The sequence below is a fragment of the Mirounga leonina genome, unplaced genomic scaffold (genome assembly GCF_011800145.1).
Source record: "Mirounga leonina isolate KUSES-001 unplaced genomic scaffold, KU_Mleo_1.0 Mir_154, whole genome shotgun sequence".
Classification (NCBI taxonomy): Eukaryota; Metazoa; Chordata; class Mammalia; order Carnivora; family Phocidae; genus Mirounga; species Mirounga leonina.
Genome location: NW_023270389.1, coordinates 17,445,269 through 17,517,357, shown reverse-complemented (window position 1 = coordinate 17,517,357; position 72,089 = coordinate 17,445,269).

The window sequence follows — 72,089 nt, the reverse complement described above, 5'->3', positions numbered from 1 at the left end:
ATGTGATGTCTTACTTTGTTACTTGTATATTTTTGTTGCTGTGTATATTTTTTGTTTTAAGGTGAATTTTCTTCTGAGATTAGTACAGCTACCCCTGAGATTTTTATTACTCTTTGCAAGGAATTTTTTTTTTCCATCTTTTTACTTTCAGCCTATTTCCATCCTATTTGTGTCTTTGGATCTAAAGTGAGTCTTTTGTAGGCAGCATATAGTTAGACAAGGCATTTTTTTTTTTTTTTTGTCATTCTACCAATCTCTGTCTTTTGATTGGAGAGTTTAATCTATTAACATTTAAAAAATTATTGATAAGGAAGAACTTATCTTTTTAATTCCTGTTGTCCATATGCCTTTAAGTATTTTATTCCTCATTTCCTGAATTACTCTCTTTTTTTATGTTTAATTGATTTTTTTGTAATGAAAATTTTAGATTTCCCATTCCTTCTGTGTATATTTCATAGCTATTTTTATTGTGGTTATCATGGGAATTACATTTAACATCTTAAAGTTAAAATACTCTAATTTGAATTCATACCAGCTTAACCTCAATAACATTAAAAAATTCTGCTCCTTACCCATCCATTCCCACCTTTTTTGGTTGTCAATGTCACAAAATTATATCTTTATCTATTGTGTGCCCCATACATAAATGAATAATTATTTTTTTTAAAGATTTTATTTATTTATTTGATAGAGAGAGAGATAGCGAGAGCAGGAACACAAGCAGGGGGAGTGGGAGAGGGAGAAGCAGGCTTCCTGCCGAGCAGGGAGCCTGATGTTGTACTCAATCCCAGGACCCTGGGATCATGACCTGAGCCGAAGGCAGACGCTTAATGACTGAGCCACCCAGGTGCCCTGAATAATTATTTTAATTTCATAGTTTTTAAAATCACTTAGAAAATAAAATGAGGAATTACAGAACAAAGTTATAATAATACTAGCTTTTAGATTAACAACTGCTATTTTTTAATATATTGGTCTCTTACATTATATAGAAAATGACAACAAAGTTACAAACCATTGTTACAATAATTCTACCTTTTCTAATTGCCCATGTATTTACCTCTACTGAGATCTTTACTTCATATGGCTCAGTTATTGTCTACTGCCCTTTCCTCTAACTGCATTTCTTACAGGGCAAATCTAGTGATGATGAACTTCCCCAGATTTTGTTTATCTAGGAATGTCTTAATTTCTTCTTCATTTATGAAAAATAATTTTGCCATATGTAGGATTCTTGATTGGCGGGACTTCTTTTTTTCTTTCTTTCTTTCAGCACTTTGAATATGACAACCCACTGTGTTCTGGCTTCCAAAGTTTTTAATGAAAAGTCTGTTGGTTTCCTATTGAATATGTCTTGTAAGTTTCAAGTCACTTCTTTCTTCCCTCTTTCAAGATTTCCTCTTTGTCTTTTGCGTTTGGGAGTTTGGTTATAAATTATCTTTGAGTTTCATCTCACTTAGAGTTTGTTGAGTTTCGTGGACTTTAATATCCATATCTTTCTTCAAATTTACAGTTTTCAGCTGTGATTTCTTCAAATGTTCTTTCTGCCCCTTTCTGTCTCTCTTCTCCTGGAACACTCTGAATGCATACATTGATCTACTTGATGTGTCTCATAGATCTCTTGGGCTCTGTTCACTTCTCCTCAATCTTTTTCTTTCTTACCTCAGACTCAATAATTTCCATCATCTTTTAATGTCTGGCTGGCTCCCAAAAGGGGGATGGAGAAGAAAAAAATGAAGAGAGAGAAATAGGACACTGACCCCTTAAACCTCTCAGAAGGCACTTCAATATGAGGAACAGAGGCTTGCCACAATGGTGGGATGTCTAACAACTAGGCCATTTGCACTTTCTGTGAACCTCTGGGATCAAAATTATCCACCAGCAATCAGAGCACAGATCCCTGATATTTAGAGACAGGGTCTTTCTGCTTACCCTCCCTCTCATAAGCTGCATATAAGTTGCTTCTTGAAAATATCCATGGCTTCCTGCCATGAGGTTGAAGGATGAGGGATGGGTAGCTGCTGCTGTACTAAGAGCTGAAAATGACGAAAATTAACTAAAATACTTCCAGGCTCTGGAGAGTTTAGCTAAGCTACTCATGGTATTGCTGCCTTAGCATCCATTTCGTTTGGCTAAGTCCACTGCAGTGACCTTAAACTGACACTAGACCTTCTCACAAGTGCATGCATTAGATGTTAGCTAGAAGAGTTAAGATTAAATGTAAGTTCCTGATATGACTTCCCCAACAGTCTGTAATCAACAGTCTCCCCTGTTTCTCAATGCCTTCCCCTTGTACACCCCTTAGATAAGACCCTGCTCTTTTGGTTTGAACTGACTAACCTGGTCTTAGCTTGGGAACGACAAAGTATTCCATTCATGGAGACTAATTATTAGGCATGTGCACCAGGTCCTGTTTTTCTGTGGCTCCACTCTGTTTTGCATTTCTTTGATTACCAGTAATGTTAAGAACCTGTACATATTGTCTAGGAGTATTTGCTTTCCCAAAATTTCCTGTTCATGTCATTTGCATGTATATTGTTTATATTTCCTTTTTTAATTTGTCAAAATTCTGAAATATTCTGGGTAATAAGCATTTGCTTTTGTTATGTCTTTCAAATATTGTTTATCACCTGCATATTATTGTGGGATTTTATTGTCATTAAAAATTTTAAAGTTTAAAAAAATTTCAATATTTCCTATATGGCTTTTATCTTTTAAATGTTATTAAAGAGGTTTTCCATACTCCAAGTTTTAAAACATTTTCATCTATATTTTCCTTTAATGTTTACAGAATTTTTGTTTTCTGTCTTTTTAATGGATTATTTATATGCTCTGGTTTTAAGATCAGCTGATATTTTTATTTAGCATGTGAAGAAGAAAAGGCTTCTATCCATTGTTTGAATATCTTCTTTACTCCACAGATTTTGTATGACACAACTATTACATATCAAAATATGTATATGCATAGGATTGTTTCTTAAATCACTTTTTAGCTTCTGTATTAGCATAGTAAATTACTAATTAATTAAAATTAACTATAGCTTTATTTTTATATCATTAGCATAATAATATATTTAATATTTAATTATCATATTGTGTATAAAATCTTGTTAATGTTAACCATAGCATACTTGAGATAAATTGTTTTTGGTAAAGTATAATTCAATGCACTTTTAAATTTGACTTTCTATTATTTTATTTAGAATTTTTGAATTATTTTTGTATGTAAACTCAAACTTGACTTTTTTAGAACAATTTTGTTTTTGTCAACATGGTAATCTTTGCTTTTTTTTTTTTTGTAAGATTTTATTTATTTGTCAGAGAGAGAGAGAGAACACAAGCGGGGGGAGCAGCAGGCAGAGGGAGAAGCAGGATCCCTGCTGAATTTAAATATGTGAAAAAAATATTCCCCAGCTTCTTAGTTAATTTCAATTTATTACTTCACTCTTACCTATAAATATTCTGAAATTAATGTTACTAATAGCAGTACCACTAGGAAAAGCATATGTTGTTTCTGACTTTGCTTATGTTCCAACTTTTTAAAATCGCATCACAAATTTGAGTAGATCTCACAAAAAACTGGCAGAAATTATCGAGCATTGTTGGCAGAAATGAAAGGATCAGAATAATTCAAGATGAGTGTCCCTTCTTGTAGTCTATACAGCTTAGTAGAGGATCCTGCCTTACTTTACATCACTCCTGATACAAAGTATTTAAATTTCTGTAGTATATTAAAGTTTTCATCACTTGCAGCATCCTTGTAAATGAGTTTCACTAAAGTCACTTATTGAAATGTTAATTAAAATTTCACTTATGGCCAACTACTTTGGTTAAAGATATTTCTTCAGAATTTGCTTACAAATCTATTAAAATAGAAAGGTTTTAAATGCATGAATTAGCATATACATTTGGCATGAAGAAAACTAAAAAGTGTGACATCTACAATCTTCATCAGTTAAATTTTACAGGAAAATGGTAAGAAATTTGTATAATATTTAATTTATTCATGAAAACTAGCATAGGTTTTTACATTCTAGTACCGAAATAGAATATTTTTAAGGGCAACTTAAATTTTAATATCAACCTACAGCTGAAATACTGTAATTCTTTGAAATGCTTATTCTTGATATTAGAAGAATGATTTCTATAATTTTTCACATAACAAAGTTGGCGGAAAATTTTTTGTTTGAAAGGAAATTTTATAGTTTAATGATTCTTGAAAATTCAGTGACTATTTTATCAAAAAATAGAAATGCAACACCAACTCAGAGCATTTATAAATGACTGAACTTACTGAAATTGAGAATGGGAAAGTAGCATAGCTATTAATGCCTGAACAATTCATTCAAAATATGAGAAAAATAAGATCCATAAGGATGAGTCAGTGACAAACATGGGTCTGGAATTTAGAATTTCCTTATTTCTACCCAAGTTTTCTTTCCACCTAGGTAGCTTCTAAAAACAGACAACACAAATAAGAAGTAGAACAGATAGGTATTTGTTCTTTAAACAATATAAAGCATATATATAAGCCCCCATTTTTTTGACCAGGAATATCAGTTTATAAAAATAATACTACTTACTGATCAAAACATCCTTCAATTTAGGACTTTTTGTGTAATTAGTGCTAGATTAAAAAATAAAATAAAATCAGTAGAATATTTAACTTTAAACTTCCTCAAATTATAATATTGAATGATCCCATGAATAAATAAGCTAGATACGATAATACCATCCATATCACCTGTGAGTTTCCTTTAAAATACATTTTTTTCATTGTAAGTTATTTTTAAATTTCTTTGTCTAACATCAAGCTCACTCAATGATTAGAGATTTTCAAATCTGATACAATTCATTTACTAAAATTTCCAGAAGGATTTTGTGTGATGATATGAATTTTTATGTTGAGGTGAGGATGATGTGCTTAACTCATAAAATACCAGTTTCTCACAGCATTATAAAATGAGTAAACCTACTTTGCCTGGTGATATGCATCTGTTTCTGTGGTTCACAGAGTGAGTTGCCTGCTGAAATAAAGATGTGATTGTTCACAAATTGAATATTAGTAGAAGGCAGATTTCTTCCCACTGTTTTTGGATAAGATATGACAATAAACAGTAGGAGGTAAATCCATCTCAATTTCAATTATAAATAACATACAAGCATTCTTTTCCACCTATTGTTTGAAAAACAGGAAGCTACATGATTTATAGCAGAATAAAAACAATTATAAAATTGATTCCCAATGAATTTTTATGGTTTTATTTATTTCTCTTTCTTAAAACTTAAGGATGTATTCCAATAGAAACTCAAAAAGATGTTTTCAAATAATATCCTCAAATTCATAGAGGAAAATAACAATTGTAGTTGTTCATTTAAAACTTATAATTAGATTGAGATCTAATTTAATCACATCAATTTTATTTCAAATAATCAGTTAATTTGTGTACTTTATTTCACCTTCAACCTAATATGATTGAAATAATTTATTTTTAAAAGGTAGACATGGAATTATTTTGAAAAGGCACATGGACCAGGCTTCATGCTGATACAAAAATAAAAGCCAAACATAATCTCTGAACTCAAACATAAAAAACATAAATATAAAGACATGATGTGTGTCCTAGGTAAATTTTAGTTTAACTTTAGGAAATGTTTGATTGTATAGGTCTATATGGATACTATAGTGGATCATTAAATAAGTATACAATCGGTAATTTACTTTAAATAATTAATCTATGACAAGAAGAAAAAGGGAAATAAATGGTTGGCAAGCATGTTAAATTTACTCCAAAATAGTATACCTCCTTTAAATTTCTTGGAAAAAGATATTATAGATGTTGTGCTAAAGGCCATTTAGACAATAATTTGAGGCAAATTGGGGAAACACACTGGCTCTGGATTCCAAAGTCCTAAATTACATCCTGACCCTACCTCTCTTCAGATATTTTAAGGGAAAGAGTAATATGATCAGTAGGGTGTTTTACAAAGATTCTTCTTTTTATAATGAAATAATGGACTGAAGAAAGACCAACAAGGTTACTGAATATATCTGTTACAAAATCATTCTATATTTAAAAGGGAAATGATGGAAATCTAGCTAATTCAGGGTGATGATGACAAGTGGAGGGATAGGAAGGAAAATAAAGAGATAGAGCTGATGTTGATCATAGTAAACATTTGTGAAGTATTTTACGATGTGGAATTTGAAGTATTAAAAAAATCCTGATTAAAAGGTGTGGAAATTGAGGCATAGAGAGTTTAAGTAACTTTCCCAAGGCCATAGTGTTAATGGTAGAACTGTGATTTGAATCTAAATAGCTCCAGAATCTAGGTTTTTTACCCTTATTTCTTATAAAGAATATTAACTGCACGTGATAACTAAACAGAGAGGCAAAGGACAATTTCTATAGTTCAGGTTTAGATAATTGAGAATATATGGTGGTAATAGTCGATAAAATAAGGACCATATGTAGAAGAACAGAATGGTTTGTCAATAAGTAAACAAATAACTGCAACACACTTACTACATGCCAGTTCTGATTTTAGACACTCAGTTTCATGTCGCTTCACTTTAGGACTCAGGATGAAAAAGGAGTTTCCAACTGGGACCAACTATTTTCAAGTTCATGGAAAAAATAAATAAAAAGGAAACAACTACACACTACTTCTTACAGAATCTGCTCAGATTTGTTATATGTCATTTCATTTGCAAAAGAAAGGAGTCTCATTTAGATTAATATGAATAAGTTGGGAAGAATTTCCCTGCCATATTGAGAGGCACTAAGGTAAAGTCCTATGAGGATAGGCCTGATAAGGAAGAAAAGGGGATGTTCTGAACAGAAACACACTCTATATTATAGAGGCAAGAGAATTCCACCAGGTGAAACAGCAAGGATGAAGCAAAAGGTCTTGAGACAAGAAGGAGCTGAGTATGCTCAAGGAGCATGGTGTAAGGAGAAAAAAGTTTAGTTCATACATACCGGGTTTGAGATGGCTTTGGGACAGCTCAGATTTGCACTAGACAGTTAGATATAAGCTTCCGATAATTAGGAATAATACTTAAGGATTGGGAAAAAGAGTTTCTGAAAGAAAGACTTTCAAAGAAGAGTCAGGGATGAAAGAGGAAATTAAATAAAGTTATTGTCTAGAAAATAAAAAAAACAGTGGTTTCAATGATGGTGAGAGATTGTTGATGATTACATCTTTAATCACGTACTAATTTTAAAAATGATGCTTTCTCCCAAAGTTGATCGCACTGATTTATTAATTTCTAGTATAGCTAGACATAATTTAAGCTTTTTATACTATTAAAAATAACCATGTCATCTATTAAGTGTACAATAGCATTATGTCTTAAAAATGTACCTTAATTAAAAAAATACTTCACTGCTAAAAAATGCTAACCATCATCTCAGCTTTTGAGTCATAATCACTGATCACAGGTCACCATAACAAATATAATAATAATAATGAAAGCTTGATATATTGCAGGAATTATCAAAATGTGACATAGACATGAAGTGAGCAAATGCTGTTGGAAAAAAATGTCACTGATAGACTTGCTTGATGCAGGGTTGCCACAAATCTTTAATTTGTAAAAAAAAAAAAAAAAAAATGCAGTATCTGCAAAGCATGGTACTGCAAAGCACAACAAAACAAGGTATGCCTGTGCATGTGAAATAAAGAGAGGAACTTAAATAGAGGTAGGTACTTGAAAATTACATCAGATTTAGCAGCAACAGAATCACCTGTATTGTTGGCAGTTTTAAAAGAGTAAGAACAGAAGGCTGAAAGCAGTGCAGGAGTAGTGCATGCGAATGGAGAAAAATTATGTGTGCAAGCGGCGTGTTAAGAAAGAGGCTAGGGGGGCGCCTGGGTGGCTCAGTCGTTAAGCGTCTGCCTTCGGCTCAGGTCATGATCCCAGGGTCCTGGCATCGAGTCCTGCATGGGACTCCCTGCTCCGCGGGAAGCCTGCTTCTCCCTCTCCCACTCCCCCTGCTTGTGTTCCCTCTCTCACTATGTATCTGTCAAATAAATAAATAAAATCTTTAAAAAAAAAAAAAAAAAGAAAGAGGCTAGGTATATGTGAGAGCTGATAAGATAGAGTCTTGAGGGAGGTTTCTGGTATTGTTAATTTTTTTAAAAAATGTGATCTGTTTAAAGACTTGATCAAATTGAAAAGATACGGAAATACCAGCTACTCCCCCCACCAAAACAACAACAACAAAATAGCAGGGATGTGATGGAGCAGTTTCCTAAAGACTAATAAAGATGGGATGTAAAGCACAAATGAAGAGGTCAGCCAGAGAATCACATGTATTTGTCTATTTAAATAAAAAAGGGGGCCTGGGTGCCTCAGTCTGTTAATCACTAGACTCTCGATTTCAGCTCAGGTCATGATCTCAGAGTCCTGAGATCGGCCCCTCCTCAGGCTCCACCCTAGACATGGAGCCATACCCCACTTCCCCACCCCCCCCATAAACTCTCTTTCTCTAAATAAATAAATAAATAAATAAATAAATAAATAAATAAATAAATAAATAATTTTTTTAAAAGTCTAGATACAGGTAATGTACACAAAAGGGAAGAAAGTTCACAGAATCCCCTTATAAAGCATTCTATTTCTTCACTGAGGTATTAGAAATAGTCAACTGACAAGAATAAATATAGCATTAATGGAGTATATCACATCTGAAAAGAGTGAGGAAGTTTTTGAATAGCCACTGTGGGTAATAATAATAAGAGCAATATTATCTAATATATACTGAGTATTAAAAACAACCTCTACTATGTTATTTAATCCTCATTCAAGTATTATTTTATAAAGTTTTCACTCCCAGATCAAGACTTAGGTCCACAGATACATGACTAGTAGCTTACTAAGTACATACATAGGTATATTGAGTAAAGGAGATGAGTTTCTATTGCATACCATTCTGACTTCAGATCTCATGCTCTTAATACCCTCTATCAGGATGTCCAACTGTCCTGTTCTATAGTATTAGTAAAATATAGAAAAGGATAAAGAGTTCATTTTGAATTGAAGAGAATAAATTTCTGTTAGTACTGGTTTGTGTACTTCAGGTGAATGCTCAGAAACAATCAGCATTCTTTCCTGAAACTGGAAGGAGAGAAGACAGAAATACTCTAAGGATGATGAGCGATAGGTCAGTTCTCTAGAAGCATAAGGAGGCAAGTCATCTGAGGGTACTGACCAGAGAGTAATTAGATTATGAACTATTAGGGCCCTGTTGGGTGGGATTAAAGTGAAAGTTGAAGGACACCTGGGTGGCTCAGTCCATTAAGCATCTGCCCTTGGCTCAGGTCATGATCCCAGGGTCTGCTTCTCCCTCTCCCTCAGCCTCTCCCCCTCACTTGTGCTCTCTCACTCTGTCTCACTCTCTCCCCATAAATAAATTTAAAAAATCTTTAAAGTGAAAGTTGATTGATAACTTGATAAAAAGGAAACAGTTTTATTTTTTAAAATGAAGTTAAAACACAAGCATAAGGGGAACAAAGGAGTAAGAAGGGGAGATGAATAGATTAAGGGTCAACTAAACTCAGGATTATGAGATTTACTGAGAATCTCTTGAAATCATTTGTGTAATGAAGTAGGAAATAGAAATATATGTCACTAATTATTTATAATTTTAGAACCTTTGGAGATAAAAGTATTTTAACATATTTAGATAATATTAATATTTAAGAAAAGAGGTGAAGAGGAAAATTAAATGTTGCATGAGTGTGTGAAATGTAGGATAGACTATTTTTATTCAAACTATTACTGCAGATTCTCCCACACCTGCAGCTTTTCAAGTCATATTTGTGATTCACATTTTTAATAGTATCATAATGGCATCTAATTTGCAGAGATTAATTGAAGATAATATTTAAAGAATATGAGATTAAAAAGAAACTAAACTACTTTCTAACAACATAAAACAGATTGAATGTCTCTGAATAAAATTGTTATTTCTCTCTGCCATAATTGGATTTTCTCCAGTTTTCTGCTTTGTGAATTCCTATTCAACTTTCAAAAACAAATTCATATTTTTTCTTCTATAAAGAAATTGCTGAACACTCCCAAACACTTCATTTACTGCCTCTCAAAGATAAGTTTATCCTTTGCTGTCTACTACCTTTGTAGGTATCCTGTCATGTAAATTGTTATACTATATTTTTATGTATTTGTTCCTATTGTTTTATTTTACTATATGTTTCTTACCAGTAGTTGGTAAATTCTTTGACTTCTGATGGTAGCTTATTTCTTTTTTGTGTCCTATGACTATCCTAAGCATTTGATAAATGTTTGTTTAAAGGTTCAGAATATAAGAGACCAAATCAAAAAAATAGAAATGAGTCAATGTATGTATATATGTATGTAGCAGAGTCTAGTTGCACATACACACACACACACACACACAACCCCTTGCAATCTCAGTCCTCCTACCTAAGGTCCTATTTATGTCCTGTCCAGTGTTCTTTATTATCTCAAATGACCAAACAGCAAAAATAAAATTTAGAAAAGAACAGTAGTTACTTAATAGAGTTACAAAAACTGAATCATACACCTAGTGGCTGTACCAGGTCAGTCAAGTGAAGGAGAGAAAGCGAGCTTCTATTTTAGCACTATTTTATTAACTTGTATCTGACATAAAGGAAACATGAATTAAAAAAAAAAAAGAATGGTTTTAATTCCTTTGCTGGAAGTTGATTGTGTAAATTTAGAAAAATATCATCTTTTACATTATCTGATTAACCCTTTTAAAAGTTCTCTTTTACATAATCTCCTTATCTTGAAGTTTTCCAGATTAGATTTTATTTTTTTAAGATTTTATTTATTTGTTTGTTTTAGACAGAAACAAAGAGAGAGAGAGAGAGAGAGAGAGGGAGAGCATGCCAGCAGGGGGAGGAGCAGAGGGAGAGGGACAAGCAGACTCCGAGCTAAGTGCTGAGCCCAAGGAAGGATTCGATCCCACCACCCTGAGATCTGGACCTGAGCTGAAATCAAGAGTCGGAAGCTTAACCAACAGAGCTACCCAGGTGCCCTTAGATTTAATTTTTATTAAACAGTAAAAATAATCTAAGTTAAGGTAAATGTAGATTTAAGATTTCTACACTAAGAACCACAGATGATATACATTTTACTTCTACAAAAAAAAGTCAAAAAATGTGAAAAGTTTTATTTTTTTTAATTTTTAAAAATTTTTTTAAAGGTTTTTTTATTTATTTGACAGAGAGAGACACAGCAAGAGAGGGAACACAAGCAGTGGGAGTGGGAGAGGGAGAAGCAGGCTTCCCGCTGAGCAGGGAACCCGATGCAAGGCTCGATCCCAGGACCCTGGGATCATGACCTGAGCTGAAGGCAGACGCTTAACCGACTGAACCACCCAGGCGCCCCTATGAAAAGTTTTAGTAAATACTTATCTGATATACCCTTAGGATGACAACACAAAATTTTGAAATTTAAAATTATTTAATTGCCCCCTCCCCCCCAAAAAAAACCATGAAAATAGTTCTAAGTAACATAGAAATCTGGAAAATTCATTAAGGAAGGAAGACAGAACAATTTTATGCTCGAATGGACACTCATTATGATTATAATAGATACACATTACAAATCCAGGGCTGGGCTGCTTACCAAAGGTGAGATTGGAAGAACACCCAGGTAGTCAGGACAGTAAACCTGCCCCATTCCTCCCCAACATATCTCTTTCCTATCACTTGGGGCTTTCCCACTGATACCAAGGCCTAGGTGCTGGTCCCTGCTCAGGGTCTATGCATGCACACATGCTGAAGGGCAGTGGATTTAACAACCAATGGCATTAACCTTTGGAAAGTAGAATGACAACCATAGGTTAACCAAAAACCAATAGGAGACATGAAGTCATATAGTTACATTATTCCCCTTTCTTCCACAAACTGTCTTTCCTGAGATAAAGTTAATCAATTGGCTTCTCAGGACCCTACAAGCTACAGCAATCAGCCACACTTAGTTAAGCCTGGCTTAAAAACGTTATCTTTTAACACTTAAAGCAACTTCATTACTGTTTCCACTGCTTTGTGTTTCACATTCTCTGAGAGTTTACTCACTAATAAAATAGGACATAACCTTTATTGAGGAAATGGCAGACAATTTACCTAAATGAGTGGAAGAGAAAATCTACCACTCTACATATAGTAACCCTTTCTGTCATAGAAGGAGTTGTCCATAGCAACTGCACATTTTCTCTGCGGTTCCAATCTATAACAGGGATTTCTCAACACCCAGTCCATGTGTGGGAGAAAGCAGTGGTAGAATAGGGCCAGTTGTTTAGTTGTAGAGTTAAGAATTACAAATCCACTTGCTAGCCTAGATTAACCAACATTAACATAAGCAGCAAATAAGGTAATAAGGACTTTTTGTTTCCTCTTTGCCATTTTAGTAGCCCAGAAGCCAAAAAATGAACAGTATTATTTTTATTGTTTCAGGAATCCCAACGCTGATTAGTATGAATGAATGCATCCTTTAAGTCTTTACTCATTGTTGTCTAATTGGTTATCAATTTGAGTAGATTGAAAGAAATGAACATGCATTTCTTTGAAATATTTTTCTATATTTTTTCAACCTTGAAAGTTATATGCTGAAAGAAACTCTTTTCTGGGTGATTCTTTTATGATATACCAATACATAAAGGAACAGAATCTTCTCTTGTAAAACTGGTTTAGGAATTTTTTGAAAACTCAATTCACATTTCATTTTTGTTAAGCAATGTGGTAGCCAACCTCTAGGATGCCAATTATCATGCCCCTTCCCTGAAATTCACACCCCTTTGTAGTCTTGTTTAGTTCCTTGGGGACATACTAATGTGCCCCCTCCCCCTGTCTCTCTTTTATCATTGCTCTGGAAGAAGTCATGTTTTTGGCAGCCCCATGGAGAGACCCACCTGGTGAGGAACTGAAGCCTGCTGCCAATAAAATTATGACTAAGCCTGGAAGCAAATCCTTCAGCCCAAATATCAACTTCACAGACTGCAGACTCAGCCAACAGATTTGACTTTCCCCTCCTGAGAGACTCCAAGCCTGAACCACTGAGCTAAGTGGACTCAAGGAACCAGAGCAGCTTCTTGAGAAGCACGGAAGTTAGTAGTGCTGTGGGCCTGGAGCTAGTCAGCGAAGACATGAAGGAGAAGGAGAAAAAGAAGTTTCAGAATTCCAATCTGGAGATGGCCACGTCTGTGAGCAGAGACAGGCAGTTCCTGGAGCAGAAATTCAAACAGGAGAGGGAGAAGGAAAGAAGATTTGGAGCCGAGGAGTGCCTGGGTGGCTCCGTCGGTTAAGCCTCAGCCTTCCACTCAGGTTATGCTCTCAGGGTCCCGGGGATCAAGCCCTGCGTGGGGCTCCCTGCTCAATGGGGAGTCTCCTTCTCCTTCTTCTGCTGCCCCTCTCACCCACTTGTGAGCTCTCTCTCGCTCTCAAATAAATTAAAAATCTTAAAAAAAAAAAAAAAAGATTTGGAGCTGATAATGACAAAGATGGACATCTCAATGAGCAGAACGGAGCTTGAGGAATGCATAGGCAATATGGTGGAGGCTTTTATGGCCCTGACCAACTGATTTGTGCTTTCTCAGACCTACCCACTGGACTACCTTACTTCAATAAAGATTTGTCATTTTTGCAGTTTAAAATACCACTATGATTGCTAATAATAAATGTTTCCTGATAAGTTGCAGAACAATTTTTATGCAGCAATAGGTAACTGAAACAAACATTTAGTATTTTATTATAAAAATACGATTCTCTGTGTGATAGTAAAGGAAAGTGTCATGGATTAAATGTCACATATGTGCATTGTTTCAGTTTAGAGATGGAAGCTGTTCTTTGGGAGAATCCTGGTAATTGATAACTCTTTTTCTCACATATACATTTTAAAATTACCTGATCAAGTTTGACAAAGAAGGTAGGAGTTATTGTTGTTAGAATTACATTTAATTTGTAGCTTAATTTAGTAAGAATTATATACATTTACAATGTTAAATTTTCCGATCTATAAATATAGTACTTCTCGTTTTACATAAGTTCTGAGTAACTTGTGAAGAAATGATTTTTAGTTTTCCTCATAAAAGTCTTGTAACTTTTTGTAGGATTGTTTCTAAATACTTAATATCCATGTAGAGAAATGCCATTTATGTTTTTACATGTACTTAGCATGCAGCAAATTACTTAACTATGTTATTGATTATAATAAAGTTTTGATAGCCTTTCAGGGAATTTTCTACAAAAACAATTATGAATCTTTGCAATATAGTAATTTTATCATTTCTGATGTTGTATATTTCTATGTCTTTTTTTTAATTTATTTATTTTTATTTATTTTTTTTTATTTATTTGACAGAGAGAGACACAGCGAGAGAAGGAACACAAGCAGTGGGAGTGGGAGAGGGAGAAGCAGGCTTCCCGCTGAGCAGGGAGAAGCAGGGAGCCCGATGCGGGACTCAAACCCAGGACCCTGGGATCATGACCTGAGTCAAAGGCAGACACTTAACGACTGAGCCACCCAGGCGCCCTATGTCTTTTTTTTTTTTTTTTAGAGAGAGAGAGAGAGATTTATTTTTTAATTTTTTAATTTTTTTAAAGATTTTTTATTTATTTATCTGAGAGAGAGAATGGGAGACAGAGAGCACGAGAGGGAGAGGATCAGAGGGAGAAGCAGACTCCCCACCGAGCAGGGAGTCGGATGCGGGACTCGATCCCGGGACTCCAGGATCATGACCTGAGCCGAAGGCAGTCGCTTAACCAACTGAGCCACCCAGGTGCCCGAAAGAGAGAATTAGAGAGAGAGCAGGGGTGAGGAGGGGCAGAGAGAGAGAGAGAGAGAGAATTTTAAAAGGCTCCATGCCCAGAGTGGGCCCAACTCGGGGCTCTATATCAAGACCCTTAGTACATGACCTGAACCAAAACCAAGAGTCAGACACTTAACCAACTGCACCACCCAGGCACCCCATTTCATGTCTCTCTATCATCTATCTATCTATCTATCTATCTATCTATCTATCTATCTATCTATATCTATCTATCATCTATTATCATCTATTTATCTATGTCTTACTGCATTTGCTAAGATCTCCAGTCTTCTCCAGTATAAAGTTGTATAAAGATGATGAAAGTAAGCATTATTTCCTGTCTCTCATTTTGTTTTTTTTCCTGAGAATTTTTTAAAATTTTACTTTATTTTATTTAAATTCAATTAATTAACATATAGTGTATTATTAGTTTCAGAGGTAGAGTTCAGTGATTTACCACTTGTATATAACACCCAGTGCTCATTACATATGTGCCCTCCTTAATGTCCATCACCCAGTTACCCCATCCTATCACCCCCACCCCTCCAAAAACCCTCAGTTTGTTTCCTATAGTTAAGAGTCTTTTATGGTTTGTCTCTCACTTTAAAAGAAATACTTAAGCCAGGTTTTTAGTATAGATTTGTTTTTATTTTTTAAATAACAACTATTCTTCCTAGTTTGCTTGAGATTTTTTTCCTTTAACTTAATTTTTTTATTTTAATTGTAGTATAGTTAACATACAATATCATATTAGTTTCAGGTGTACAATATACTGATTGAACAATTCTATACATTACTCAGTGCTCATCATGGCGATTGTACTCTTACTCCCCTTCACCTATTTAGAGATTTTTTTTTTTAAAGATTTTATTTATTTATTTGAGAGAGAGAGAATGAGAGACAGAGAGCACGAGAGGGAAGAGGGTCAGAGGGAGAAGCAGACCCCCGCTGAGCAGGGAGCCCGATGTGGGACTCGACCCCGGGACTCCAGGATCATGACCTGAGCCGAAGGCAGTCGCTTAACCAACTGAGCCACCCAGGCGCCCTAGAGATTTTTTTTAAATAATACTATTCCCATATCAAAAAAAAGATATATCCATATATTCAATAACACTTTTTACCATTATAAATAACACTGCAATAAATATCCCAGGCATGTTTAGATATCCAATTATGAATGCATTTCTGGGAAAGACAACTGAATTAGTTAACACACCATGAAGAATATGTTTTTGTTATTTTCATTTTTCAGATGATAGAACTAAGATTTAGAGAAGTTAGATACCTTGCCCAAAGTCATTCATAGACAGTGGCAGAAGCATGGAATAAAAAGACATATATTTGATTTAAAATCCCAATTTTAATCAGTTTGTAATCCAGCATAAACCTGATGCTACTTCTTTTGCGAAATCTTCTCAACTTTCTTCCTTGTGCTCTAACAGTGATTGTATATCATGATGATTATTGTATTTTCTGATATAGCTTAAAATGATAATCTTTATAAGTGATCAACAATCTAGAGAAATCACTCATGTGGTAAATCATTGAAATTAATTGCCCATTTCAGTATCTCATTAAATACAGAGAAAAATTTCTTTCATAAAAACTGACTTATGTAAAGTCTAAATTTCACTAAAGTGAAATGTAGATTTTAATATTTTCTTAGCAATGGATTAACTATTTGACTTTGAATAAGTCATAATTTCTATGATCATAAAATTGCTCGTCCATAAAATGTGATGGTCATCTCTGTCTTATAGTAGTAGAAGTGGGAAGAGTATACATTTATAAAGTCCACACTTTGTATAAGGCCCAGTTCTCAGCACAATCCATTTTGCGCTCACGGTATTTTTATCAGATAAATGCACTTATTTTCTATTTTCGTTTTTCCTTCCTTCCTTCCTTCCTTCTTTCCTTCCTTCCTTCCTTCCTTCCTTCCTTCCTTCCTTCCTTCCTTCCTTCCTTCCTTCTCTCTTCTTTTTTCTTTTCTCTTCTTTTCTTTTCTTTCTCTAAGGAATGTGAGAATTTGAGGTACAGGAAAGTTAAGAAATGCATTGAAAGCTTCACATATAGCAAATGGTAGGGGAAGAATTTCAAGATAGGCAATCTGCTTCAGAGTCTGTCCTTTAACCATACAACAAAAATCTTATACTCTGGTTTATGTTGAAGATAAAATTTAATGTATCTGTAAATGTCTTTCAAACCAACATAAAATAGAAAGTTTTCTTTCTATGTTTCTCAAGGAAAAATCTTATGCATATTTGTACCTGTTCTTTGCCAATTTTATCAAGATTGGAACTTAATAAAGTTTTAGAGTAAATGGGCATTGATAAAATAGTCTTTAATGTTTCTATACAGTTTAAAATATTTAGGCTAGGAGAATTCTAATATAATTGCCTTACAGGGCGCCTGGGTGGCTCAGTTGGTTAAGCGACTGCCTTCAGCTCAGGTCATGATCCCAGGGTCCTGGGATCAAGTCCCGCATCGGGCTCCCTGCTCTACAGGGAGCCTGCTTCTCCCTCTCCCACTCCCCCTGCTTGTGTTCCCTCTCTCGCTGTGTCTCTCTCTGTCAAATAAATAAATAAAATCTTTAAAAAAATAATAATAATAATTGCCTTACAAAAAATGTACATGAGGAAATGCAAGATAATTATGAGCTATGAAGCCATCAATGTAATAAAAAACATATTTAGAAGAGCAAGGTATCATCTTATTGTATTTAGTTTTAGCATGGAATTGAGCATAGCCACCTGCATACCACAAAAATGTTATAATACTATAATTTGAAAAACATATCAAAATATATAAAAATATACATTGTCAGAATAGAATCTTATAAGTTTACTGCTCTAATCTTCAAAATCTTTATGTATTATGGAATGTTTTAAATTATATACAAACTAACAGAAGATGGTTATGTCAAGATTTTACTGCAGAGCTGAAATTAAGCTCCTTTCTAAGTTTTATTGCAAACAATGTAACACCTTTACAAGCTTCTGACATATTGAAAAAAAAAAACAACTTCAGAAGTAGATTGGAATCTCTATTATGTTTACAATGATTATTATGGTAACTATGTTGCTATCCTTGTGATCATTACCATTATCTTTAGTCTCGGAAAACATAAGGAGACTGTACTGTGTTGTCTTGAATCTCAAAGAACAGCAAGCACTACAGCCCAGTGAGTTCAGGGTCAAAAATATTTAGCAGTGCAGTGGAGATACCAGTCATTTCACAAAGCACAGTGCAGGTTTATTCATAGACAGTTGATCTATTGCCTTTTCTTATTGACAAAGATTCCAAACCCACTTGCAGATGTCATTATTTGGGGCCTTTTCAGATCTTATTTATATCCTACCTGCCCAAAACTCCCTTTGAAGAAGAAAGGCAATAATGCATTAAAATGTGCTATGGAAAACATATTTATACAAAATAGGAGTTGCGAAATGTTTTCCTTTCCAGTCTGAGTGAGTGAAGATAAATGATCTAGAAGGACTCTTGTTTATTGCCATCATTACTGCACTTTTGCTCATGAGGGTTTTTTGTTTTCATTTTTTTCTTTTTCTTTTATTTTTTCTTACAGAAGACTATACCTTTTTTTTTCTTTATTGTAATCTTCCCACAAATTTATTTGAATTGAAGTTACTATTTAAGTAGGAATTTCTTTTTTAATAATATGCTGATTAAATGGCCAAAACACTCTTGCCACAAGTGAGGAGTGGGAATGGAGTCATAAGATGAATGAGAAGAGGGGCACCTGGGTGGCTCAGTCGGTTAAGCGACTGCCTTCGGCTCAGGTCATGATCCTGGAGTCCTGGGATCGAGTCCTGCATCGGGCTTCCTGCTCAGAAGGGAGTCTGTTTCTCCCTCTCCCGCTCCCCCCTCTTGTGCTCTTTCTCTCTCTCACTCTCTCTCTCAAATAAATAAATAAAATCTTAAAAAAAAAAAAAAGATAAATGAGAAGAGTATATTCATGATTTTTTCAATTTAAGAAATTGTTAAGGTATTCCAATTTTACATCTCAAGCACTCTATAAATAATTAAAATCATATAAGAAACCTTAAAAAATAAATTATGCCTGGGCACCTGGGTGGCTCAGTTGGCCAAGCGACTGCCTTCGGCTCAGGTCATGATCCTGGAGTCCCAGGATCGAGTCCCACATTGGGCTCCCTGCTCAGCAGGGGGTCTGCTTCTCCCTCTGCCCTCTTCCCTCTCGTGCTCTCTGTCTCTCATTCTCTCTCTCTCAAATAAATAAATAAAATCTTAAAATAAATAAATAAATAAATTATGCCTATTTGAGAACTAGCATGTTCATTATAATAATGAAAATGGAAAATACAAAAAAATTACAAATGGTGTAGTTGAATAGTGTTTAATATATAAAATTTAATATACCATCACACAGAAGGATGTTTTAAGATTATTTAGTGCTGGGAATTTGACTCTTCTCCATCTTTCACTTATACCCAACATATCTCTAATATGTGTCTACTCAGTATATTCCGATCTCTCAATCCCTTTGATTCAAAACGATATCATCTCTCAGATTGTTTTTCACTGTTTCTAACTGGTATCTTTGAATCAACTCATTTTTCTTCAATCCAGTTTCCACATTAAAACATGAGTAATTTTCCAAACTGATCATTCTTTTCTGTAAAACTTCCATGTAAAATTTTCTGAAATTCTTTCATTTCTCATAGGATTTTGTCCACATTTCTGAACATAGTTTAAAGGCCTTGGACTACATATCTGGGCTCAGCCACCAGCCACATTTTCCACAGTGAGAGTGTAACAGGTTTTGCATGACCTTGCTTTCCCTTGAATCATAGATCATGCTCAGGCTTTGCCTTAGATGGAGCCAATTCCCATTGCCACCACCTTCCTTCACAATATACATGTATCTTCTCATCCTTAATGCCATTATTTCCGTGGGGAACCCTTCCATATCTCTTCATTGACTGTTGATAGGGATAGTTCTTTACAGTACATGCCACTTCTTTCTAATTTATTCTAGCATTTACTCAAGTATTATCTGGTTGGCTTTGAGTTGGGGAAAAACCTGGTATTTTAATTGTCTTTAGCGTTCTTTTTTTTTCTTTTTAATCATCTGTGTTTTAGGGTAATATCTATTATTCAATGGATTATATATGTAAGTAAATTTTTAAAATAGTATAATCTGTATAATAATGCAGGCGAAAGTCATAAAGATAATTATCAAGTGAGCACAAGTAGTGGCAGATCAGATAATAATAGAAAATGAGAAAACCATCAGATTTGGAATCTAATAGGTCTGAGTCTGAAATTCACATCTACCATTTAAGAGCTCTTGATGATACTTTGTGTATGAGTTTCAAATTATTCCTCTGTAGAGATAATAATGCCTACCTTTCTGAGTTATTGGGACATTAAATTATATAATATATAAAGTAGAGACACAGCTAGGCCAATGTATTCATTCAAATAATAAGTATTTATTGATTCTCAACTAACTGGCAGTATGTAACTACATTGCAAAACTCTCAAGGAACGGAGACAAGTGTAGATAAAAAATCAATTTGTCTCTGCTCTTTTCTGTACTTTTAATTCTACCTTAATCCTTAGAAGGACAATTTGCTAATATAATTGCTAATATAATTGAGTCCACTTTTTTTTTTTCAGAACTTTGTGCTTTGACCATATACTGGTGGGTTCATTTCTGGATTTTCTATTCTGTTCTGTTGATCTATGTATCTGTTTTTGTGCCAGGACCATGCTGTCTTGATCACTACAGTTTTGTAATATAACTTGAAACCGAGAATTGTAATGCCTCCAGCTTTGGTTTTCTTTTTCAAGATTGCTTTGTCTATTCATGGTCTTTTGTGTTTCCATATAAATTTTAAGGATTTTTGTTTTCTAGCTCTGTGAAAAATGCTGTTAGTATAGGGATTTCATTAAATGTGAAAATTGCTTTGGGTAATATAGACACTTTAACACTACTTGTTCTTCCAATTCATGAACATGGAATGTTTTTCCACTTTTTATGTTTTCTTCATTTTGTTCATCAATGTTTTATTGTTTTCAGAATACAGATCCTTTACCTCTTTGGTTAGGTTTATTGTTAGGTTTCTTGTTTTTTGGTGCAATTGTAAATGGGACTGATTTCTTGATTTCTCTTTCTGCTGCTTCATTGCTGGTTTATAGAAATGCACAAATTTCTGTATGTTGATTTTGTATCCTGCAACTTTATGGAGTTCATGTATCAGTTCTAGCAGTTTTTTGGTGCAGTCTTTTGGGTTTTCTATATAGAGTACCATGTCTTCTGCAAATAGTGAAAGTTTGACTTCTTCCTTGCTAACTTTGATACCTTTATTTCTTTTCTGTGGTCTGGTTGCTGAGATTAGGATTTCCAGTACAATGTGAAATAAAAATGGTGAGAGTGGACATCCCTGTCTTGTTCCTGACTGTAGAGGGAGAGCTCTCAGTTTTTCCCCTTTGAGGATGATATTGGCTGTGGGTCTTTCATATATGGCTATTATTATATTGAGGTATGTTCCCTCTAACCTGAATTTGTTGAGGGTTTTTATCATGAATGGATGTTATCAAATGCTTTTTCTTTTTCTTTCTTTTTTTTTTTTAAAGATTTTATTTATTTGACAGAGAGAGACACAGCGAGAGAGGGAACACAAGCAGGGGGAGTGGGAGAGGGAGAAGCAGGCTTCCCACGGAGCAGGGACCATGACCTGAACCAAAGGCAGACGCTTAACCGACTGAGCCACCCAGGCCCCTCAAATGCTCTTTCTGCATCTATTGAAAGGATCATATGTTTCTTATCCTTTCTTTTATTAATGTGGTGTATCATGTTGATTGATTTGCAAATATTAAACCACCCCTGTGGCCCAGAAATAAATCTCATTTGATCATGGTGAATGATTCTTTTAATGTACTGTTGGATTTGATTTGCTAGTATTTCATTGAGAATTTTTGCACCCATATTCATCAGGTATATTGGCCTGTAGTTCTCTTTTTTAGGAGTTTTTGTCTGGTTTCAGTAGCAGGGTAATGCTGACCTCATAGAATGAGTTTGGAAGCTTTCTTTCCATTTCTATTTTTTTTTTAATAGTTTGAGAAGACTAGGTATTAACTCTTCATTAAATGTTTCATAGAATTTCCCTGGGAAAACATCTGGCCTTGGACTTTTGTTTTTTGGGAGATTTTTTGATTACTGATTCAATTTCTTTGCTGTTTATTGGTCTGTTCAAGCTTTTTATTTCTTCCTTTTACAGTTTTGGTAGTATTTTTCTAGGAATTTATCAATTTTTCTAGGTTGTCCAATCTGTTGACATATAGTTTTTCATAAGATTCTCTTATAATTGTATTTCTGTGGTGTTGGTTGTGATTGTATTTGTGATTATATTTATTTGGGTCCTTTCTCTTTTCTTTTTGATAAGTCTGGCTAGGGGTTTATCAATTTTATAAATTTTCTTCAAACTACCAACTCCTAGTTTCATTGATCTGTTCTACTGTTGGGTTTGTGTGTGTGTATGTGTGTGTGTTTTTGTGTGTGTGTGCTTGTTGTTGTTTCTATATCATTTATTTCTACTCTAATCTTTATTATTTCCCTTCTCCTGCTGGCTTTAAGCTTCTTCTTCTTCTTCTTCTTTTTTTTTTTTTTTTCTATTCCTTTACTTGTAAGGTTAGGTTATTTGAGATTTTTCTTGCTTCTTGAGGTAGGCCTGTGGTGCTATATATTTCCACAAAGAATGTATTCTAAAAATCAAGATGCATATAGGTTGAAAGTAACAGGATTAAAAAGGTATATTGTGCAAATAGTGGCATAGAAATCTAAACATAAAAAAGGATTTTATAATGATAAATGTTCATAATGATGAAGAATTTAACTAATCAAAAAGATCTAATCTTAAACATTTATAAATATAATGACTGAGGTACAAAATATGTAACTTGAACAGGACATGAATAAAGGGAGAGATAGTCAAATCTACAATCAGAATTGCAAATTACACGTTTCCTTAATAATTCATAGAAAAATTGATGGTATTGGTATTGATAAATTCAATTTCTTAAATAACGATATAACTATTAAGATATTCTATTTGTTACGTTTTCTTTTTTTTTTAAGATTTTATTTATTTATTTGACAGAGAGAGACACAGCGAGAGAAGGAACACAAGCAGGGGGAGTGGGAGAGGGAGAGGCAGGCTTCCCGCCGAGCAGGGAGCCCGATGCGGGGCTCAATCCCAGGACCCTGGGATCATGACCTGAGCTGAAGGCAGATGCTTAATGACTGAGCCACCCAGGAGCCCCTGTCTAACAATTTTAATGTATCCCTTGGCAAAGTAAATTCCAAGGAAATAAGAAACAGGAAAATAATTTATTTACCCAACTAGTATAAATTAAAGATGTATTGTTTTCTAGACCTTATTTGATGTACTGGGAATAGTCTCTGACCTCATGAAGATTTAATTCTGACAATAATACATAATAAATAAATAACAAGATATTAAAATTAAAAAAAACTATTTGAAAGAATGATAGGGGACATGAAGTCTAATAAAGGCTTGTAAGAAAAGAAAGAGTGATGTGGATGGAGAGTGACATTGCTATTTCAGTTAACTGTTCAGGGGAGATTTCTTTGTTAAGATTATTTTTGAGCAGAGACTTGACTGAAGTGAAAGAGGAGATTATGATGATATCTGTAAAAGAGAAGATTCACAGTCTAAAGGTACAGTAAGTATCATGGCCTTAAGGATGAAGACAATTTTTGTGTTTTTGGTACTGGAAAGAGATAATCTATGCTTCTAAGGGGAAGATTGGTAAGAGATAAGCACAGAGAGATTGTGGAAATAAGATCTTGCAGTCTTTTAAGTCATATTAGGATTTTAGATTTGATTCTGAGAGAGATGCCAATTTTTTTTTGAGCAGAGAATTGACATGATTTGACATCTGTATTAAAAATAAATTTGACAGCTGTAGAGGCTAGACAGTACGAGACAAAGGAGAAAATACGAAGGTTAATTAGAAGGTTAATGATGAGTTCAGGTAAGACATTTTGGTTGCCTAGACAAAAATGACAGGGGTAAATTTTTTGGAAATGACATGGAATACACTTAAATAGCAAGTTCAGATTTAATTGTGATACATTTTGTTGGGTGTTTACATTAGTAGATTACAAGAAAAAGCTGTGGAACAAGAATCACTATTTACAAAATTAATATAACTTAATTTCCCACTAAAAGTATCCAAATACAGAATATCATTTTGTTTTAACAGATATGCTTTCAGAAATACCTATTCTTCTGGTAAAGTGTCTAAAATGAATGATTAAATAATTCCCTCACCCTTTAGTGAAGATGATGATATGTGTGATAGACCTTTCAGGAACTCTCTTGCAAAATTAGCTGAGTTATTTTACCTAAAATAATAATAATAATTAAAAAAAAACTGCTCCCTAAAATTATCCACAAAATTGTCAAGAGCTTTTAGGAGAATGTTTTCCCTGTCTCAGGAGACCAGCCAAATTGCTTACTTATCTCTTGCTGTTATTGACATGCTGAAGGCCAGGTCTTTCTTAGCAAATACCATTTATTTAGCTTTGAAAACATTTAGTATATGTTTCCCCATTTCATTGACAGGGTCACTCTGACCAGAACTCATACCGATATTTGTTAAATGGAAGTGATCTTTGTAAAACTTGCTTATGGATATAAAGCTTACAAAGATCCTAATACCATTATGATAAAAATCTTTCTATACAAACTTAAATTTAAATGCTGTTTGTCAAAGCTATATATGAATATATGTGAATAAATACATATATATTTGTTAAACATAAATAACCTATATATATTCTTTTTTATTTGTGCTGTCATTTTATTAATAGAGTAATATGTCATTTATGCTAATAAAGGGCCTTCTTCCATCCTTCATTTTTTCATGTCAGAATATAGTTAAATAGCATATATATTAATATATATGTTAAATCTCAAGTTTAAATCTTGATCTTTACAGTAAAATAAGTTTCAGTGATGCTTTAACACACCAAGATACTGCTTTTATTTATTGTGGTTTAATTTGGATATTTTATATCAATTTGGATATTTTGTCAAAACATGAAATCTCCAAGGCATCCTGAGGAGGGTGCACATAAGGGAAGACCAAAATCTGTTTCCACTCATCCATCAAATATCTACCGAGGGTCTCCCCACTTAGGTCTTAGGTCACAACAGTTACCAACCAAAGTGTCCCTCGTCACATGGAACTTATATCACCTTTGAGTTACTTATTCAGGTGGCTTCAGTAGTCATGATATTTTTTACTTTAGTTATATAGAGAGTTGACTAAGCATTTTACTTTTTTCTGACATATATAGATGCATATTCTAATTACATTCACACGGGGAGTAGGCATTCAATTTAATAAATACAATTTATTTTGCCTGTTAGATCAATATCCTGATGCAAATATTTGAATTATGAAAGAAGTGGTTGTGAGTCTACTGTAGCATGATGGTTAGTGATGTCATTTCTCCCATCCTAAAAAAAAATTCTGTGGTTTGGACCATTACTCTCTTGTGTCTTATGCCACATTTCTTTGCTCCCCTTTACAGCAAAACACTTTTCTTTAGAAGAATTATTTATTTTTTTAATTTTATTTATTTATTTGAGAGAGAGAGAGAAAGAGAGAGAGAGCACAAGCAGGGGGAGGGGCAGAGGGAGAAGCAGGGTCTCCGCCGAGCAGGGAATCTGACGGAAATTCAGTCCCAGAACCCTGGGATCATGACCTGAGCACTTAACCGACTGAGCCACCCAGGTGCCCCCTCAAAAGAGTTATTCACACTCAGTTCTCCAATTCCTCATCTCTCTGTCTCTTTTCAAGCCATTCCAATTAAGCCTTAACTCCTAAAGCTCAAACAAAACTCTTGTCAATCTGGCTCCAATGAGGAAATAAAAAAAATATGCAGTGATTTGAACAGGTGAAGTTTAGCATTTAAAAATTATGAACTGTGGCAGTGGGTTGAAGTAACAGAATTCCCCCAGGGCTGAGATAGGGGACAAAAATACCATTCCCCCACCACAACATCAGGACTCTGTTAGACAGGGCAGGGCCATGGCTCATTGGAGGTCAGAGAACTTGCTGGAATTCTGCCTTCAGGACTTTGCTGAAAGTAAGCTCTCTAGGTCATTTTGTTCATTCGTTGGGAACAGATTGCTCATTTTGCTTGATGCTCTGTTTCTTGTATTAAGTGAAACAGCAACCTCTCCCAGTCTTAAAAGAGTGGCTTTGTGCCTTAGCTCTTGGTTGCCTCTTGAACCTTTGTGATTGCCTAAGCCACCTAATTTATTCTGGATAGGTCCCTGTTGTTGAGGGTGTGCCAAGACCCACCAGGGTTCCAGAGGACGTGACCTCAGTCAGCACCTAGTTTCAGGACTGATTGGAAACCAGATCTTTGGGCAGCAGTTTTAAAGTATACAAATATATACAGTCCTGTGTGACTACAATCATAGGTCCTGCTCATTTCCAGGCAAGGAGATCTGGAGGTGTCTCCTTGGCATCAGCTGCAAAAATCCGTTCTTCAGATGATTGCATAAGCCCCTTTCCAGGAAGCTGTGATGTGGCCAGGGGAAGTCTCAAAGATGGTGTCTCCTTCCTTATGTTCTCTGAGAGCAGCTCCGAAGCCTCTAGATGTGTGCCAATCCTGAAGCTTGTCCCTCAGGTTAAAGCTCCAGGACAGGTAGATGGACCTTTACACAGGCACATGGGAGGTGTGCTCTAGTCTGTTGTCTGTGCAGTGCCCTCGGTAGGGTAGCCTGCCTCACTGTCTTTCTGGTTGTTACGGTCTTCTGGGCCCAGAAACCCAAGTTCTTCTGGCCACCAGGGCCAGGCAATCAAGAGGTGTCCGTTGTGTGGACTGGGTCCGCTGCCTGCTTTAGCGAGGCTGTCCAACACCGCTAGGGCAGGGCACGCTCTTCGCTTTGATGAGGCAGGAAAGAGCACTGGGGCAGGAAGCTTGTGGCATCTGGATGCGCCTGCCTGCTCTACAAGGGAGAGGGAGAGTGCAAAAATGGCACTCACCAGCACCTCTATCCCCAAATAAAGTCCCAATTGCTCCCGTCCCTCTAGCAGTTTCTTTAAGTTTAGCAAATGAATCTCCTTCATATACAATCAAGTCACCTCCCAAACTGCTGCCTTTGTACTGGGCCCTGAGTCCATACGTGATCTCCTCAGAAGAAGTGTCTCAGATTCCCACAGTCCCCAAAGTCTCTTGGATATGAAACCCAGTGGTTTCCAAGGCCAGAGATTTGGGGGGCTTTTTCTCTCCAGTCCAGGTCCCAAGGGTTGGGGTGCCCAATGTGGAGCACAAACCCCTCATACCTTAAGGAGAGTCTCAGGAACCTGGAGATCCCTCGGCTACCCATGCCGGGGGTGGGGTTTTTGGTGAGATCATGTCTCTGCCCCTCCTACCATCTAGATGTGGCCCTTTTATATCCCTTGCTGTGGAGAGAGCTGTTCGGCTAGTTTTTAGTTCTTTTTCAGTGGGATTTATTCCATATGTAACTATGAATTTGGTTTGTTTCTGGGAGAAGGTGAGTTCAGGGTCTTCCTATGCTGTCATCCTAGATGTCTTCTATTAACTTTTAAAATATTCACCAATACCAGGAAATAACCCCTATTTTTCTAAGCATTACCCGCTATAAATATTGTTACAATAAACACCTCTGTACATACATCACCGTGGGTAATTAAGCATACTTCTGACAGACAGCTTCCCAGAACTGGAATTGCTGATCCAAAGTAAATGAGCATGTTAAAATATGCTCATTACTTCCAAACTGTTCTCAGATATGCTGTAAATTCATACTTCCATTAATTTTATACCAGTCCCAATTTGCCCACGCCCATACTACAATTGGACACTATCAATTCAATTATCCTTATCTATGTGATAGGCAATAAAAAAACATCTCATTGCTGCTTCATCCTGAATTTTCTGATTACGGTGATTCCAAATATTCTCTATCATATTCATATAGTATATATTTGCTTCTTTTCCTGTGAACTCTACTTCAGTAACAATCACTATAAAATTCAAATGGAATATGTAAGGAAACAAAACTTGTTTTATATAAAAATATCTTCTCCTTGTGTAACTATTTTAATTAGGAGAAGACAAATCACAAATTTACCAGAACAGTGCAATGTCTTTTTCACAATAGTAATACAATGTGAGTAGAATCACACTCATAAATATCTCCCATGACAAAACAAATGCCTTATGTACAACAATCACTCATTTTGCATTGACAAATCTTTTTTTTACCAGCTACATATGGTCAGTTTCTCTTTTTTTTATGTTGTATCTTTTTCAAATGCACCTAGGAGTCATTTTAATATAGATAATTGAATTGCAGTTAATTCTCCATCTGGTGTCCCAGATTGGTTACTTACTACTGCTGATTTGAAGCTGATATTTTTCATTTTTATTACTTGATCATTTTATTCACTGTCACATGTCTAACAGTATGTGACATTTACAAAGCATATCATATGAGCATAGTTTAAAATTCCCAAAGTATAATTCCTTTTGAGGCACTTGGAAGTCTTACACAAGCCCTTGTATGATTCAGGTTTCTACTAAATTACCATAACTTATAAATTACTTGTGAAGTACAATCTTAAAAGAACTGTACAAGCAGAAAGATGTTTGGACACCAGCATGTGACCTATTATTATTAGTATATTACTTTAATATACAGAATAACTTATTGACACAGCAAACTTTGATAAATTGGGTTATATTTGATGATTTAGGAATCCTGGCATTATTTTATCAGAAAACTGCAATTTGAAAATGTTGCATCATTAGAAATATACCTAGTACTGTGGATACAACTATTCTATGCATAAATCATCATTTTTAATATTTGAATAGTGAATTACAATTATAAAGTACTTTGACTTGATTTGGTCCTGTTAGGAAAGGGAGGGGTCTTGTAGTTTAATGAAAGACTTACTTTGAGCCAGAGAGAAGGTTAATTTATACTGGGACACTTAATAAGAGAGAAATTAGATACTCTTCAAATCTCATTTTCAAAATTGTGATAACCATATTCCCATTTTAATGTTTCTATGAGTACTAAACCAGATAATTCATTAAAAATAAATCAAATTCAACATGTGTTTGTTATTTCATTACCTGCTTTGTTATTCCCATTTCAGAGTTTATGAATCAAGTCTCATAGAAGTTTGAATACCTTGCCAAATTCAACATATTTCAGAATCTCCAAGAGCCTATGTTCCTCATTCAATAAGACCACTCTGTAAATTGTGTCAGATTATGGAAGTAAAGCATCATCTGATCCCATCTGCTGATTTTAGAATAAAGAAAACTGAGTCACAGAGTGCTTAATGGATGAGTTCATGCGCAGGCCACTAGGTTTGACCAGGTCACAAATGATGATGATAACCTTGTGTTACATTTTGAGATGTATTGCTATTGTAAATATAAAAATGTTTATTTGATAGTAGCTGAGTACATAGTGTGTGAGCAAAATAAATTAGACTTTGAAATCCTGAGACACATGACTGTTTTATTTTATTTTAATTTATGGGAAATACTGCATCTCACATTTACCCAATTTGAAAATGTATACATAATATGTTTCCTTCACTATCTCCATTAACTCATAATAAAGAGCCAGTTCCTCCTGCTTGTTTAAATTTATATGAAGAAGCCTGTGAAAATGTCTGTCTAGTGTCATATGTTATATCAAATATCTCTGAACCAGCTTCCTCTAAAGCAGAAACTCTTTTCAACCCTTAAGAATATTGTATATCTTTTTGCAGTAATATATGTATATGTATATGTATATATATATATAATGTAATTAAAATAAGTACATTGTCGCTATTCAGTAATTATATATACATATGATAATATGAGCACATTATTTCTATCCACTATTTATTATTATTACCACAGAAATTCCAGGTACAACTTAACTACCCAATGTGTCTGAGTGATATATTGTTTCCTGTTAAACAGCTACATGCAGAAAATCACAAGGTCTAGTAGACAATTAAGATAGCATTTTACACACTGCACGAGATTTTCAAAAAATTTTACTCAAGTTTTGATTATATAAGACAGATACTGCAAGTTTTGCATGTTTATAAAATTCTAAAAACTGAATAACTTAATTGTCCACTAGAAGCTCCTTCCAGTATATCTTAGAAATTCATGCCTGGCAGAAACATAAAATCCTTCTCATGGAATCAAAGTACTAATTAGAAAGAAATCCTGAGTCCTTAGACACTTCCTGTTTCATAACCATCAAAAGCAGTTTTGAACATCTATGTGATGCTAAGAAACTAAGATTTTTAAAAAATCTTGCTTTCCTTTAAAAAATGTAGTATTCAGCAAAATTATTGTTTTATTATAATGTTATTTCTATGTATAAATGCAATAGGAAATCAAATACATTTTTATCTTATTTCTATGTTTTTATTTATTTTTATTTTTTTTTTAAAGATTTTATTTATTTATTTGAGAGAGAGAATGAGAGACAGAGAGCATGAGAGGGAGGAGGGTCAGAGGGAGAAGCAGACTCCCTGCCGAGCAGGGAGCCCGATGCGGGACTCAATCCCAGGACTCCAGGATCATGACCTGAGCCGAAGGCAGTCGCCTAACCAACTGAGCCACCCAGGCGCCCCTATCTTATTTCTATGTTTTTAGTCTTAAAGTTACTTGACAAAAGTCCAGCAATAATGCCTGTTATCATAATATAACATGTGAAATATCTAAACTTACATGGACTTTCCTTAATTTATTATTTTAATTTTCATTTGCTAAAATAAATTATATAAATAATTCACACTTCCATTTTTCATCTGAAAGCATTGTGGTAGCTGGGAAGCCTACCAGGAAAGCAGCACAAATGTTCAAACACACACACACGCACACACACACACACAGGCACACGAATGTTCAAGTATTAGAGAAATGTTGCTAAATTAAATATCATAAAATAAAGCAAATTATCAGGGGCTTTATTCTTCCAAGGAGTTTTTTCTAGTTATCTCTACCAAGGACTGGAAACATGACTTATGGTAAAAACTGCCACATGTCATCACTCTGTATTTTTTTTTTTTAAGATTTTATTTATTTAAGAGAGAGAAAGCACAGGAGAGAGCAGCAGGGGGGAGAGGGAGAAGCAGACTCCCCACTGAGCAGGGAGCCCAAATGATCCCAGGACCCTGGGATCATGACCTGAGCTAAAGACAGATGCCTAACCGACTGAGCCACCCAGGCACTCCATCACTATGTATCTTTGAAGGAAGATATATTTATTGATTTTGGAAATATGAGTTAACATGTTTCTGACATCTAAAGCACTAGTATTTTGCTTTTTAAACCAATTTTCCTTACGAATCCTGCAAGCTCCCCATTCTCTATCTTGCTTCCCCAAATGTTCTCACAAGACTTGAGACTTACGGTATGATTTCCACCAGACAAGGCCGTAAAAGCACATACTTATCTACATTCACAAACAACAAAGCCATAGAAAATATTTATAAATAAGAATAGAGGAATTACAAGTGAATGAATTGCTTAAAAATAAATGGAGAGTGCACAGACCCCTGAGCAGAGCCTAGGGGCTTTCAGGCGGGGTTCTTGTGTCCCTGCTGAGGCAAATTACGCCCTGGGCCAGGGGGTGGGGAGGGAGGCAGGGGCTTAGAGGACAAGAGGGCTGAGGAAGGGCTTAGCCCTGACAGAGGCTGAGCTGAAAGTGCTATCCGCCAGGAGTGGTGGCATGGGGTGGGGCAAGGCTTGCCCTGCAAAGAGGACCCTGGGCCACCATGACAGGTCCCCCTCCCGCCACAGCCCCAAGCTTGCTTGGTGCTGAGCCACGGAGAGCAGAAGGCAGGTGGGGTGCAGCCAAGCTGCTCCAGCTGATGCGTGACATCGTTTTTGAAAATGTGACATTCCAGATTTACCTTACATCGTACATACACCGGGGCTATATCTGCCCTTGGCTTTCAGCTGTTCCCACTTCTTTTACTATGCTAGGTAATATGCATCCATTTTCCTTAAATAAATAAATAATCCAGTATTAAATTGTCTAAGATCTTTCTCTTTAATCAAAACTTGACAAAGCATATTTAAAATATATGAAATTATCAGCCAAATTATTGTTTTGCTAAAGCTCAAACTGGCATACCTTAGAACCCTTGTTGTGGATCTGTACTGTGACAATTTAGCTGTGCTGGATGGACCTATATTTTCTCAAATTGTATCCTTGGGTTAGCCAGTGGGTACGGAGATGATTTGTATAACATTTGAAATGTGACACTGAAGCATCAGAAATATTATTTTTACACCAGGAAGCTTAGTGCAGGGTCACGTACTATAGAAGGTCACATCTGTTCTCCCTCGATTTTCTGGCTTATCTTGCAGGCCAGAGCAGCATTCAGACCTACAGCTCCTCCAACTCCTGCTAGAAGTTTCCATTATCTTTTTCCACTTCTGGAACAGATGCATGTTTAGCTTCATGGCAAATGCTGCCAGGTTCTCCTGTAGATCACACATCATTGAAGTTGGAGGTTTGGAGGCAGCGAGTAACCAAAATGGGTCCCAGTTCATTCTCATGAGAGCCATTTTTTTTGCCCTCCAACAATCTTTCCATCTCCACTATTTGCCCTACTGACTCAGGCCCAGCACCAAATGCAAAAGTAATAGCTGTATGTAAACTGATTAATCATTTCCCACAATTGCATAAAATCCAACCCTTAAATACATACACACACACACACACATCTATCTACCAATCATCATTGACTAGTTGTTTTGCTCAGCATCTCTGATTGAACTTGCAATGATATTGTGGTCTCATAATAACAGAATAAAAGTTCCAAACTTTGTCCAGGTGCCCTCTAATAGATGCCAAAGACTACGACAGTTCCAGAAAGCTAATCACATTTTCATCATTATTGATAGAACTGCTTTTGATGTTAGGATATATGGCAAAGAAAATGCATTACTCTTGAATTGGGGTGATATCATGTGTGGTCCATGTTAGTGAAGCTCCGCCCAACCCCCTCAGATCACCGCTACACTTTCTATGCATTGATCACCTATTTTCACTATACTTTGCATCTAACATACATAATCTTTTTCTGAAGACTGCAGTAGGGCTATTGACACTGTGTTGCTTGTATGCTCAAAGAGATGAAATTGCCCGAGGGTTTACAATCCACTGTATCTACTCAAACCCAATTCTAACTGGTTATAAAATCCTACTGTTTTCTCTCAAGAGAGGCCAAATGTTGAGATACAATTTATGTTCCTGAGCTGTTTTCTCTTCTTCTCATGACATCAGGTTGTAGATGGGACCATGCTTGAATTTTCACTCTTGTTCAGATTCTTCCCTCTCCAGCTTCCCACACTACTTTAATAGCCTCTTTATGGAAATGTTTCTTAATAAATTACTTGTACATGAATTCTCATTCCTGGATCATATTTTAGTGAATCCAGCTTAAGATATCATGGATTAACAAATAAAGATCGGATGTTCATTCTTAAAGAACACATGAAAACAGGCCATTGTAGTAAATGTGACCTCAACCACAACTAATGGATTTTCTTAGTTTAATAAGAATTCTGGCAAGCAACACATATTTATCTACTTTTCTTTTAGGAAATGCTTCAAATGTGTCTATCTTAAAAACAAAATGAAATACAACTCAGAAAAAACATTTTGAAAAAGTCAGTGACATTTAAAAAATAAAATTATTTCATTATAGTACATTAGTTAATGAAACCATACCACTATACTTTAATATATTGTCAATGACAGTTAATGGCTTTGAATCAAAAAACCATTTAGTAATACCATATGCAAAATACATGTTCATTTGTCTATGATATAATTGTAGATTACATTCCTTTTCTAATCTTAAAAGAGGCAAAATATATTTTACACTTGCAAATAGACTTCATCTGTTACTCAAATATTAAATCTATAGGAAAGTCTTTATTTTCCTTTGTCATTTATTTGTGCTATAATTTGATAACATAGTGACATAATCTACCCAGACATTCTTGAATTTCTGTAAGCCTACATACATTTATTATTCATTTTTTGAAGTTATTTGTTTGCAAGTAATAATTTTATTAAATTTTTTCTCCTCATTATTAATGGATCAGTCTACTTAACTATTAATGCTTTTTCATGTAGTATATTTGTTAAAAGCTCTTTTATATGTGATTCCTTTGGCTAACATTAACTCGTTTGAAATGCAAACATGATTCAGTCTTTAAAGGGACAAGGAGATGAGATGACAGCTAATCAATGATTGGACTTTGTCCTTAAGTTGTTCAACTGTCAAGGATAAAACATGTCAATCGGTGAGAACAACTGCACCATCAGTTGTAATTACCTCAGCAAAAAAGTCATAAGTTCCCATCAGCTCCCAAATATTAAAGCTAAGTAAGAATTAGTACTATTGAATGTTCAATTTCATTGTCTTATATTTTACTTTAATTAACAAAAAGAAAGAATGAGTTAATTCTACCTCTCAGACCTATCCATTGATTTTTATGTAAGCATTTTCTTGTCCTTGACTTAGTAGTCAAGAGATTTTTAGCCTTTAATTATACCCATAGATTAAAAAAACATATACCAATCTGTCCCATGGAATGATGTGAATGGGATGGTTATGAAGGCTGGAATTAGAAAATACTGTCGCTTCTTGTATGGCCTTGGGCAAATTACTTCAGTTTCTAAACCTCAGTTTTTGCATGTCTACCATGAAGATTAATAATTCAAGATTCATGGGGCACCTGGGTGGCTCAGTCGTTAAGCATCTGCCTTCGGCTCAGGTCGTGATCCCAGGGTCCTGGGATCGAGCCCCGCATCGGGCTCCCTGCTCAGTGGGAAGCCTAATTCTCCCTCTCCCACTCCCCCTGCTTGTGTTCCCTCTCTCGCGCTGTCTCTCTCTGTCAAATAAATAAATAAAATCTTTAAAAAATAATAATAATAATAATTCAAGATTCAAGGGTTGTTTAAGAATATAGAGGCAATGTAGATACCAAAGCATCTAGCAGGTGTTATTCAGAGGAGGAAAAACAAATGTTTGAGTAAATGAGTACTTTTTTATTGAAGTGTAGTTAACATACAGTATTACATTAGTTTCAGATGTACAATATAAAGTTTACACAATTCTCTACATTACTCAGTGCTCATCACAATAAATCCACTCTTAATCCCCTTCCTGTGTTTCACTCATCCTCCCCCCGGCCTCCCCTCTGGCAACTACCAGTTTGTTCTCTGTATTTAAGAGGTTTTTTTGTTTGTCCGTTCGTTTGTTTTTGCTTTGTTCATTGGTCTTAAACAAAAGGTGTTACATAGTTAGTTTAACCCACCCTTTCTATAAGGACTAACCTGTATGTTTATGATTCAAAGAACCAAAAGCAAAACAAAGTAAAAATTGCTTATTTTATATTACAAATTTTGCATAAACAGACACACACACATGCATGCACATACACAGAAGTATGGAAGTTTCAATAAATAATGGAATAGCAGATCATTTTTCCTCTGGAATGTAAACTAAATTCTTTATGAATACCATAAATATTGTGACCTTAAATCTATGCTTACTCAATAAACTTTAACTATTTTAGATTTTGTATACTGCGTTTGTTTACTTTTGATTTTTTGGCTTTCCTGATTAACATATACATTTAAATAATTTTCTTAATTATAATATTTATTTCTATAAGCATTTCAAGGTAGACACATTAATCTACATGTGAATACAAACTTTTTTTAAAAAAATGTAACTCCTTGAAGGAACTCATTGAGCAATTTGCAACCTTGAAACATATAATTCATCACGTCAAATGCCAGGCACTTAGTCCCCCATGGGCCTGTAGTCAAGGTTATGAGGATGTGAGGTTTTGAGTATCATCAAGAGCCAGAGGATTACAGAAATAGCCAAGCACTTTCTGTCTTTGCTTCCAGACAGCCAACACATATGGTTCCTGTCACAAGGCAGTTTTTAGTGACCACTGGAGCCTTTCTAATGGAAATCCAGTAACCTTGAGCATAGGCAGTTTGGCAACATCAGTATTTGTTCAGAAAGATCTTTGAGTAATTTTGAAGTGACTCAAAACAGTGTAACTTGAGGCAAATTTTCACCCATGTGTCAAAAAGACAGCAATTAAAAGTTAATAAAAGGAAACAGCTTATCAGTTACTGTGGAAGACTGGGAAAGCATATATTCTTTGATACAGATGAAATTAAGTGTTATACTCATGGAGAAAAAAAAAAAAGATGAAGAAGGGAACTGAGATTTGTGCTATGTATCATCACTTAGATACAGATCTCTTTTTCTTCACTGCTGTTCCTTAGAAATCAACTTACAGGAATTTTCTTTTTCTGCAGTGACACAGCCAGGGCTGGGGTTAGGAGCACAACCAAACTAGTCTTAGAGGTAAATAGAGTTACTGTTTCTGGGACATCTCGACCTCTTCCCCACCCCTTGACTCCCGTGTTGGCTGTAACTTCCACGGATTCTAAGGTTAATGAAATAATAACAGATGGCAGTTTGCACTGTAAGACCTTACAAAAACAAATAAAATAGTATTCCACATGCCCAAGTTTGCTGGCATCATGCAAAATTCCAAGACATTCTTAGAGTAAATTTGACAACACTTAAATATTTCTTTTCTGCCCCTTTTTTACATTAAAATTGTTTTGTAGACTCCTTCTAGTTTATGTCTCTCCCATCACTATAAAGCCCACATCTCTTAATAAGCAATGGGGAGGTTTTCTAGGAGATGATGATTGAGGAGGAGGATAAAGTTTTTGCTTTCTACTAAGAAACATTTGTACTAAATGTTTTAACTTCACGTAGATTCTTAGGGCCATAATATATAGCTCCAGCCCATTAGCACTGGATAATTCCCTAATGGAGGTATACTCCAAAATCATGGCACCAGAAGATATAGCTTAGAGAGTATATGCACCTGACCAATTCCCAGGCATGGTTAGAAAAAAGTATATTTAAATGTAGTCTGCTTAACATTTCAAACAGGGAAAGTAGTAATTACAGTGTCTATTTATGCCCTAAAATTAAAGAAGAAAACATGAACATGTCTTGGATGGGCAATAATCAGAACCAAAACTATTCAAAGAAGGAAAACAAGGAATTATCCAAATTGCGGGGGTAGGGAGGGGGAAGGATCAGAGAACCAAGGACAAATTGCTAACTGGCTTCATGCTTCTTTACTTAAAGCCATTATTCTAATGGATTATCCCAGTTTACAATTGAGTATTTAAAATATTAAAACTTAAGAAATTGGAGGAACAAGAAAGGATTTTGCAGACTCTTTGTTTGCCCTATACAAAACGTAATTCTGCAACGCCAGAAGAAAGGGCAACATTATGGGGCCACATTCAATAATATTTTCCTTTCATGGTAAGAAGGATGTGGCAGAACTTTATTGGACTAGTAGGTATGGATTCACTAAGTGATCTTACAGGCTGTTCGCCTGCATGCTGACTCAGATGAGGCACTATTTCCAGAAAAATGAAACCATAAGATAACACAAGTGCCATTACTTTCTTTTTTTCCTGTGGACACAACTTAATAAAGCTACGTCAGCTGCACCACACACATCTTAGCTGAACATATTTCAAGATTGGTGATCTAGCAAAGCTTTGCACAATCTTCTGTATTGCCAGTATTGCAGATTCGTTCTTGCAGTATATTACTTATCACTTCAATCTAAGTGCTGGATATGCTTCCTAGCACGCACTGACATTATCCTCTTATATAAATTCTTATGGGATAAACTGATAATTTAGAGCCTGTGACTGCACAAAGCCAAAGCTTCCTGCCTGGATGAAAGAACCAGAATACGCAGTTATGAATGGTAAAAGAACTCAATACCTCTTTACATAAAATGTATTTTTGGAGAAAATGATATTTTTAATTAAAAATAAAATTTTGAAGTTTCCATCAGTTTTGTAAATGCTTCCTCTAAATAATACATAGTAAGTTGAAAATGTTTATGCTTATAATACAAATTTTAAAATAACTGTGAAGGAAGATTTATAGAGGGTATCTGAATTAAGTAGACAAACAGATATAAGTAATTTTTAAAACTTGATAATTTCAAATTACTTTGCCACAATAAATCAAACTTAGAAATTTGTTCAGGCCATAAAAGTTCTGTAGAGGAATTTTTATAAGAGAATCATTGGAGATAACGATTTAAAATATATTTTATATATACATACTTAAAATATAATTTAAAAATTATTTTTGTGTTAAATACACATAACATAAAATTTACAATCTTAACCATTTCTAAGTATATGATCCATAAGTACATTCATACTCATTGGTTATGTAACCAATCTCCAGAACTTTTTCATCTTGCAAAACTGAAACTCTATGTCCATTAAACAACAATTCTCCATTCTCCCCCACCCATAGTATCTGGAAACCATTTTTTACTTTCTGTTCCTGTGAATTTGACTACTCAAAGTTTCTCTTATAAGTGGAATCACACAATATTTGTCTTTTTGTAACTGGCTTATATAACTTAGCATAATGTCCTCAAGGTTTATCCATGTTGTAGCATTAGTCAGAATTTTCTTCCTTTTTAAGACTGAAAAATATTTGATTTTATATATAATTAAATGTGGATACATAAATTGTGTGTGGGTGATGAATATATGGATCCATTCATTGAATTTGTACACTTAAATTGCTTCCACCTTTTAGGTGCTGTGAATACTGTTTCTATGAACATGTGTATACAAATATGGCATCTAGACTCTGATTTCGATTTTTGTGGGTATGTACTCAGAGTTAAAGCTGCTGGATCATAACATTTAAAACTTCTGCTCTGCGAAAGACAATGCAAAAAAAATTAGAAGACAAACCACAGGCTGGGATAAAATATTTGCGAATGACTCATCTGCTAAAGGGGTGTTTCCCAATGCATATGAAAAACCCATAAAATTCAACAATAAGAAAACAACCTGAGTGAACAGTGGGCCAATGACCTTAATAGACACCTCACTAAAGAAGATGTACAGATGGCAAATAAGTATATGGAAAGATGCTACACATATTATCAGAGAAATGGAAGTTAGGAAACAATAAGATATGATTACATACCTACTAAAATGGCTAAAATCTGAAACACCAACAATGCCAAATGCTGACTAGAGTTTGAAAAATGGGCAAAGGATGTGATTTTTCTAAGCCACTGCTGACATTCTGCTCATCCATTCTTGGTTACATTGGTTACATAGGTTAATATATAGGTTATATAAACTATAGCAACACCTGACTTTGGGGACTACTATGGTGAATAAAACCACCTTTTCTTTTTTGTTCTGTTTTGTTTTTGTTTTTAATTCTATTTATTTATTTGAGAGAGAGTAAGCATGAGCAGGAGGAGGGGCAGAGGGAGAAGGAGAAGCAGGCTCCCCACTATGCAGGGAGCCTGATGTGGGGTTTGATCCCAGGACCCTGGGATCATGACCTGAGCCAAAGGTAGATGCTTGGCTGACTGAGCCACCCAAGCACACCAACCACCTTTCCTTTTATTTCAGATTCCTATTAGGAGCAAATTGAGTCTTACAACAGAATCCTATTGTCAATATATGATCAACAAATGACATCCGACACTTAGCTTCTCAACAATGCTGGAACATAAAATCCCTCACATTTTTTATAGCATTGGTGAAGTGAATGGCTTCCCGAGGACCTGGGTCATCCGGTTGGTTTCTTGTTCTTAAAAGCAAATCCAACTCTGGGCTCCTGGGTGGCTCAGACGGTTAAGCGTCTGCCTTCGGCTCAGGTCATGATCTCAGGGTCCTGGGATTGAGTCCTGCATCGGGATCCCTGCTCCTTGGGAGCCTGCTTTTCCCTCTGCCTCTCTCTCTCTCTCATGAATAAATAAATAAAATCTTAAAAAAACAAAAAAAAAGCAAATCCAATTCTAACAGACTCAACTCTCTTAGTTTATTGTTTCTTTCTCAAAAGTCTGTCACAATTACATTTCCTCTCTCTCTCTAGATGGCTAGATACATAGATACATCGATATACATGTACATATTGAATATCCTATATTGTATATAATGTGTATGTGTGTAAACATTTATGACAGTTATTTTGTTTTTTTCAAAGCTTGATAGGGGCCATCCAACAGTGGGTTAGGTTTGGCTGCCGGTGTGCTTGCAAGGATATTAAATCCTGAATCATAGCAGTTTTAGAAACAATGTAGGTAAAAGTTACACACACACACACACACACACAACCTGTACAAAATAAAGCTCAATTTTGCTTCATCATCAGCTTGATGGCAGGCTCGGCAGTGTTCTGATAAGTAATTTCCTCTGCAAATAAACTAAAATGATCCTGTATTAGAGTGAGGCAGACCATACCAACAAATTATCTCAATATCTACATGGCTAAAAACAACAAAGATTCATTTTCTTCTCATACTCCATGTCCAACTTGTGTCAGCTAGAGGCTGTGATCCTTGCAGTCCTCAACTGGGGATGAAAACTGAGAGAAGCTACCACCATCTGGACCTCGGCTGTTGCTAAAGCAGAGAAAGGAAGCTCTGTAAATCACCAACTGACCCATACAGGCTTCTGCTTATAGCGTATTGGCTAAGACAAGTGACATGACTGCGTCTAATTTAAAGAGAGAGAAGAGATGCAATCTCCTATGTATCTGGAAGAAAAATACTGGGAAATATTGGTGGGAACAGTGATAATGTCTACTATGGACTCAGTGCATTGTGGAGTCTAATTTCTAACTCATTCTGGACTTGCAAGTTATTTTAAGAAAAGTTAATTCATTATATTAATGTTAATATTATAAAGATTATTTAAAAAAAAATAAAAGATTGCATTTTCCCAGGTGCCAAAAAGGATAGAAACCTTTTCCACTCTTCCTTTTTCTTGGAGCATTTCCTTGAGAAAACTTGTGATTGTAAATCCTTTTTCTGTTTCTTTGACATGTAAGTAATACTATTAAAAGCTAAATGAATCTCTCACTAGTTTTTCAATTCAGGAGCCATCTTTTTGAAATATCAGCATTAAGGAAGAGAGCATCCCCACATTGTAACTATCTGTTTATCATAAAGATGGGAGAAGCTTTATTTTTCCTTTGGATAAAAACAATTAGCTAACACAGATGGCCATACAAATTACTGGGTAAAATTCAGATGAACAATGTATTGTAAATGCTGATGTCAGTTCCTCTCATATGAGGACAAGTTATCATTTATCTTGAGAATGTGCATGTAATAGATTGTATCTGCCTGGCTATACAACAGGGTGAGATTTCATTCTGTCTTTGCAATCACATTAGCAAATTGCTGGTGATGCACATAACAGTCTGGCTTAAGGCTTATTTAGTAATGAAAATGGTTTCTCTTTTTCTACATTTGTGGAGAGGTTTTTCTGGATTGGCAGGAAATTTCATTTTTAATTTTCCCCCAATAGAATGACAGTTGTGTGTGTGTGTGTGTGTGTGTGTGTATGAGATTTATGTAGGAGACAGGGACTAATGACTTTCAAAATGAAGTTGCAGTGTGCATGACTTGTCAATAGATAATAAAATTACTTCCTCTTAATATCAGTAATCATGTCTACAGTGCCTACATACTAAAAACACAGTAAAATATAACATTCTAAAATACACAGTTCAAATAATATTACAAAATTCTAAAGGGGATATATATTTTGGTAAACTCTTATGTATAAGCAGAGGGAATAATAACAGTGATATTCCTTCCTTGCTTATAACTAAATTTATCATTTTGTATATATATATATATAAAAAATGATAATCTCATAAAGCAATATATATATACAGGAAGAGAGAGAGAGAGAAATTTAAAAAGTAAAGTAACATGTTTCCAAATTATAAAGCAAATATATTTCAGAATGAGAATTAGGCTATAGATTTTTTTTACTCCAGAGTACACTATTTTTCCTGTAAAACATGTTGCCTATTACAGAAGCATGCGTCTAGAAGTGTGATAGGCAGAATGATGCCCCCTTTCCAGATGCCTAAATTCTACTTCCTAGAGCCTATAAATACATTACAGTTTATGTCAAAAGGTACTTTGCAGTTATGATTAAATTAAGGTTTTTTGAGATGGCAAGATTACCCTGGATCATCCAAGTGGGCCCAATGAAATTGCTAGCATTCTTATCAGGGTAGAGGATGACAGGAGAATCAGAGTTCAGGAAGGTTATGGAAACTTGGAATCAGGGGTCAGAGTCAGAGGGAGAGATTCAAAGATGCTATGCTCTTGGCATTGAACATGGAGGATGGAGACATGAGCCAATGCATAGAACTGTCCTCTAGAAACTGAAAAAGACAAGGAAACAGATTTTTCTTTAGAGCCCCCAGAAGGAATGCAAAGATACCAACATCTTGATTTGAGCACAGTGAAACCCATTTTAGACTTCAGCCCTCCAGAACTGTATAAATTTGCATTGCTTTAAACTACTGAGATTGTGGTAATTTGTTACAGAAACAATAGAAAGTTAATGCATAGGGTGTGCTGAATATCATTCACACACACCTTTCAAGTGCTCACTCCTCTCTCCACCAACATCCTCCTTGCCCTGCAAAGCAATAACCAATAACATTCTCACTTTTTATTTATTTATTTATATATTTTTTAGCTTTCGTCTGGATTGGAGCAGATTGGAGAACACCAACAAGAGATTCTGAGCATGAGAAGAGAGTAGTTTGAAGTGGTTATTCAGTAAGCTCTCTCCTGGCAGTCACCACAGGGCAAGGCTGTTTTCCTCCAGAAAGCCACAGTGGTCTGATCTTCATAACTCTTTGGGCTTTGCTCACCATGTAACCCCTCTCCTTCCCTCTTCAGGTCTAGGGGTACAAAGATCTCCTTGTCATCAACGGACCATGTGCTGCTTTATTCCCTAGGTGGTCTAACTACGCTCTGCTTGATCCTTGTAAAAAGACCTTTATTAATATACCTGAAATAACTCATTCATCAGCAAAATGGTACTACCTTCAACTTATATCTGAAGTTCACTACTTTCTTCCTGCCACTCTCTCCAACCTTTAGCATTTGTACTTGGAGTAATTGTCTAAAGTCCCATGTACTTCTTTTCTCTGACTGGAACTTGCTGTTCCATATGTAGAAGATTCTGCCCCAGTTAATATTAATTATTTATATTTACACAAGTAAATAACATGATTTATCTCATTCTAGTTTGAGTTTGACTCTTCCTCACAGTGCTGAAATAGGAGAAAGGGGTTTTATGATCAGTTCTCCTTCAATACAAAGTAAAATTGCCACTGCTTTAAGGCAGAAGTTGATTTTCTACTTGCTTCATGCTGAATGAAGTTCTTGGGTTGGTTTATTAGCTTCTTTTTTCTAAACTCTGCCAAGTAATGAGACTCAGATAACTATGTAAATTCATTAATCTCATAAAGCAATTAGTGTAAAATCCAATGACTGTTAAATTATTTCGAAATGAATTAGTTACAACATAACATTTAATTTTCATGATAACCCTCATTTATTTACACAATATGATAATTTCGATTAAATAAATGCAAAGATGTAATGTATTAAACAGAGCAGCCAAAAGCTTGTTCGTCCCTTGTAAAAGTGCCTTCTTTGACCTATGCTTAAGTGAATTAATATATATAAGACATTTAGTACACTGTCTGCCCAAGAGTAGCGATCATGAATTGTGCATTCCTCCTTCTTTTACCCACTGTAGTCAGCACGGTTTAAGAATGAAGGGCAACTCCATTCTAATGTATTTTGCAGGGGTCTCATTTCATTTAACCCTTGAGTAGAAAAGTAAAAACAACTCCAGAAATCCCTCTAATATTTCATTTTCTATATTTTTAACTGTTTTCTTTTTATAATATTTATACCATTCTAGGATTGGAAAATGATATTGTGGGGTAAGGGAAAGATAGCCATATTGGAATGAGATGTGGGAGTAATACACAATGATTATTCAAGTTCTTTAATAATGTGAGATAATCTTTCATGTTGTGAATAAATCAAATATATTAAGTACTTCTGCTCTGATATAAATTATGAGAAATATATGATAGCACCTTAGACTTCAGAGAGATTATGACTACAATATATGAACAGCATCTATTCAAAGAGAAGAAATGGGTATAAACCCTGGCTCTACCACTTAACCAATAATATACCATTTTATGTCTTGATTTCCTCCTTTTCAATATGAATTATGGTGACTAGGATAATGTGATGATGATCACATTTCTATATTTTATCTAGTGGATGTGATTCATAGCTGGCATGATTATTAAAATCCAATAAAGTAATATATGTGAATGAAGTCTGTAAATTATAGAGTAATTTATATGTTGTAATTACTGGTTTAGTGTTTTTAAAAAAACTAATTGTTTAGTTAGCCTAATAAGCATTAATCTGAAAAATGTTTTCAGATGAGGTTTTAGCTGTGAGTGGGGCTATTTTGTTTTTCTTGGTACACATTTGGCTAGATAAGGTGAGTAGTAGAATAGATAAGCGTCAAAAATGCAATTATATGTTTTCCTGGTTCCAACGAAAAAGAAATGTATTATTTGAAAGTTATATATAGTTCTGTTTCGCAACTTGATGAAATAATATGTATTAGCCATCATCTTCTTCTATAAGCAGCTATAAAGTTGTAGAATACAGCAGCCCTGTTCAAACACTGAACAACATTCAACACAGGACTATGATTCCTTAAAGATAGGAAATATTTGAGGTAAGCTCCACATTCACCCCAAATTTCGACCTGGGTCACTTTCCAAACCACAGAGCAGATAAATACAGTCTGATTAGAGAGAAGCAGTATTGCTCAGTAGAGGAAAGATAAGATAAGCTGATAAGATAGATGGGTAGATAGATAAGAGTTCAGAGTTGATGAGGTAACTGAAATATGCAGGACAGAGTACTTGGAAGCTGCACAAAGAGAGAACTCAAATCTGCATAGGGATCTCCTTGAGTCTTGGTTGAATACTATGCTGCATATGCACAGGCCTAAGAGTCCTACACCAAAACAGCTACTGGCAGCCTATTAGCTGAGTGGAGATTGAGGAGGATGAATACAGCTGGGAGAAGTTAGAATTTTGACCAATCAGAGGGGAATGAATGCACAGAATGCACCACACATTTGAGTGAGATCCAAGAAAGATCATAACTTAGGTGTAAATCTACTCTTGCCCTTGAACAATGGTCCCGTAATGGGGGCAATTATGTTCCCAACAAGACATTTGGAAATTTCTGGACACATTTTGGGGCTCTTACAACTTGAGAGTACCATTGGCATGTAATAGCTAGAGGCCTGGGATGCTGCTGGACATTCTACAATAAACAGGACAGTCTCTAAAATAAAGAATCTTCTAGACCAAAATATCATTAGTGGTGACACTGAGAAACATTGCTGTAACAGAAGGGTTACTCTGGATGCACCCAACAAAGCAACAAAATTCAGACTTCTAGCAATGTATCATCCTTAATTTCCTCTACACAATAAAAGTATTAGACTTGTGAAGAAGCAGGAAGAAGTGGCCCAATCATTTATAAAATGTCAGTGGAAACTTCCTAGGCTCTAGAACCATGAGAAATGAACGTGTGTTGCTTGTCACCCAGTCTACGATACTATGTTATAGCAGCCCAATCTGACTTCAGTACAGACTGTAATTTATTTCCACCTGGAGAATAGCCATTCCCTCCATGTGTTTGCAAATATGAGAGTCTAATAATGCTCAAAGCTAGATTAAGCTCCTTCTGAAGTCTTCTTCATGCTATTTTCTCCATAGTTAAAAGTGGCAAAAATCATTCTCAAGATGAGGAGTTGAACCACTTTGATACTGCATTGGGCTAGGACTCATTAAACCCAATTTGTAAATAGTAATTTTCAAACCTGGCTCCACTCAGGAGCATGGTATAGGAAGGGAAATGGAAATGAGTATCACTCTGTTGAGTAGACATTCTGTTTACCCCTCTCTGCCCATTCTTTAATACCATCTCACAATGGAGTAAATTGTTCTAAATATTTCAACCTAAATTTCTAATTCCTTGCCTGTTGGGTATAGCATAGAGGTGAAGACATTCTGAAGCTTTGTGCCCTTCATCACCATTTTATATAATCTGGTTCTTGAGGATAAGTAATATGTAATTTTATTTAATATTGTTCTATTGCAAGAACAGATTAATTAGACACATTGAGAAGCACATCATCTTAAGGTAAAATAATTAGCTCAAGAGCTTTAGGAGGTTGATAAGAGGTAACAAATATATCTGTCTCACAGTTTTAAGAATTTTTGAAATTTTTTATTTGACAGAGGAATTTTGTTCTTTTAACAGACAGCAATAGATGTGTATGTACATAATCCTCTTTTTCTTTGCTCAAGTAAACATACAAAAGGGAAAAAAAAAGAACTGGCATTCTAAGAGAAGTGCTTTTGAAGGCTCTATCAGAAATAACAGAGAAGAACATGCCCTAGATAAAAGTGTTTTCCCACACAAAGTCACTTGGACTCGGTGGTCAGCACTAAATGTCTAGGCACAAAGTTTACAAGAATTATGAAACTCTATTCTTTTAGCAATATATTGTCAAGTGGAGAAGAGAAAAACTGAAATGGAAAATTCTCATTACTGCTACAAGGAGACTCTCAAAGAATAAAGAAACAAAATAAAACAATTCTTATTTGGAAGCTCTGAAAACTGAGTTATTTTAATGACCAACATACAACATGGAGACATAAAATGCTGGTCTTAAAATCTTTTATAATAGAAAAGCGATGTGGTACATAAAAAATGATCTCCCAGAACTGGTGGGTTTTCTTCTCTTTCCTTCCCTTCATTCCCTCCATCTTTTTTCTTTTTTTCTTTCTTTTTTGAGGTACTTTTTTAGATAACCAAAGTTTACCTAATAAACCAAAAATGCTTGAAAGGTCATCATTTAAATTGTTTGAATTCTGGAATTATCCAACTTTTTTTTTTTTATGTTCAGTTAGCCAATATATAGTACTTCATTAGTTTTTGATGTAGTGTTCAACAATTCATTAGTTGCATATAACACCCAGTGCTCATCACAACATGTGCCCTCTTTAATATTCATCACCTGGTCATCCCATCCCTCCACCCCCCTCCCTTCTGCAACTCTCATTTTGTTTCTGGGAGTCCATAGTCACTCTTGGTTTGTCTCCCTCTCTTAGTTCTTCCCATTCTGTTTTCCCTCCCTTCCCCTCTGGTCCTCCACACTATTATTATGTTTCACATATGAGTGAAACCATGTGATAACTGTCTTTCTCTGCTTGACTTATTTTACTTAGCATAATCCCCTCCAGTCCCATCCATGTCAATGCAAATGGTAGGTATTCATCCAACTCTTAAAACATTCTGGAATCTACCATAATTAAATTTGCCCTTATACATGGTTGATTTCATATTAACAGAATGTTAAATACCAGGAAAACTGGTTTCTAATTGGACCATCAAAAAATAATATAGGGGCGCCTGGGTGGCTCAGTTGGTTAAGCAACTGCCTTCGGCTCAGGTCATGATCCTGGAGTCCCTGGATCGAGTCCCGCATTGGGCTCCTTGCTCGGCAGGGAGCCTGCTTCTCCCTCTGACACTCCCCCCTCTCATGTGCTCTCTCTCTCTCTCATTCTGTCTCAAATAAATAAATAAAATCTTTAAAAAAAATATTTAAAAAAAAATACAGAGGGTAAAGCAGAAGTGCTAGAACACAGTGGCTTTTGCAACAACAAAAACATGAAAAACTATGCAAATATCTGATCATTTATTCAGATCATACCTTTAATATGGATATAATAGGAGTGTCAGAATTCCAACTTTTTGGTTCTCTGTATAATTCATTCTAATGTTCCTAAAACATTAGACCTTCACAAGTTTAATACTGCAGCTTATAGCAAATAATTTCACCACTTATCACTTATTAATATAGTTAATATAATGTAAGAAACTATTAGATAATTATATACTGAGTATCGTATGGGATGATAGAAGAGAAGGATTAAACCTAAACTGGAAATTTGTGAAACTCTTTCTGAAAGTAATAATGCCTAAGTTGAGCATTGAAAGATGAGTAAGAGGTAGTCAGAAAAACAAAATCTATTTGAGGCAATAGAAAGAGCTTACAAAATGAGCTTCACAATTTTTATAATGTTTAATCATCTTCACCTAATGTTCCATGACAAGTCCCCCAAATTTGATGGTTAAAAACTTTTTTTTTTTTTTTTTTTTTTTTTCTCACAGTCCTGATTCGGTTTGCAATGGGTTCAGCTGGGTTAGCTTATCTCTGCTCCAGGTGGTGACAGGGGATCTCCCTTGTGTGTTTGCATGTAGTCTGAAATGGCTGGTACAGCAGGCATTTCCCTGCACCTTCTCCCTGATTTTCCAGGATACTAGCCTAGGATCTGGCACATGGTAATAAAAACATGTCTAGGAGGAAGAGCAAACAAGCTCTGGTACACAAGAACTTTATTAGCTTCTGCTCGTGTCACATTTGCTGATGTTGAAAGGCCAGCATCTATACAGAAGAGAACTCTTCCTGGATATAGATACATGGATGCATGAATCATTACGGACAATTATTACTATGGGCAGTCCACCACATGTGCCTTGACAAGAGATAGGGCAGAAACTGAGGCATGCAGGGCCTTGTGTTTTTATGATAAGGGGCTTAGATTTCATACTTTCAGGAGCTGGGAATCATTGAAATGTCTCTGATAATAATAATGCTTGGTAATAATAATATCATGTCTTTAATGTAATAGAAAGGACCGACAATAAAGACTTTCCCAGATGACTCTTTATGGGAGAGAATATAAATGATGAAGTCCTTTAATTTTTTGAGAGTAGGAATTGTATTAGTTTCTTTATTCAATATAATAAGATAGATTTGTTCTTGATGGTATCAGTTTATTTATTTATTTATTTATTTATTTATTAAGATTTTATTTATTTATTTGAGAGAGAGAATGAGACAGAGAGCATGAGAGGGGGGAGGGTCAGAGAGAGAGGCAGACTCCCCGCCAAGCAGGGACCCCCGACATGGGACTTGATCCCGGGACTCCAGGATCATGACCTGAACCAAAGGCAGTCGTTTAACCAACTGAGCCACCCAGGTGCCCGATGGTATCGGTTTATTAAAGAGTTTTCAAATTTTATTTTTATGTCCATTTTCTATTTGAGACTTTTTATAAGCTGAATGTTTGTGTCCACATCCAAATTCATATGTTGAAACCTCATTCTTGACATGATGGTATTTGGAGGTGGGGCTCTTGGGGGGTGAGTAGGTAATGAGGGTTGAGCTCTCATGAATGGGATTAGTGCCCTCAGGAGAGGCCACGGAAAGATTCATCTCTTCCACCATGAAACAACAGAGAAAGTGGGCCCTCATCACACATCGAATCTGCTCAAACTTGATCTTGTTTTTCTTGGCCTCACAAGTGTAAGAAACAGATTTCTGTTTTTTATAGGCTACCCAGTTTATGGCATTTTGTTATAGAAATCTGAGCAGATTCAGGCAATATTAATAGGGTCTGTATATGAGCACCTTGATTAGATTGATGTTTTGGTAAGTTTTATGAGTCCTTGCTTTTTGCATGTGCACATGCTCTATACTGCGTAGATCTAATTGCTTGACTGATGTCCAGTTTGTATATTCACCAGTGTCACTGATGAACACAAGAACATATGACACTACCACTGGTTATAAAATATTTTGACATGGGAATGAGTGAATTTCCATTTACTATCTTTTAATTCCCTTGCTGTTCAGCACAGCTGGAGCCCATCATCTCTTTTACTGGCCAGCTGTCTGCATAATCATCACACATACTGATTTGGGCTAGCAAGTAATCACCAAGGAGGAAGAACAATAGATATATCTCAAGGGCATTTCTGAATAATTTATCTTGTCTATACATTGAGAGAATTTTTTTTTTAAGTCAGGTTTTATTCAGAAATTTTCATATCAAACATTATACTTCCCTAATAATTCTTTTTTTTTTTAAAGATTTTTATTTATTTATTTGAGAGAGAATGAGAGAAAGCACATGAGACGGGGGAGGGTCAGAGGGAGAAGCAGACTCCCTGCCGAGCAGGGAGCCCGATGCGGGACTGGATCCTGGGACTCCAGGATCATGACCTGAGCCGAAGGCAGTCGCTTAACCAACTGAGCCACCCAGGCGCCCCCCTAATAATTCTTTAACCCAAATTTGCCTGAATAAAAAAATTAAAACAGTAATTTTAAAATCAAATGCCTTTCCAATGAGTAGTAAAAAGTCACTCCCTAAAGTAGTAATAATAAGGACAAAAGATTCATTTCTTTTAGAGAATGGATTCATGCATGGTTTAAAATGCAAGTGTCTATTCCAAAACATATTTCCTTCCACACATAAAAACCATAAAAAATAAAAAAAATAAGTTTTCTTTTATCATTAGATCTTAATGCTTATCAAGGCTTGTCTTATACTTCAAATTACTTATTTCTAATTTTAGATTATTTTACTTTTTGTAGTACTAAAATTTTGCTTTTCTATAACTTAAAATGCTCTTTGTCTTATTTTTAATTAGTTACTTCAGATTTTTAATTTTATGTTATACAAATATTTTAACATAAAAATTATGCCTTTTTTATTTATAGATTTAGACAACTTTGCACAGCAACTATTCTTAGGACTTTGATGTAGACAGAGGAAGATTTACATTATATTACAAATAAACATCAAGTTGTATACCTTAAATTATACAATATTTATTGGTCAATTATACCTCAATAAATCTGGGGTGGGTGAAAGAAAGTCATCATGAAGAAAATTATATAAAACCCTTATCAATATGTGAAAAAATATTTTTAAAAATACCAGAAAATTAAAAGGAGCAAACCATAAGAAAAGGCATATGACATCTGGTCATAATATAATGTTCAAATGCAAATAAAACTATGTTTTTTAAGAGATATATATGTAGTAAAACATTAAAGAAATTTTTTAAATAAAAAATGACAGTGTTAGCTTCTGGAGGATGGAAAGTGATGTAAATATGAAAGGCACTTCTTTTTAGCTTCTAAGGAGCTGGTACCATTTTATTTCTTGATACAGAAGATAGGTTAATTTAATCTATCTCTTTGAAATTTCCATAGCTTGTTTGCATTATGTTGTATGTATAATTACTGTATAATAATTTTAAAAATCAGCAAATGTGATTCAAAAGCACAATCAATCCACATTAGGCCTATTTTGAAAAGAAAAAAATGTAAAACCATGGTAAATAAAAAGAACAAAATGAGGAAAATAAAAATTTATTTATATGTTAGTACTAAGCACCTATATTAATTTCATATTCAAAATAAATAATAAAAGATGCAAAACTATGTACCATGAAATACATACTAAACCTTGTTAAGCAATATTTAAAAATCAAAGAAAATTGAATTTTAGGTGAGAAATGTAAATAAATAATAAAAGTAAACATAGTGTGTAATTATAAAAAAACTATGAAGAAGATACAGAAATCTGAATTTCATATACCTAAAATATGGTTTCAAATATGTGTGTTTATAAATTAGGTGAACCACCAAGTTCTGATGGCATATGTATAAATATAATTTAGCTTTTAACACATCTAACACAAAAAATGTGCAGATCTAGCTAAAGAAATTAGAAAGGACATAAAATATCTGAGTTAAGGAATAAAACAATGAAATTACTTCTATATATGCGTGTGAAACCATACATCTTAACTGATCAGAATATGCATGTAGTTCCTATTGTCCATTTCTCAGTCAAGTAATTTATTATTCTTTCATGTGAGCTTATACAAACATAATGTTTTCAATAAACATTTAACATTACAATGTAAAAAGTTGTCGTTACCCTTTCTTCAAACAGGGATATATTCCTGCTCATTCCTTCCGTGTATTTTTCTTTACTTTCCACCTGATGTATTCACAGAGCACAGGTTGACTGCATCCTAGTAAGTACCAGAGTTGTACAGGCTGCTCCAGGCACTGAGCTGAATAAAATTACTCATGCTCCCAAGAGACGCACAATATACCTCACATTCTCATAAAAGATCATTATAATATATGATAAGATCCCTAAGAAAAGCACTAACACATAAACAGAATGCCAGAGAGCAAGAAAGAACACACTGCTAATAGAATGGTAGCAAGCCAGAGGTTTCATCTTTTTCAATCACAAAACTCATGATTGGCTAAGATCAAGATGTTAAAGATTCTGGTTTCCTATCTATCTCCACTCCTAGGAACAGGTCTAAAACAATTCCATCAAGTTCATTTCCCTAACTGATACAGTGCTATCTCTCTACTTACAGTATTACAAAGTATCCAAAGTATCAACATAATTCAGCCTCTCTGCTTTTAATTATACTACTTCATTTCACATCATTTAAATTCTCAGCTCCTAGGCACTTTAGTTCCACAACCTTGTCGCCAATCGCTTGGAAGACTTGTACAAGAGATAAGTAAAGAACCTCTCATGACCATGAAATAACTGTTCAAAGAGAACTGATGTCTCCTGTCTATCAGGTTTTGTGTTCCATGTACTGTCCTTGAAACTGTTACAGATAGAAGTCTTGAATAGAGTTTATTTCAGATTTAGTTACACATTTGTCCCTATGTGATTATAACTTGGTTAAAGTATCCATCACATTATTCCTGAAAAGGAAATAGTGGTACTAATGTCTGTACAGAAGAGGGAAGGGAACCCACATGTTACAAAGAGACTGCTAGGAAGTAGAACTGAAGCCACACATTTATGAATGTTGTCTAACTTTATCTTTGAAAGGATACTATGTACCATACAGAATAGCTGATGGTTTCTCCTTTGGTATGTCATTACTCTGTTGGGGTTCTTTGACATTTCACATGTGCTATCTCAAAATGGTGGTGGAAAAGTGGAGGGAAGGAAGGATTGCCTATGACCACATACTGGCACCCACAGAAAGTGACTGCAATAACATATGTTGATTTTTCCCCACAGATCTGAAGACACAGATCTGAGATTAGTTTAAAATCTTACACTGACCTTCTGTTCTACCAATTATAAATTCCCCAAAGAAAATTATTCGTCTGACAGTATTTGTATTAGTTTCCTAGAACTGCTGTAGCAAATTACTACATACTTGGTAACTTAAATCAACAGATTTTTTTTTTTTTTCTCTCTCACACTTTTAGTGGCCAGAATTCCAAAATCAAGGTGTGGACAGGGCTGCACTCCCTTCAAAGCCTCTAGAAAAGAATCTTTTCTTGACTCTTCCAACATCTCTTAGCTCCAGGTGTTTCTTGACTTGTGATATCATAACTTTAATCTTTGTCTCCATCTTCATATGGTCTTCCTCTGTGTCTTCTCTTCTTATAAAGATACTTGTCATTGGATTAAGGGTTGACTCCAATCTAGAATGATCTCCTCTCAAATTCCTTAATTACATCAGCAAAGTTTCTTTTTCCAAATAAAGACACATTTACAGGTTCCAGGTATACATATTTCTTGTGAGACCACCATTCAACCCACTATAGTAGCTAAGGGTGCATATAAAAATATACTGAAGTAAGCAAAAAGTTTTTTGCTTAGTGTATACCTTTGCTTTTAATAACTTTATGTTTATGTTGTGATAATTACTGTAAGTCTTGTTCAATTACAGAGCAAAATAATAGTAGAACCATTATGTGTTTCTAATATTATAACTTCTTGTTTGTTGCTTGACAATTCTTAGACTAGATTCTAGTATACATACTTCCAATAAAGCTCCCAAAAAAGGGGCACCTGGATGGCTCAGTCAGTTGAGCACCTGACTCTTAGTTTCGTCTCAGGTCATGATTTCATGGGTGGTGGGATGGAGACCCACATCAGGTTCCATGCTCAATAGGAGTCTGCTCAGAGATTATCTCCCTCTGCCCTTCTCCTTCCACAAATAAATAAATAAAACTAAAAAAAAAAAGCTCCCCCAAAATATTCAGCTCTGGCTTTTCTAAATCATGCCAGGAAAACCCTCTTTTGAGTTTCTGGCTTTTTTTTTTTTTTTTTTTTAATGAGTGGGTTGGTGGGTGAGTAGTAATGAACTCTGCAAGAGATATCTTTTCCTAAATATGTTTTATGAGGATACTTCACTTCATCAGAGATTAGCACCATTTATTTTACTTTATCCTTCAATTCATGGCCTTTGATGTACTTCATGGAATAATATTATTAGAGACAAAAAACATTTTGGGGGTTGTTTGTATTTACAACGTTAAAAGAGATTTGGGAGACCAAATGCAGTTTAAATAGGAAGTGTTTGTGAGATTTGTGTGAATATCTTCACTTGCTATCAGAAAAAGATGAAAAAAATACAATTGCTATGGTACCTATTTAAATATGTTTTTGAGGTAGGTTTTCTGTATAACTTATGACAGATCATTGTTTCAGTGAGTATTCTTAATTTCAAAAACAGAACAAGCAAGCTGGCTATTTTGAGAGAAATATAACTTATCATATGTTTTTTTTATATTCAGTCATCACACAATAATCATTTTTCTATTTTTAGCAGTATTTAGGCAATCTTTCTAGTGGATTATAAAAAAAAAAAAGACAGGACATTCGACATAGTCTTTAGAAAGATAATGAAGTTATTGCTGTTGCTATCAGTTGAAAGCAAGCCACTCTGATCTTTCTTACAGATATAAAGTAGCCCATTTATTATCTTCATATCACATTTCATGGTACATATTAATTTGTTCCAGCAAAGTTACTGCATATAGAATAACACAAATGTTATTGAATGTTTCTATGAAATATTTTGGTTAGGATATTCCACTTAAAATTGCTTAAATAGCATTTTGGAAGGATGCATATATTTTGTGACTTAGGAGAGTCAGAATAACTCTTCTACTCCATACAGTAATGGGCAATAATTACCCATCCTACACTTTACCATCTTGGCTATGCCAATCTGAAATGTCCATTTTTTCAATGAAATCAGGGGCCCATTTAAATGGTGACATCTCTCACCACCATCCCTGGCCCCCCACTCCTCACATCACCTTTTATCTATACCTGTCTTCATATTATGGCAACTCTGGCCTATTGATTTCATTTGATATTCACCAGGAACCAATTTTACTGAACCACTTTTAAGTCTATCAACTAAGTAAATCAAGTATATTCAATCTAGGATCTTGGGAAATCTTGCCAATATTATAAATTCAACATGTTTTGGTCTCTTGTTTTGTCCTTGGGCTAAAAAAATTAGAATCCATTTCTGCATATATTACACAGGTATTTGAGATTAAAAGTTAACTAGATAATGCAATTACTTGGTGTATAAGCTGTCTCATCTTAAAATAGACTTCAATATTCTCCACAGATATCTTCAAGTTATGGGTCTGGGGGCAAAGAGAGAAGATGAAATGAGACTTGAGAAAAATAGGCACCTCTTACAAGACAAATCTCAGATGTGATCATCACAATACATTTGAACAAGTGGAGTCTAGTGTCCTCACATGAGTGAAGTGAATGTTTCTGTTGATAATGGAGTTTCAAAGGATTTGGTAGGTGGACAAAACTCTCAGCTCAAATCTGAGGTGCCTGCTAATTCCCACTTAATTCCTTAATCTTAACATAACTCTGATTTTCTAAGTCTGCCTTGATATTTTAACTTAAAATTCTGAATTAAAAAATAATTATTATTTGTCAATCATTTCTTCTTTAAGTTCTCTAGAGACAATAGAAGCAAATACTGCATCACACTTCATAGCCCTAGAAGTCTTCATTATTATCATTTAATTAAGTTCAGTGTTTACATGATTTTCCTATCCTTGCCTTCAACCACCTCTTCATTCCAACTAACCACAAATGAATCTGTCAGGGCTCAATTACAGAAACAGAAAGGCTATGATTATTATATTATAAAGTCGTGTATTTGGAGGAATTAGAGATTATACAATGAAATTTTCTGCCATTATGGGAACAACTATAAAAATAAAACCTCAAAAGAGAAATTGAGAGTCATCAAAAAAAGTTACTAAGCAGACCTTCTAAAACAATGGTGTAGGTGAACAATTTAGAGATTGAGACAAATCTGTAGCAAGACTTGTTCAGCTACCAGAGTGGGACTGGTATCGAGAGTTGCTGAATTAATCTGTAAAAGGCTTTTTCTCTTCATATCTGGCATTGTGCCTGGGTTGCTATTAGTCAGCAGGGATAGCATTCAGAAAGAGGAAATGGATGAGAAGCAGGCAAGTTGTGGAAGACATATATGGAACTATCTCACCATATCTATCCATGGTGACTCTCAGATAGTAATGGCTGTTACTTCATTTCCATCCTCTAAATATCATGTTTCTCTTTTGCTTAACTCCACTCAGATGCATACAGGGAAGAGTAGACTGAAAAATGTGTTCCCAGCTTAGCCAAACTGGTGCACAGTACTAAACAATTACAGTAGATGAGACTTGTAGTTACACTATCACTACACTAAACTGATTGTAATACTCTATTTCTTTCAATGCAAGGAATCCTAATGAGGAAACTTTTCATGTTGGTTAACTACGTGATCCCAACAACTCATCAAGAGGAACTGTTTTCTGGAACATTCACTAAAACTTCTCTGGGTGTCTTAATGACGACTAATTTAATGAAGGGAACTTATCACACAGATTATGAAAGAATCACAAAGTCACATGGAGAATATTAAAGCAGTTCAGACATCAGCAAGAGGCAAGATGTCAGTGGCCACTCTTTGGAATTGGAGGAGATAATATTAATGAGGCTATAAATCCAGTCCATCTTCTGGAATATGCAATCCTTTCAAGGGCCATGGAGATCTGGGATCATGGAAAAAGGGTTTGTCTTATGGAGAGCAGACTCTCTGAAAGAGAGGCAGTCACTACTGGAATAGGGTCAGAGATGTGAGGGATAAAAGATGGGAATATTTAGTTTCTCTCCTTTTCTTGTTCTTCAGGCTATCAGCAGCAACTCCTATTGGCTAAATTTACCTAGGAGGCTTTGGAAGGATCTTGAAAAATAGTTTGTAGGAGAAGAGTGTACAGCAGGTAAGAACGACCGCTAGGCAATGACTGATATATGTCTAAGTACTTAATAATATATCAGGTATTATAAGAAGTATTATATGAATGGATATACTAAATTCATTTATGTAAAGATAGTTGCACCTTAAGAAATTGCTTACTAATGCACTCTAAATTTTAAGAGGTTTGTTGAGTTATAAGTTCCTTAGAAATATGGAAAAATAATCTCTAACTTAAAGAAAATGAATATGAAGTGGTCTGAAATAATATTTTTATACTCTAATAGCCATATATAGCCACATGTTATGTTTAGAAAAATAATCCATATTTCAAATCTTAAAGAATTTTCTCACATCAATGCATTAAGTCCACACAGTAATGTCATGAAATGGATATATAATGGTTAATAAAACTTAGGTAGCAATAGGGGATTTATTATTTAAAACATACTGAAAGCCCTAGTATTTAATACACATGACTGAATTTCCAGTTAAGACTATCTCATACAAAGTACTGCACCATGTATAAGACCATAGAGTCTCCTTCTGTGAGGGAATATGGCTTAGATAGGAAGCAATGTGTAAATAATCAAGCGCTTTTTCCCTTTCTAGGATAAGCAATTGGGTATCATTTAATAGAAGTTATTAAAGTAGCCAGAATGTTTAAAAAAAAAAAAAACTGATGAAGTTTGGTTTTAAAATACAAACTTTAAACATCTATATGAAAAGAAGTTTGCATATGTAAAATTACATTTAATTTACCTCTATGTGTATTTTATATACTCAGTCTAGGGTATAAAAGTCCAATGTTCTCAAAATCAGCCATACCTCAGAGATATTACAGTTTCAGTTTCAGGCTGAATATCACAATAAAGCAAAGTCAGATGAAGTTTCCTGGTTTCCCAGAGCAAATAAAAATTATGTTTACATTGTAGTCTACTAAGCGTGCAATAGCATTATGTCTAAAAAAACAATGAGCATACCTTAATTAAAAATACTTATTGCTAAAAAATGCTACCCATCATCTCAGCTTTCAGTGAGTCATTATCTTTTGCAGGTAGAGGGCCTCGCCTCAATGTTGAAGGCTTCCAACTGATCAGGGTGGTGGTTGCTGAAGGTTGGGATGGCTTTGGCAATTCCTTAAAATAAGACAACAACAAAGTGTGCCACGTTGATTGTTCCTTTTTTTTTTTTTTCACGAATAATTACTCTGTAGCATGTGATGCTGTTTGATGGCATTTTACCCACAGTAGAACTTCTTTTTCCAAATTGAAGTCAATCCTCCCAAACTCTGTCGCTGCTTTATCAACTGACTTGATGTAATACTTTAAACCTTTTGATATCATTTCAACAATCTTCACAGCATCCTTCACCATGAGTTGTTTCTATCTCAAGAAACCACTTTCTTTCCTCATCCACAAAAATCAACTCCTCAACCGCAATTTTTTTATTAAGTTCATTTAGCCAACATATAGTACATCATTAGTTTTTGATGTAGTGTTCAATAATTCATTAGTTGCATTTAAAGTTTTATCATGAGATTGCAAATTTGGTGAGATCTTCAAACTCCACTTCTAATTCTAGTTCTCTTGCAATTTCCACCACATCTTCAGTTACTTCCTCCAATAAAGTCTTGAACACCTCAAAGTCATCAAGGAGGGTTGGAATCAACCTCTTTTAAATTCCTATTGATATAGATCTTTTGAGTTCTTCCCATGAATTGCATCTTAGTGGCATCTAGAATGGTGAATCCTTTCCAGAAGGTTTTCAATTTACTTTGCCAGATACATCACAGGAATCATGTACCTATGGCAGCTTCAGCCTTATGAAATGTATTTCTTAAATAATAAGACTTGAAAGTCTAAACTGCTCCTTGATCCATGGGTTGCAAAATGGATGTTGTGTTAGCAGGCATGAAAACAACATTAATCTCATTGTATATCTCCATCACACCTTGGGTAACCAGGTGCATTGTCAATGAGCAGTCATATTTTGAAAGGAATCTTTTTTTCTAAGCAGTAGGTCCCTACAGTGGGCTTAAAATATTCAGTAAACCATGTTGTAAACAGATGTACTGTCATTCAAGCTTTGTTGTTCTATTTATTAAACACAGGCAGAGTAAATTTAGCATAATTCTTAAGGGCACTAGAATTTTTAAAATTGTAAATGAGCATTGGTTTCAACTTAAAGTTCCCAGCTGCATTAGCCCCTAGTAAGAGAGTCAACCTGTCCTTTGAAGCTTTGAAGCTAGGCATTAACTTTGCCTCTCTAGCTATGAAAGTCCTACATGGAATCTTCTTCTGATAGAAGGCTATTTCATTGACACTGAAAATCTGATGTTTAGTGTAAGCATCTTCATTAATTATCCTAGCTAGATCTTCATGATAACTTGCATCAACTACATCAGCATTTAATGCTTCACCTTGCACTTTTATGTGTGGAGATTCTTTCCTTAAACCTCATGAGCCAACCTCTGCGAGCTTCAAATGTTTCTTCTTCAGTCTCCTTACTTCTTTCAGCCTTCATAGAATCGAAGAGAGTTAGAGCCTTGTTCTGGATTAGACTTTAGCTTAAGGGAATGTTGTGGCTGGCTTGATCCTCTATGAAGACCACTAAAATTTTTTTCTGTATCAGCAATAAGGCTGTTTCTCTTTCTTATTATTTGTATGTTCCATAGAGTATTACTTTTAATTTTCTTCAAGAACTTTTATTTTACATTCACAATTTGGCTGTTTGTCCCAAAAGGTCTAGCTTTTGGCCTATCTCAGCTATTGACATGCCTTCCTTACGAAGCTTTGTCATTTTTAGCTTTTGATTTAAAGTGACACACATGTGACTCTTACACTTAAACACTTAGAGGTCATGGTAGGATTATTAATTAGCTTAATTTCAATATTGTTGTGTCTCAGGGACTTGGACAGCCCAAGGGGAGGGAGAAAGAAAGGGGAACAGCTGGTCTATGGAGCAGTTAGAACACACACACCATTTATGGATTAAATTTACTGTCTTGGGCGCCTGGGTGGCTCAGTTGGTTAAGCGACTGCCTTCGGCTCAGGTCATGATCCTGGAGTCCCGGGATCGAGTCCGCATCGGGCTCCCTGCTCGGCGGGGAGTCTGCTTCTCCCTCTGACCCTCCTCCCTCTCATGCTTTCTGTCTCTCATTCTCTCTCTCTCAAATAAATAAAATCTTTAAAAAAATTTTTTTAAAAATTCACTGTCTTATGTGAGGGTGGTTAGTGGCCCCAAAACAATTACAATAGTAACACCAAAGATCCCTGATCACAGACCACCATAACAAATATAATAATAATAAAAAAATTTAAAATATTGCAAGAATTACCAAAATGTGACACAGAGACGGGAAGTGGAGAAAATGGAAAAATGGTGCCAATAAACTTGCTCGACACAGGGTCACCACAAACTTTCAATCTGCAAAAAACACAATATCTGAGAAACAAAATAAAGCAAAGCACAATGACAGGCAGTATGCCTATAATACTCTATTTTTCCTAGTAATGTCTGATCAAGAGATCACTTCTGGTATTAAAGGATGATCTTATTACCTGAGGTTTCCCATTATAAGTGAAGACAAGAATCAAGGATCAAGAAATCATAGAGCAAGCAGACAGCATTTCAGCAGAATGGTTTCTTAAAAATCACAATCCTATCTGTATATGTATTTATATTTGCTTTGCAATATTGCTGAAAAATGCTCAGTGTGATGTATGACAGATTTAAATAGTACTGTAAATACAAAGTTCAAAAAGCATGTACATTTTTATTACCCCTAAAACTTCTTTTTGCCCCCTTTCATCACTCGACCCCTCCCGCTCCAGGACACCTTTTACTGTGCCTGTTCTACAAGGTCACATGACAGGAACTGTCTACAGAGCCCTTTCGTATCTGGCTTTGGTGACTTAGCATAACTCTAGAGATTCGTCTGTGCTGTATCATGATATCAATGTTTTGTTTCTTTTGTATTTTTAAAAAGAGCATTGCATTGTATGATTTTTCCACTCCATGTTAAACACTCAAGATGTTTGGGTCTCTAACTAAAAAACATTTAGAGTGTTTTTTATTTTGACTATTTGGGACAAAGGTGCTATGAGCATTCACGGAGAAAACATATTTCAGACACATGTTTTCATTTCTCTTGTGTAAATACTTAGCAGTGGAATTGCTAAAATGTATGGTAACAGTATGTTTAGTTTTACAAAAAAACTGACCATCTGCTTTCCAAAGAAGCTGAGCAATTATGCATTCTCACCAGGATACATGAGCTCTCCAGTTCAACACCCTCAGTAGCAAATCTCCTCTTAGTCTTTTTAATTTTAGCAATTCTAATGAGTGAGTTATGGTATTTCATAGTATTGTTTAATTTGCATTCCTATAATAACTAATGTTGAACATCTTTTCATGTGATTAAGTTTCTGTCCATATCTCTTTTGTAAAATGCTTAACTCTTTCATCCATTTTTTAAAATTAGACTCTCTTACTGTGTTGTAAAATTGTTTTATGTATTTTATATACAAAACCTTTATCAGAATTTGTTTTGCAAATATTTTCTGCCAGAATGGTATGCGTCTTTTCATTTTCTTAACAGTGTTTTTTAAAGCCATGAAATTTTTAATTTTTATAAAGTACATTTATTGTGGGTTTTTGTTTTGTTTTTGGTTAGCCTATTTTATCTCCTCTAAAAAAGTGCTGCATAATTCCACTTTTCAGTTTTTTGTCTCTATTTTATTCTATAAATTTAAAATTATTAGTTTTTTTAATTGGCTCTCTGGTCACTGGGAAGACTTTTTTTTTTTTTTTTTATACCTTAAGAGAAAGTATGGAGTTCATATGTTAGCATACAGATGTCTGGTTTTTCCAGTACAATTTGTTGCAAAAACTATCCTTACCCTTTGCACTTTGTTTCATTCAATGTATACTATAGAGTGGATTTACTTCTGGAATCTCTAATCTGTTGCATTGATCTTCATGTCTATTTTATGGAAATATCACACTCTAAATAAAATGTGACCTAAACTGCAAATGATGTTATTATATTATTATTTAAATTTTTTTAAACAAATATTAAAAGTTGACATTTTATTGCAGAAAGGATAATTTAACCTTGAGTGCAATTTGATTACAATCATTGTACTGTAAAATTACAATTTAATTTACACTCACTTTCAAATGGCCCATTTAGTAATGTCAGTAACTTATTTGTACATAACTGAGTAGAAAATATTTTAACCATGTGTTTTCTAGAAGAAACTTTGTCTTCAGTATATATAGTCTAGGAAATGTAAAAATCTTCCATCTTCAAAACACACAACAATCTTTAGCAAGTATTCCTCTTAGGTTGTATCTTTTTAAAAATTTCCAAACTGCAAACTGTAAGGAATTTTTTCTTAATATGTTCATTAAGAATTACTATATTTTTCAAGTTTTATTTACTGAAAACTTAAGGTGTTTGGGTCACCAAATTTTTCTTTTACATGATTTTTCTTTTTCTAATTTTTATATTCTTTATCATGTCTGGATCGAACATGAGGTATCGCAGTATCATTGTACATGATTTCAGAGTGGTTCTTCTTGGTGAATTTCTGAAATGACAGAGTTGACATGATAGTTGAATAGTTTTATTAGGATATAATTTACAAGCAGAAAAATGCATCCATTCTAAGTGTACAATGCAATGATTTTACTAATTTATAAAGTTGTGCAATCATCAAAACAATTCAGATTTGAAGCATTTTTATCATCCCAAACTTATCATTCTATTGTTTACTGTTTCCACTCTCATCCCTGTTCTAGGGCAACCACTGATCTTTATTATGTCTTTATGAATTTCTTTTTTACAAAGTTCATAAGAAGGTAATCCTATCATACATAGTTTTTGCATATGGCTTTTTTTTTTTCACTTGATGTAATTTTTATCCTTTCCAATTGCTGAATATTATTCCGCTGCATGGAGCCATATTTTCTAATCTGGCTTTCAATATAAAGCATTATATTTATAATGTAATCTAATAAAATTATATTTACAATCTAATCTAATCAGCTAACCATATTTATCATATAATCAAATTTATATTATTCTAATTTTTAATTTAAAACTCTATGAACTTAACTTTAAAAACCTACACTCTTCTTCAAGTTATCTATTAACCTTATAAAATCACCCTCAATATTTTAATACCTGTCATTTACTTCCCTATCATTCAACAGTATAAACTATTCAATGACAATTTTACATGCAAACTTAACAACTATTTTAGGTTGCCATTATTATACCTGATTTAGGCTTTAACTAAAGGTACTAAACGCCCATTATGTCCAAGGAAAAATTGTGCACTATAAGTCTCTTTAAAAAATTCAGACGTGTTAATAATTAAAAGCATGCAAATCAAAACAAATCAAGAGGCATCACCCTACCTAATTTCAAACTATATTACTAAGCTATAGCAATCAAAACAAGATGATGCTGGCATAAAAAGTAGGAATATAGATCAATAGAACAGAATTGAGATCCCAGAAATAAACCCATGCACATAAGGTCAAGTAATAATTGACAAGGAAGGTAAAAATACTCAATGGGTAAATGGAAAAGAGTCTCTTCAATGTATAGTGCCAGGAAAATTAGATAGTCACATGCAAAACAATGAAACTGGGCCCATATCTTACACCACTCACAATAATTAACTTGAAATGGATAAAGGACTTGAATGGAAGACTATAACCATAGAATTCCTAGAAGAAAACATAGAAAAAAAGCTCCTTGTCATGGATCTTGGCAATGACTTTGTGGATATGACACCAAAAGTATTTGCAAGCAACAAAATAAAAAATAAACAAGTGGGATTACATCAAATAAAAAGCTTCTGTACAACAAAAGAAATAATCAATAAAATGAAAATTTTACATTATAAATACATTATAATGTATAATGTATAAATACATTATAAATATTCAACCTATTGAATGGAAGAAAAAATATATATGCCTATATACATACATATGATATGTTATATCATAGTATGTCATTATAAAACTCAATGCTTTCCAATATGATTGCTCTGCATTTAAATAATTTTTGAGTCAGGATCTAATAAACTTAACTATGGAGCAACACAAATTCTTATAAGGTTTCTTATGAGAAAAGATTATTCTCTAGCCATCACTGACATATTAAAAAATTGTTAATTTATGGTTCTTTTCTTCTATGATACAATGCCTATATTAATTGATAATATAACATAACCATGAAAGTGTAAACTTCATTTAATTAATTTTTCTTTGATATCAGTTTAAGTAGATGGTAAGGCGATAATTTTAAAGTACCATGTAATATCCAAAGCCTTCTTTCCTATCTAGCTTTATTGAGATGTAATTGACATATAACATCATTCAAGTGTAGTTTTATTTTTATTAGTAGTATATGAGTGAGACAGTTGACATTTCATTAATGGATAGTATTATTATTAGAATCCTATAATTGGCATTTCATTAGAGTACCTTCCTAGAAGGGTGTCTGGGTGGCTCAGTTGGTTAAACACTTACTCTTGATCTTGGCTTAAGTTTTGATCTCCCAGTCATGAGTTTGAGCCCCTTGCTGGGCAAGGAAACTACTTAAAAAAAAAACAAAAAAAAAACAAAAAAAAAAAAACACCTTCCTAGAGCCTGAGAAAATTTTAAAAAATCATTTTGAAGATACATAGTTTCATTAAAAATTGATGATATTTTCCTTTAACATAACAACAACTGCAAGTGAATGTATAGGGACCAGACCCATATCTGAGAGAGATACATTTCACTTTGAAAATTAGACACTATATTTTAGTGAAGATTTCTAAGCTTGTAAATTTGGTAAGAATTAATACATTCAGCAAAATTATTTCTCCCAGTCATTAAAACAATTTAAAAATAGTTCTGTCAACCTGGAAAACATTTTGAGGAAGAATAGGAAAGAACAGCTACTGATTTTGATGGTTCTGATAGAAACTATAATGTGGCAAGTGGTTGCCTGAAAGAGTAAGGTCACATTATAGTCTCTGTTTGCTATGGGATTCTTTAGACTATGATCTATAGGCTTGCATACTGATCTGAAATAAAGGGGCATTAATCAAAGGCCTCTGAGAAGTCAAGAAGGATCTTCATAATAACATAAAGAACTGACAGGCTTTCTACCAAAACCAAAGAGATCAATACAGTAGTAGGATTATGTAGCCATATTCATAAAGTATTTTTCTTTGACCATAAAATTTTATGCCTAATAATCTTAATTTCAGTCAATACTATCTTTTTTTAAATATAATTTCAGAAACCTTATATGAAAACATGGGGAAAGATGGTCTTCAAGATTGGCACTAGGGTATGAATTCTTCATGCATATACTTAAAATTTACTGTTAAAATATTGACAGATGCATAGAAATAGTTGAAAAATCCCAGCAGTTCTGCAAAACAAAGTTAGTAGGAAGTCATATAGGTCAGGCTCTAGAAATATTAATACAATTAGATTGAGAAAAAAGTTGGAGATTCCCAAGTGAACAGCACATTAGAATAATATATTCAAGACTAGATGTGAGTAGAAAATAAACTTGAGTGAATGAAAACCTCTTGATAGTTTTGGGGTCAAATAAGATTATGAACTGGATGATCCTCCTCAGAACTAGTTATGGTCAATCTCTTAATTTTAACCATTCTAATTGGTTCACAGTAGTCTTTCTTAGTTGTTTCAGTATTTGTTTCCTTGGTGGAAAAAAAAAATGTCAAATACCTTTTCATGTACTTATTAGCTATCCACACTTCTTCTTTGATGAAATGTCTGCCCAAATATCTTGTCCATTTTTGATAAATTGTTTTTCCATTATTGAATTTAAGTGTTGTTAGTAGATTCTGGATAGTAGTGCTTTATCAGATATGTGATTTTAAACTGTTTCCCAGTCAGTGACATGGCTTTGTATTCTCTGAATTCTTCAGAGAAGCTGTTCATGTACATGTAATTCTCTCCCACTACCGAAGCAAGGTCTTTCTAAGTACTGTATCAAGTGCTCTGTGAATTATGAGGTATTCCAATTTGGCTCTAGAAACTGACAATATTCACAGGTGTGTGTGTGAATGTAAGACACAATTATCTCTAATCACGTCAGACGGTTTATTTATTTAGTCTTACATAATTCTTGAAATCATTCATTTCTTTAGTGAATCTGTACCATATGTCAATCAGTGATCTGCTGAATACTAAGGGGAGTGGCTGTAGACCTCGGAAGCTCTCTCTCTGTGCAGCTCTCTTCTGTCTGGTAATCTGTCCTGAAAATTCTACCAGTCTTGGTCTCCTTGTTCTCTCAGCTCAATCTCTTCAGCATGTGGTATCTCCAGGTTGTACCTGGGGTCCTCCTACCAATGCCACAACCTGGAGTCTGTCTCATGCAGCAAATTGGGGCAATCTTAGAATTTATCTTATATGTTTCGTCTCTCTCAGGAATTATTGTCCTGTGTTGCCTATTGTCCAGTGTCTTGAAAATGGTTGTTTCATGTATTTGTTTTGTCTTGTTATTTCTGGCAGCAGGTAAATCTGGTCCTTTTAGTCCATTGTTATGAGAAGTTGAAAATTCCTTTTAAACTGTAGATAATTAGTAGCATTCTTTTTAAAGACATATACGTCAAGGATACCTCTAAAACTTTAAAATTTTAGATAAATAAGATTAGTTCCCCTTTGATCCTCCAGCTCGAACCTGTAGGATTACCATAGAACATTTTAAAACAAATACCAATGTCTTTACATGAAAAAGACATTACAAATACCCATCTAACTTGATTTGTCAAGGGGGGCAGCTCATAATTTAATCCAAAATTATTCTGTTCTCTTTCCTTGAATGGAGTTAGCCAATACTTTTAGGTATATACATTTGCTAAGGATTATGTTTTCTGAATTTTACTTGTTCATATAATTTCCTCCACATATTTTCAACTGATTAAAAAAAGCATTTAGTGATTTTAAATAGGTGATGGAATGGATCCCTAAAAAGTATAGTTGAAGAGAGCGAAGGATAATTATGTTAGTCCTTCAAACAATCAGAATTGTATGATATGTTTCATTCAAGATCAATGATTGAATTGTTATGTGGGATAACTTCAATTTTAATAATACAAAGAAAAATCACAATTTAACATTGTGTAATTCCCAGAAAAGGACAAAAAAATGTGCATCTGTATTATGATCATTCTAATAGTTTAAGATTTTTATAACTGTGATTTTAGAACACTGTTTCATGTGTAATATATCAAGAACAACAATGTTAAAATTTTTTAACATCAATTACCTGTGAAGAGAAAGCAATAGAACACAGGCAGCTGATTTAAAACTATCTTCAGTGTATCATTTGTTTCTTGCAGTAACATTATGAGAGGATAAAACTTAATATATTCCTTAAAAGATTGCTTAAAACTTCTCTTTTATTCTGTGTTGAATGTGATGAAGGGTTTAATATATAGTCATTTGATTTGAAAAAAAAAATGTTCTTGTTTTAGGACCACTATTAATAAATTTCCTTAACACTTATAACCACCTTCATAAATATTTATATCATATATATTTTATATCAAATAATAAATTAAAATAGATTTCCAAGTTCTTTTTTATAAATTATTACAGCAAAATCTAAAATTATGTAATTATCATGTTTACAATCAGCACCACATGAATAGAATATTTTGTCTTCTCCACTGTTGAATTCAAATTCTTAAAATTATATATGATTGAAATACACATACACATAAATAAACATATACCATTATGCAGCCAAATTGAGATATAATTTACATATAATATTTTATTAGTTTTAGGTGTGCAAAATAATGATTTAATAACATATGTATATATTGCAAAATGATTACCAGAATAAGCTTAATTAACATCCATCACCTTACATAGTTTCTTTTCTTGTGATGAGAAACTTTAAGATTTATTCTCTTAACATTTTCAAATATACAATACATTATTGTTGACTATAGTCACCGTGCTGTACATTATATTCCCAGGACTTGTTTATCTTACAACTGGAAGTTTGTACCTTTTGACTTCTTTCTCTCATTTCTCCCACCCCTAAAACCCCCTGTGGAAATAACCAATCCATTCCCTGTATCTAATGAGTTCATTTTATTTTATGAGATTCCACAAAAAAATTAGATCATACAATATTTGTCTTTGTCTGACTTATTTCATTTAGCCTAATACCCTCAAGATTTATCCATGCTGTTGTAAATGGCAGTATTTCCCTTTTTAATGGTTAAATAATATTCCTGTGTGTGTGTGTCTTACATTTTCTTTATACATTCATCCATCAGTGAACACTTATGTTGTTTCTTAGCTATTGTAAATAGTGCTGCAATGAACATGGGGGTGCAGATATCTTTTGGGGATAATGATTTCATTTCCTTTAGATAAATTCTCAGAAATGGAATTGCTGGATCAAATGGTTGTTGAGTCCTTAAAACTAACAAGTCAGAAAAAAGAATCCAAATAAATTCCCAACCTTGATATCAAAATATGGGAGATATTCTGTCTTTTTTTTAATTCTTTTTTTGGAGGTCATCAAATTACATCTTACTCAGCAAATTAAGTCTTAGGTTCAAATGGACAACATTTACTTTGCTTACCATTAGAAAATCTTCTTTGTATCATGTTTTACCAATCCATTTACTTTTAATTAAAATTCTCTAGTGTGGCTCCTTTGGGCTAAGAAGATCCAGTAAGTGTTTCAAGAAAGTATCATAAATCCATTGCCTGATTAGAATTTAACATCAGTTGGGGAGCCTGGGTGGCTCAGTCATTAAGCATCAGCCTTTGGCTCAGGTCATGATCCTGGAGTCCCGGGATGGAGTCTCACATTGGGCTCCCACTCGGCGGGGACTCTGCTTCTCCCTCTGACCCTCCCCCCTCTCATGCTCTCTCTCTAATTCTCTCTCTCAAATAAATAAAAAAAAATCTTTTAAAAAAAGAATTTAACATCAATTAAAATACATGAAACCTTAAATTCAAATAATAAAATATCAAAAATTAGGACACATACTTAAATGTAGTAATATAGAAATATTTCTTGATTAATATGTGTATCACATGCTGATTTTGAAAACAAAAAAGGACATATATGTAAGAAAAAATACTAGTGTCAACAATTATAAATGATGTTTAGTTCATAATCTGTTTGCAAGATATTGATAAAAGGAAGACATGAATGTATAATACAGCAACATTTTTTCACATTAGTAAGAGCAAAAGTGAAACTACATTGACTATATAATCACTCTTCAACTTTTCTTTCTGGAATTGTCATAATTCAGCTTACTAGAATGTTTCTGCTCTTAACTAAATGCTTCTTGATTTATGTAAATGTTTTCATTAAATTGGTAATCTTTATACACAGTTTTCAAAACTAAAATTGAAGTATCCTCTGGGGAAAATACAGTTTACTCTCAGTTCATGTAAAGTAAAAATAGCCTACCCTATAGTGTCAAAGGTGCAGAGTATGAGTTCTTTTCTGTTCTAAGATTCTGTTAAGAATGATACCATGCCTAAAGCAACTCTTCTAATGATAATTTATTGTTACAGAACAAAAGAAAAATAGACCAGGTCTGTGTGTAGTTTCAACAGGCATCACATTGTATTATTTTATTTCAGTGTCCAGGTTTTCTCTAGGTTATGGTAAAGAAAAATGAAAAATAATTTATTTTCAAGGTTGCCAGGAGCCACTAATGCTTTCAAATTGGTATTCATGTATAATTATATTTTACATTACAAAACCTTAAACAATAAGAAAATTGCATTTTTGTAAAAAATCTTATTTCGGGGTAATAACCATAATTTGATTTTTTTTTTGCAACTGCTGTTTTTTACAATGTATTAGTAGAAACCTAAAAATATTCTAATAATTTTTGTCAACTTAGTAAATTAAATAAGTGCTAGTAAGTAGTAAGTGAAGATTAATTGAAAAGAAAAAATAAGGTGATAAGTGAAACTGTAATCTATTATCTATGATAAGAACACTTTTTTGCAACATGTCTAATTTTAAATATTTAATTATTGGGAACAAAAATTTAGAGAAATTGATATTTTAAACGTATAATTAAATGTTAGTTAATATGACCAATAAATATTAAATTACAAATATCAGGAGACATATATGCAGATAGTTATAGCCATGATTTCCATAAAAATTGTGAAAAATATCTACAGTGTTTGTTTTTTCTTTTCTGTACTTTTGAACTGAAAAAGCAAAATAAAAAACAGTTACAGAGGTACATTTTTTTACATATATTTTCAGTAGTTAAAAATATTATTTAGCTTGATTTTTAATTTGAACTCTGAAAGGCAGAACTTCAGTGACTTAGGTTACACATTAATTGATTAAAAGTTTAGTTTTTTCTAATACTGAGTTAGTTATATAATAACCTCTCTCCTGCCTATATAACTGAAATACCATAATAATCTTTCTTTAAAAGGTACTTACATTTCTTTATAAATTAATAATAGCATCATATTACTGAAAACCCAGAAATTGTTCTATTATATTCTGTATTAATGATATTAAATGATAGCATCCGATTTGTAGAGCTAAACAGATTGCAGGAGATTTAAAAGGCTTTTAAACCAACTGCACGTACAGTCAAATATTATAAAACCTTTTTTTTTATTTGTCAAAATTTACTCAGACCAACCTTTTCTCAGTAAATGTTGGATAAAACATATGGAATAACTGAAAAAGTAATAAATTCCTCTGCTGACCCACAGGCATGGCTATAATTTGAAAAATTCCCATAATTAAAAAGGGCAGAAAGTATTGGAGATGCCAACAGCCAAAGCATAGAGACTTTGTTAATTATGGGAGACATTCAATAGAAACCAAGGAAGAGTCTCAGAATAAACACTGTTCTGATCTGCCCAAAATAGCTTAAAACAAGCCTCAAACTGGCAAAATTCATGTTTAAATAACTGCCTGCTAATAAAAATTGCAATTTTTCATAAAAGAAACAAACAAACAAAAAAACCCAAGAATTTAACAACATAAAAGTTATGGTATTTGACATCAAATAAAAGTATCAGGCATATAAGGAAGCAGAAGAATAGGATACTTTTCAAAGAGATAAATCAGAAAATAGAAACACAAATGATGGTATTAGCAGAAAAGAAAATTTAAAGAGTTCTGATAAACATGCTCAAATATTTCAGGGAAAACAGGTATATAATGAAGAATTTTAAAATAGCTGAAAGAGTTTTCTAGAGATAAAAATGCAATATCTGAAATAGGTATTTCACTGAAGAGTAAATAGTGAATTGGAGATATAACAATAAAAACTATGAAATAATATCGCAGAAATAAAATGGATAGATAGATGATAGGTAGGTAGATAGATAGATAGTTAGACATGATCAAATGGATGAGGGAGCAGAAGGCTAGCTGAGGACAGCAGAAGCTGACACCTCTTAACACCCCCACCCCCCCACCTCTCCTCACCCCACACCACCTCCTCACCCCACCCCCACCCCCGCCCATGGGATATTTGTGACATTCCTCAGGCACTCCTGGCGCCCTAAAGGAAAAACAAATAGTTAATTTACAGAGATTACAATCCCGCAAGATTTGAGTCTCCCTCAGTTTACAAAAGTCTTAGCAATTTGCAAGAACAAAGTATTTACAAAAACAAAGCTTTCAGAAGGGAATGTAGATACAATTAAATGTCCTTATAATCTGCAGCTCATTGATGGATACCTGAAGTGGGCAAAGTGTAAGTTTCCTCCAGGAAGCTCCCAACTATCTTACTGTTAATGCCTTGCTAGAAGGAAAAACAACCTTAACATGACAATGGCAAGCCCTCAGGTATCCTGTGAGTCTTCTTTAACATAGAAAAATCCTTTTGAAACCTCCCTTTTCCTTACCTCCCCCAGCTCCCAAGTATATAATCAGCCACCCCTCACAAACCCAGGGCAGCAGCTTTCCTACCCACAGGTCCTGTCCTGGTGCTTTAATAAAACCACCATTTTGCACCAAAGATGTCTCAAGAATTCTTTCTTGGTCCTTGGCTCCAGACCTCACCCCACCGAACCTCACCTATATTCTAAACCACATCAAAATCATAAGTAAAATTTGA